Source organism: Terrapene carolina, unplaced genomic scaffold (assembly GCF_002925995.2).
Source record: "Terrapene carolina triunguis isolate 2854851 unplaced genomic scaffold, T_m_triunguis-2.0 Scaffold95, whole genome shotgun sequence".
Classification (NCBI taxonomy): Eukaryota; Metazoa; Chordata; order Testudines; family Emydidae; genus Terrapene; species Terrapene triunguis.
In genome coordinates, this window is record NW_020664446.1 from 34,230,837 (window position 1) to 34,302,925 (window position 72,089).

The 72,089-nt window shown below is 42.6% G+C and overlaps 3 protein-coding genes across 6 annotated transcripts in view; 2 read left to right on the plus strand and 1 right to left on the minus strand.

The window, feature by feature from the left end:
* Positions 1 to 5,624, plus strand: part of ACTA2 (actin alpha 2, smooth muscle) — a 15,705-nt gene extending 10,081 nt beyond the window's left edge. The window contains exons 8-9 of the mRNA XM_024219589.1: positions 3,027 to 3,208; positions 5,331 to 5,624. Coding sequence (XP_024075357.1) covers positions 3,027 to 3,208; positions 5,331 to 5,474 — 326 coding nt within the window. The 3' untranslated portion in view covers positions 5,475 to 5,624. The remainder of the gene's footprint in view (positions 1 to 3,026; positions 3,209 to 5,330) is intronic.
* Positions 5,625 to 8,499: 2,875 nt separating this feature from the next.
* On the minus strand, positions 8,500 to 44,712 carry STAMBPL1 (STAM binding protein like 1). Of its 4 annotated transcripts, none has more exons than XM_024219611.2 (11): positions 44,385 to 44,712; positions 26,259 to 26,300; positions 24,760 to 24,977; positions 23,479 to 23,554; positions 21,807 to 21,902; positions 19,789 to 20,143; positions 19,070 to 19,194; positions 17,753 to 17,890; positions 16,134 to 16,246; positions 12,887 to 12,986; positions 8,500 to 8,799 (listed from the first exon to the last, which is right to left on the minus strand). In XM_024219611.2, the coding sequence occupies exons 2-11, from the start codon at positions 26,286 to 26,288 to the stop codon at positions 8,743 to 8,745; spliced, it is 1,308 nt and encodes a 435-aa protein (XP_024075379.1). In that variant the 5' UTR covers positions 26,289 to 26,300; positions 44,385 to 44,712; the 3' UTR covers positions 8,500 to 8,742. The 4 variants fall into 4 exon arrangements, with proteins under 4 accessions (XP_024075379.1, XP_024075378.1, XP_024075377.1 ...); XM_024219610.3 differs by having other exon boundaries at positions 19,112 to 19,194; positions 26,259 to 26,342; positions 44,385 to 44,408; XM_024219609.3 differs by having other exon boundaries at positions 26,259 to 26,342; positions 44,385 to 44,408.
* Positions 44,713 to 66,811: 22,099 nt separating this feature from the next.
* The window catches only part of ANKRD22 (ankyrin repeat domain 22), a 14,137-nt gene continuing 8,859 nt past the window's right edge, over positions 66,812 to 72,089 (plus strand). Inside the window, exon 1 of the mRNA XM_024219590.1 lies at positions 66,812 to 66,832. Coding sequence (XP_024075358.1) covers positions 66,812 to 66,832 — 21 coding nt within the window. The remainder of the gene's footprint in view (positions 66,833 to 72,089) is intronic.

Sequence of the window (72,089 nt, forward strand, 5' to 3'; positions counted from 1 at the left end):
GTTAAGGATCCAAAATTAATGCTTTTAAAAAAACATTGAAGGGTCTAATTCAGATCTGGCTTAAGTGGGTGAACTATCACTGGGGTCCTAGCCACCACAGCAGCTCAGAATTTGGCCTGAAGATTTTATTTCTGCTTTGTCAGGATCATTGTTCATTGATCATTGCTTCCCTGGGACCCCTGTGTACTTCCTATAAAACCATAGACACCACTGGAAATTCAAAATTCTCTTCTGTTTTCCTTCTGTATCGTAGGACCATTAAATGAAAGCTGTGAATACCTGCACTTCTGACCCTTCCTGGTCTCTCCAAATGTCAGGTTTAAATCTCTCTTGGGGTGGAATCATGGGATTCTTCCACTCTCAGAACAGGCTCTGGGCTGTGCTCCCCAGTGATCAGCTGTGATTACCTCAGCAGATGTGACTTATGTTCAGCACCTGCTAGTCTGCTCTCTCCAGGAGCAATGACAGTGGTACCCAGTAACCAAGCAGCCTCCTTAAAGCAAAGTAGTATTTATGTAGAAGAAAACCATTTAAGAAAAACTAGGTCTTTCAGCAGTAGCCAGACTTGATGAATATCTTGCTTACCAGGTGTCTATCCATCTTCCACATGGGGATCCTGGTCTTAGCTTCCTAGAGACCCCCTAAGGCCCATAGGGGCTGGATTACATAGTCTGTTCCCTTTACTCACAAAAAAATTTCACTCCCCTTTGCTTCAAGGAGAATCCATTTAAAAAGCTGTTCATTCTTTTGATTACCCTCCTTCCCAGAGAACAAGCTATTTAATTGTTTATAGAGCTTTGATATGTATGTTCCCCCACATTGGCAAAATTGGTGTGTAACTTTGGGTTGGAGACAGGAGGTAGGCCATTGTATTGTAATTTCCCTCCAAGTGTTTGCTAGGAAATGGTAAGTTGCGTATATTGTGTTGCTTCCCTGCTTCTTTTTCTCACAGCCCCCTATTAAGGTGGATCAGTACATTCATACAGGAAAGTCTTATAATCCAATATACAATAATTTCACCTCACTGATCAGGTCATACCGTGTTAAGAAAATTATTACATCTCCATATTCTTTGTATGCTGCTCATCATCTTAGATTGTAAACTATTTGGGGCAGGGATCTTCTCACACCTATTTTTACAGTACCTTGCACAATGGGTCTTTATCATGGCCTCTAGATGCTACTGTAATATAAATATTGAACGATCATAATTTGCTTTGACTGTTTTTGCCCCCTTTTGGGTTTGCTTTTCATAACTACCATAGAACAATTAGTTTATTGGCAAGAGGTTTATGCACAGAGCAGATTTTAAGCAAAATTGGAGAATGATCTTGGAAAGTGAGTATTGAATTTGTAAATACAAAGATTCACATAGGAAACCCGGCACTAAGAATTACTCATCGCATCAGGAAACAGAAATAGTAAAGTAATATAACCATGTATTTAAAAAATAGCCAAGGAAGGCTGTACTTCCTCCCAGAGGTGTTCTTTAACTAGGAAGTGTCACTATTGTACTTTCAATGTGCTAATAGATGAAAGAAAAATGTCACTTTAATTCTTATGTACACTGGCTGTCTAAACTGGAGTATATTTGGTGTCTGTGCCTTAGGAAAGAGGCGTTAGCACCATGTCATGCTAGTGAACAGACTTGAGCATAGGTTGTCACAAAACCAAATGGAATCACCTATAAGTCTTGTGAGAGGGCAGGATTCCCAACCAGCAATAATAGTGTTACACACCTAACGTTCCTAGGACATACGTAGGGTTTTTTTAAAACAAACAATTTCAGTAGAGCTGTAAGGAATTCTTGTAGTCTGTTTGAAATTGGATGGAAAATTCTAATGGAGACTCTACTCCTCTTTCATTCCAGACCCTTTGGTTTCTTGTTTGAAACAATTATACAAGCAGTTTGTGCCCTAAATAACTTCTGACTTATGGCCTGGTCTATACCTAAAAATTAGATCAGCCTAGCTACATCACTCAGGGCTGTGAAAAATTTCACACTCTGTGTGACCTAGGCAGGTTGACCTAAGCCCCACTGTAGATGCAGCTGGCTTGACAGAAGAATTCTTCTGTCGACCTAGCTACCACCTCAAAAAGATGGATTAACTACATCAGTGGACAAACCCCTTCCGTTCACATGAGAAGTGTCTACACTACGGCACCAGAGCTGCAATGCTGTAGCTGTGCTGCTGTAGCATAGACATATTCTATGGGTTTGGCTACACTTGTGAGTTACAGCGCAATAAAGGAGCCCCGGGTGCCCTAGCTCACTGCCCGTCCACACTGGCAAGGCACGTAGAGCGACTCCACGGCTACAACGCTGCTGGTACTCCACCTCGGTGAATGGAATAACGTTTGCTGCGCCTTGGCTACAACGCCCAGGCATCAGTGTGAACGAGGTGTTGCATTACTGCGCTCTGATCGGCCTCCGGAAACATCCCATAATCCCCTTAAATCAAGTGGCCACTCTTGTCATTGTTTTGAATCACTGTAGGAATGCGGATATGCCCTTTGAAAGCTCCGTTTCTGGCAGCCGGGAATGCTGTGTGTGAGAGAGAGTGACTTACAAGACAGCATGCTGACATGCTCTCAGCCCCCCCCAAAACCCACTCTCTCTCCCCCCACATACACACAACACACTCCCTGTCACGCTCCACCCCTCTTCCCCATTTAAAAAGCACGTTGCAGTCACTTGCATGCTGGGATAGCTGCCCATAATGCACTGCTCCCAATGCCGCTGCAAGTGCCGCAAATGTGGCCACGCCGGTGTGCTTGAAGCTGTCAGTGTGGACAGACTGCAGCGCTTTCCCTACTGCGCTCTCCGAAGGCGGGTTTAACTCACAGCGCTCTACATCTGCAAGTGTAGCCATGCCCTAAGTAGTTTAGCTAGCAGCAGAATGACTCTGCACAAGCCTTGGAGACTGGTGCCTTCTAAACAGCAGCTTCTATTCATTTTACTTAATAGTTTTAAGACTACTTACTTACTTATTGCTTATTCTAAACCTTCTGGTATTTTTTCACAGGCATGGAGTCTGCTGGCATTCATGAAACTACTTACAACAGCATCATGAAGTGTGATATTGATATCAGAAAGGACCTTTATGCAAACAATGTCCTGTCTGGTGGTACTACAATGTACCCGGGTATTGCTGACCGGATGCAAAAGGAAATCACTGCTCTGGCTCCCAGCACTATGAAAATCAAGGTACAGCACAATTATTTGTAGGCAGATTTTTGCAAAAATGTGTGTGTGGGCCAGAGGAGTTCAGCTCTTTCATGTGCATGTTTTCTCAAGTAATCACAAATACATACCCTGCTTGCTAGCAAAAGGCCAGTTTTGCCACCCTGATTCATGACGAGCTGTACCTTACTCTGGGCTAGACTGTAACTGTATAATCTGCCCTGAGTAAGGGGTGGCAGGTAACTGCATTGCCCCAGAAGAAGAGCAGAGAATGAATTGTGACTGAATCCCAGTTCTTCCCTTGTTCCCGGCATGGAGTAAGTTACATCAGCCCTTTCTGTGTAGGAGCGTACTCCCCCCCTGTGCCTGGCCAGTGACTGTCACATACCAGATTGGGCTCTGTACAAAGCACAGCCTGAGGATGTGCAGCTGCCCTTTAAATCCAATAACCTGGTGGTTAGAACACTCCCTCAGGATGTGGGAGATCTAGGTTCAAATCCTCCTGCCTGATGTAGAGTAGGGACTTGAAACCAGGTCTTCCACCTCTCAAATAAGAGCCCTAACCACTGGACGCTGGGATGTTCTGGGGTGAGTCTCTCTATCTCACCTGTTGAAGACGTTCCAATGACTAATTAAGGATTTTATACCAAGTGGAGCAGGGGCTGGAGCTGGGGGTCTCCCACATCCCAGCGAGTGCCCTAAGCACCAGACTATTGAATCAATCTTGCTCTCTCGTCCAGTGGATATTTAAGTATTTTATACAAAGTGGGGCAGCTTCCACAGGCGGGATTGAGACCCACTCAGCATACTCAATAGACCAGTAGGTAGAGCACTCATCCGAGTGCAAGCCCCTGCTCTACAGAGTGGGGATTTAAAGCCAAGCTTCCCACACCCTAAGTGACTGCTCTAACCACAGGGCTATTGGGAGGAGAGGCAAAAGCACCAGCTTTTTATCCTCCTTTGTTTTTCTTAAGAAAGGGCTGGCCTGGCTCAGGTACCTGACTCCAGGAGGGGGTTCACAGCTGAGAATGCTGACTGGAGGGAGGTGCCGCCCTCCTGTGCGGAGTTGGGCACCTAACCCTTTTGAGGGGCAGGGCTTAGGCAACACCCAGCTCCTCAGCATTTTGCACTGGCTAGCCTAGGCCGTTCATTCTTCACATGCTGGATTCTATGAATCTCTTTGTTAGGGGACGAACTCTCCCCCTGCAATGTACAGGGAGCCTGGGTGCCTAAGCCAGGGTTGTGAATTCCCATGGCGGCAGGGCACCTAAGTCCTCCTTGTGAATCCCACTCTCAGGAACTTTTGAAAATTTTACCCAAATTTAATGTTTCCCACTGGTGCCAAGAGTCTAAAGACTCAAAGACACAGGTATTGCTTTTCCTGGGCTTTGATCAGGCCCCTACTCAGGAGTGCTGGAAGTGTTCTAGAAGTGTGGGGCGGGGCCACCAGTGCCCAAACTGTAGCCCTGCCCCCATTCCTTCCCTTCCCCCCAAGGTCCCGCCCCACACTGTCTCTTCCCGAGGTCCTGCCCCCTGTTCTCTCCTCTGCACCTCCTCACCGTCACTCACCCTTAAGGCAGGTAAAAAGTGATGGGGCCATGGCCTCCTTTCCCCCTCCTCCCATTCTGGTGCCCCTGCCCCTACTCCAAGCATTTTCCAATCTTTTCTTTCTACTGATCACTTTCGGAAAAAAAAGTTTCTCTCCTGTCACCCCAATCCCTCCATTCCTTGGCTCTTGAAATATCATATTCTCCATGCCATCAGGAAAGGGCTCCATAGACCACAGTGTGAGATCCACTGTCCATCCCTCTGCACTTGCAGGATTGTTCCTTAATATATTTCCAATCCATTAGCCAGTTTGGCATTAAATGTTTCAAGGGTGGTAGCTTCCCGTTTCACTTGCAGTCACTGGTACTGCTTTGACTGGGAGGGTGCTCAAATTCTCAGTCTCAGCTAGGCTCAGACTATACACTGAGTGACTATGAAATATTGGACCATAGCTCACACGTCAGTGGCCTAATGAAATGTGAGGGATGCCACTGCAGCTTTTCCAAGGGGGTTCCATTAACATCAATATCATTGCTTAAGTCAGTTTGTCACCAAACAAGTTTACCCCATAACACAAGGTGGTATTTTTCTTTACCAGATTATTGCTCCTCCTGAGCGTAAGTACTCCGTCTGGATTGGTGGCTCGATTCTTGCCTCCCTGTCCACCTTCCAACAGATGTGGATCAGCAAACAGGAGTATGATGAAGCTGGTCCATCCATTGTTCACCGCAAATGCTTTTAATCTGCTTATCTGTATATGTATTTTTCAGCACATTGCTGTAAATGTATTCAGGAATAAATACGTTCTTCTAATTTCATTCCAAAATCTTTCATAATAATGGCTCTAATTGGATACCATGTATTTTTTGAATAAATAGTAAATATGTGTCTAGTAACTTCTTTTATTTTACAAAAGGTTGTGTGTGCTCTCTGGGAAGCTTCGGAACTGGTTTCGTCTTCATTCAACAGTGGTAATGTCAGAATACACTTAAGTACCTGTCCCAGGCTTATTCACATTTAGGCACCTAAATAGACCACCTGATTTTCAGAGCTGCTGAGTAGCCCCAAGTAGAGCCATCAATTTGGTGTCATCACAACAAGTTGTAGCTGTTAGTATTATTGATTGATACACCCAGGCTTTGTGTGGGGCTGACCCATTCTTTTAGCATCAGTGGTGTGTGTCAGCCAATGCAGGGGCATTGCTCAGAAAGGTTCTGTCAAGGTATTGTCTTCTCTACACTCTACAGGAGCCAAGCAGCCTATTTCTGAAGTGTCTAAGCTGTGGCAATCAGGGTGAACTGGGGCTTCAGTTCGGACCAGGTCACTAGGTGGCTGGACTGACTGCAGCAATATTATTTTAGTGCTGTGATTTTTGGCTACCTCTAGAACAAGCAATATAGGTTAATCACCTAACATTTCCTTGGGATCACCATCAGAACAGCTAAAATGATTGATAGTTCTCGGTTTCCTTTTGGTGAATTTTACTTGCAGCTGATTTTTGACCATTGTTTTAGATAATGAAATAAATATTTAACAATTTTATTCTCACTAGATCTGAGGAAGCTCAAGCCTGAGTCAATGAAAGTGCTGTCAGGAAAGTGCATATGCAGTGGTATTATAGCTGTGTCAGTCCCAGGCTATTAGTAAGACAAGGTGGGTGAGGTGTGGCTTTTATTGGCCCACCTTCTGTTGGGGAGCAAGAGAGCCTTCTAAGCTTATGCAGAGCTTGTCTTCAGGTCAGTCCTCTGTGGAAGCTCACAAGCATGTCGCTCTCACCAACACAAGTTGGTCCAATAAAAGACAGTACTGCCGCAACCTTGTCTCTGGAAAGTACATACTGAGTTTGTCAGAGATTGGTGAATACATTTCTCAGCAATTTCCAGGGAACAGCTATAACTGTGCCTTACAACGAAGTTGGGAACAATAACTACATAACACGTGTCCCATCAAGGGCATGTCTTCCTTTGTTTTGTTTTTTTTGCAAAGACCATCTTTAGCCGAACAGATCCGTGGCATGTACTGAGTGACTAACTCGCTCTCTCTCTCTCTCTCTTATGGATTCAGATTACTTTTTATTTTTGCTACCCTGCATGCTCCCACCCTCACCTGACCCACTTGTTAGGCTCTTCCACCTCTTAGGCTACAATCTAAAAATCAAGACCTAGCTGGGACAGGGGCTGTCACTATGTGCACAATGGGCTCTGTCATAAGGGATGCCATGCTGGATTCCCCCTTGGTGACTAGGTGTGACACCACAGACAAGCATTGCCTTGATTTCCCCACACCTGGGGTATAAAGACCTTTAAATAACATGAGTGCCCCCTTTTGGAGGGTCTCACTGATTAACAGCGAGTCCATTTTACACGGTTGCTGGGAGACTGCGGCAGTCTTAATTCTGTCTGTCACACATGAGTCCACTGCGCTCCTCTCTCCAGGCCCTGCCCCATCTGGCATCTCTTGACTCAAGCCTTTGCCCCAGGAGGAAGGTCTGTAAGTGGGTAGAGGCCTTTGTTGGAGTCAGGCATCTGTGGTAGACTGTCAATATCTGCTGTTCCCTGCGGCAGCATCTCTAAGCTTCCTGACACTGTCTAGGGGATGGGGCGGCTCTATGTTTTTTGCTGCCCCAAGCATGGCAGGCAGGCGGCTTTTGGCGGCGCGCCTGCACAGCAACTGGCAGGCTACCCCCCCGCGCCTTGCCGCCCCAGGCACGCGCTTGCTGCGCTGGTGCCTGGAGCCGCCCCTGCTAGGGGACCTCCCTGGGCTGACAACTTCAGCTCTGCCTCTAGGAGTCTCCCCTCTCTACAAGCAGCTTTTCCATTGCCCCAGGCTGGGGTGCGCCCCAGCAAACTAGCTGGGGATGGCTAAGCTGCAAAAAAACCACCCATAGCTGGCCAGGTCAGCTGATGTGGGTTCATGGGGCTGGGCGTGCAGGGCTGTAACTGGAATGTAAAGGTGGAGCCTGGGCTCTGGGACTCTACAATGAGTCCAACCATCTACCCTGAAATTTTACACTCCCAGCCCAAATGAGCTGCAATGGGTCAGCCCCAGGTTGTTTATGGCAGTGTAGCCATATCCTCTGCCGACAGAAACTCACCCTCTATGCTACCCTCTCTGCCCTCATAAGAGCTCTTCACAGGAGTCTCCTGTTTCCTTGGGAATCAACCTCTAACTGAGCTTGGGTAACCTTTATTAGATCCAGGTGCTTGTTTTCTAATAATTAACCCTTACTCAGCAAACTGGTGTAGTCAGTGACTCCCAGGTGGGTCAGCAAAAGGCAGTCACGGGCAGACTGGGCCATGACTGCCCCAAATGGGGCCAATTTTCCCATGACAGGCTCCAACGTGGTTGGTCTCTACATGGTACTGGAATTTAAATGTTAGGAGGAGGCATGGTGGAAGGGGCAGGGCTATCTCGATTCTCAGAACAGCTTCTGAGTAGGACTCTGAGAGGAGCAGATGATTTTGTATTCTCCTTCCTCACTTCAACCCCCAGACCCAGCTCTTAGCTGTCTCAAAAGTCAAAAGCTTGGGACTCCCAACAGGCCCAGACGACTGTGCTTCGTCAACTACTGGAGTACATCTGACCTGGTCAACCCCTAGCCCATAGGAGTTGCATACCTCAGCTGAATGTGTTTGTTAGACTGCCTGTGGAAGGCCAGGGTTATAGAACACCATTGTTGAAAAATCCGTTGCACAGAAAATAGCTGATGACAAGGACCTTGACCTCAGCAGGACTGTACATGTTTTACCAGTGTTGTTGTTTGAAGCTCACTTTATTGTTGTATCGTATTATTCAGATACATGTACAGCTTTTGTTTTAATTCACTGTGAACTCTGTCTTGACAGAACAAAATAACTTGAAAATGGCAAGAGCAATAAATATCAAACCATTAAATCTAAAATGTATAAATATAAAACATCAGTAATTGCTGAAAAACATCATTGGAAAATCCGGCAGCCATTTTTCTACTTGGGGCATCTGTTTGGTAGGCCATTTATCTTCCATCAGCATCACCTCAGATCCAGCACAATTATTTTTGTTTCTGTCCCAACTACATGTTTACAGGTCTGTAAAAGAAATCAACCCATTATTCACTGACAGCAGCCAATGAAGGTAATATATCATTTGAATGTCAGGCAAAATTGCATGAGCACCAGGTCCAGTTCCAAACCAAATCATAAAAGAGCTATTCCATATCCTGTATGTTCTTTCTGCTTTCTTCTCGGTGACAGCTACAAAAAAGTTACTTCAGTGTTCCCAGTACTTTCTAAGGTGCTGAGTAACAGCCCTGGATACCAACACTCTCCATTTAGCAATAGAACAGTAAGCCACTGGCAGTGGCACTGCAAGTTCTCTCATACTACTCTGCCAATGTTCCTCACCCCTGACCAGCTCTACCACCATGGCAAAACGGGTAGTTCTGACGTTATTTGTATTCACATTGTGATGTCTTTGCTGAAACTGCTAATAAGGGTCAACCAGTGTTGTCAGTATGGTTTTGGAGGCTTGCCGTATCCACAGACCTAAAACCCACAAATCATTTCATATAGGCCACAAGCACCCATTAGATGGCAGCCACTTTTGTTCACTACCAAACTGGGCTGGACTCCAATGAGATATGTGGTTTGGGGCTTCCTCTTAAGTTTTGAGCCTGTTTTATTTAGGCACAAGTTTTATTGGCTCCCAGGTTTGCCTGTTAATATGTACAGGGTTAACTTTGCAAGCATGGACTGAAAGTTTAACAGAAAAGTGACTATAGCTGCAAAACTGGCCATGTGTTCTTTAAAGACAACAGTGCTGAAGGGTTAGATTTTTGACATAGGCTATCACTCTTGTGCTCTCAGTTATGTATCTGACTAGGCTGCCTGTAGCTTGGCTGGATATGCAGGGAAAAGGGGGAGCTGGGTGCTCACTATTCCTCATCTGGGACAGGTGGGCAGAGCCTAAACTATACTCCTGCCCCAGTAATGCACCAGCCAGCCAAACTGAGCTAGTTTCAGATATGTCAGAATTTTCAGCTGATATAAGGTCAGCTGCCATTTGCTACTCTGATGGGGGAAGCAGAGACGGACCTGTGCCTTTTGGGGGGTATTTGAGGCAAAATGCCTCTGGAGTTTCCTCTTACCCCCTACAGTTCACTCAAGATTGTGCTTAAAGATATAATCTAGCCCTAAATGATTGAATATGTTTGGAAACAGCCAAACACTGTTGGCCATAAACTGGCTTCAAAACATAACCATTATGTTCTGGTTCAAGAGAGTGTGACACTGGCAGACTAGGTGCCAGCTCGTGCCATGGCCCCATAGGTCTCAGTGAACACTGACAAATGCATAGCAGGAAAGCAGTCTTGCTCACCTGTGTGTTAGTATGGTTAAAATATGTGTAGATTTAAAAAAAAATGTGTTTAGGCTCTATGAAATGCTCGTAAGTAGCTGCCTGCATTCATCTCACACACAATATCTGTAGCCATGTTTAAGGTAATATTTAAATGTTTGCTTTGCAACTATAGAAGCAATTGCAATGGAACTGCAAACTCCCATAGGCAGAAGAGAAGCATTAACAAGTGTGAAATACTAGTTCATCACAAGAGGTGTCATCTTCTGTCCCGCAAAAGGCAGCCCATAGACACCAGCTGAACCATTGTGCAACATCGGTGGAGAAGAGATTATGGATTGCTCCCCTCCACACGCATGAAGAGGAGGCATGCATGAGCACAGCCCATCAGATTGAATTCTGGGGAAGGGGAATAAAATCCCTGTCAAGAAGAAGTTATCTTGATTCTGCTTGAACTATGAAGGGCAAAGATTTTTAATGTAAGCAAGAGTGGCCCAGTTCTTGGCCTGGATTAGCCCTAAACGACATAGCTTACAGCAGCTTTTCTTCCCCTTCTGGAACCTAAGACTAACTAATTTATGTGCATATGTTTACCTGCTTTAACCTTGTAAAAAACATTTCTTTTTCCTAGTTAATAAATATTTGGTTAATTTATTATAGGATTGGCTACACGCATTATCTTTGGTATAGGATCATTAGTGCAGCTGACTTGGGGTAACCTGAATGTTGTTATTTTTGGTGTAAGGGACCATCTCTCACAAAGGAAAGCTTACCTGCGTGGCAGGACAGATTGGAGTACCAAAGGGACTGTCTGTGACTCCATGTTAAGGCCTGAAACATTCACACTTGATCCTTGGCTGGTGAAATCTAAGTATAGAACTCTCAACCAATTTCTGATGTGTGCCCTGCTTCTTAACAATTTGTCCTGAGGTTGGTACTCATGCTCCTGAACCACTCCAGGCAGCTTGACAGGAGGATTTTGTAATGTTATACATCAGCTTTAATACTTGTGAGTCAAAGGAGAAGGCTAAACCAGCAGAGGCACCCACAATGGAAGACAGAGACTTGAAACATAGGACAGACTTGTAACACTGGAAGACAATTTATAAGATGACAGGGTGAGCTATGTTGGTCTCTGATGGGAAACGTAATATCTCCATGCTTTGTGATAGTAGTTGTGTACTTGGTGCCTTGTACAGAGAAGGAAGTGAGCTACGTAGCCTGGGATTGCCTTTTCAAAACATGGTTGTAATGTTCAGTAGCAAGAGCCATTGTAACAAGAGCCAAAACAACCTGGGGTAGGATTTTCAAAAGTGTTCAGCATTCGCCTAACTCTGGTCTCATGGGAATTAATGGGAAAACTACCATTAACGTCAACAGGGGCAGAGTTAGACTCATGGTCAACTTTTGAAAATCCCACCCCAAAGGAAACTAGGGCTTGGGTTCCAGCGTTTGTATTCCACTTCCACTCCCCAAGGGAGAGGCTGTACCTCTATGTGCAGTAAGTCTGTGCTCTTATTTATCAATTCTGGCTAACACTCCAGTAGCCCTGTTTCCATATTTGGGAACTCTGCCAAGAGAAGGAATACTGCCTTTATTTCAAACAACGGAATGACATTTCTGATAATCATTAATGACTATTTTACTGTTCAGTCACAGATTCTCATTATAAACCCTTTAGCCATGTAAAGAGCACACTAGAACCTTTGACCACCCAACTAACAGGAAAACTACTTTGTGGTTACTGGAATGGCTTCTGAGAGGCTGGTGGAAAGGGTGAAAGGAAGCAGAGGTTCAATAGAGAAAATTATCCTTCATGGTAGCTGTTAGCTCTGCAGGCTTATTGGACATCACAGCTGGGGAAGTCAGTTGTGATTCTTTGTTAGGAAAAAAATCTCTTAAGTGATCATGGAAAACTTCTGTGGGAATTCTCTGGCCCTTTTCCTCTTGGCATGGGACTACTGACCAGCTGTTAAGAAGGACAACAGGAGTATATTTTCCATGCTTCGGGAGCACTCAGACATCCTAATGCGGGAAAGCTTCTTTTCTGGCTGATATTATATTTCTCAAGTTAGGCAGAGAGCTGTTCGTAACATTTACTGGTTACTGCCTCTCAAGTAGTGATAAGAAGTGTAATCTTTGTTTTACGTTTTACACAGAAATAATCTCAATAACCAAATTAATTTCTTTAGGTTTGGCTCTCTGCTGTAGTTACAGATAAATTAGTTTAGTGGGGAACTGAGAGTCATAGAATGAAAGACTTTATTTAAAACAGAATAGTTGGTTAAAGCAAACAGGAATTACGATGAAACTATACACTGCAGTTATATTCACATTCCAAGCTGAAAGAGTTCATCCAGGGGCGATCAGTCCCTGGATAAGAAGAATGGGTGTATAATCCTTCCATTAACCATACCATGATGGTAAATGAGTGCGCTAGTTTAAAAGTTAGTGTGCTACCCTTTTTTATAATCAATTAATTAGCATTAAATCTGCCTTTTACCATATCTATATTTCTACTAATTAATTAAAATACCTTCTATTGTCTATGGGCTATTTAATACTAAACAGTATTAACATCTGCATAAATGCCATTCCAATAACTATCACTGTAGATAATATGTTTCCAAAACATTCACATTACATCCAAAACTCTTGTTAAAACCAGTTAGAACCAAAGATATCAAAGAAACAGGAATTAATTCTGGGAAGTGCTATGGCCTATCTTATACAGGAAGTCACACTAGATGATTACAATGATCACATCTTTGACTTTTTTTTTGGAATATGTTAAGAATATTTTTTAAGTAATATACCTACATTAAATAGTCTAGGTTCCTTAGTATGTGGGTGAAATCCCTTCTTTTTACAAGCAGAAACTTCAAGCATGCCAGCATTAGTAAGTCTGAAGATCCCAGTGCTGGAAAGCAAAGAACAAAACTGACTTAAGGTTTGTAGCATTAAAAGAACATGGTTCAAATAAGCATTAGTCCATCAAACACAAGTTACTGGGTTCAATACAGAGTAAGTGGGTGAAATTTAATGGTCTCTGATGTACAGGAAATCAGATAAGATAATAAAATGGTCCTTTCTGGCATTAAAAGATATGAGTCTATGAAGTAGAAAATATCCTGCCAGATACAGAGCTGATCTATACTCTGCTTTGAGTCTTTATTACTAGTAAAAAAGAAATTCTACAGAAGAACAACGAGCCACCTGACTACAAATCAATTCACTTTGATTAATGTTCCTAAAACTGAATAAAAAAATAGAACATCAGAAATACAAGTGGAGGGGCTGGTCCTATATAAACTCTTACTCAAGGATTAGTCCCTACTCACATGAGTAGTCCCACTGAAGTCAGCAACTACTCAGGTGAGGAAAGGCTACTCCTTTGAGTACTGAGTTAGAAAGATTGTTACAGAAGGCTTTGGACCCATCGTTTCACATTTGATATACAAACTTTTGCTGAAGACTATTACTTTCGTAAGTCTGACGAGAATAATGAAAGACCAATTCTTATCCCCTGCCCAAAGCCCATGAAGATCGGCCCTACTACATGTACTGGAGGGGCAGGGAAAAAGGGGGAGAAACAGAATCCTGCCTACCCTCCACTACCCAGGTCATGGCACAGCCATGTTACAGGTTGTTACTGCCACTTCTAGACCGCAGGAGCCATCATAGCCAGCAATGCTTTTTGTATGGGGCAATTTTGCACAGGGGTTCCAGAGAGCTATACCTTTGCCACATGCAGGGGGTATGTGGAGACAGAATGTGTATGCTGGCTGTATTCCTTTAGCCGTGATGAGTTAAGATAACATGCAGCTCCTGGGTAAAACTGCATTGCTAGTGATTACATACATGTGCTTTTTTATCATGGTCACACTTTAAGATTCTATTTATAAATTGTTTGTAAAGGGTTAATAACAGATTAATCAATGTTACAGACATGAGTAAGACATGCAATAGATGTTACAAGCATAGCAGCAGAAGGTATTATAGATGTTTATAAGCCATGATTACAAGCAATCTATTGACCTGCTCCATATGTCCATTTTTAAAAGCATGTAGGCATTGTTCCACTCAGCATATCCTAAGGGTTAGATTCACAAGGGGGACATAGGTTCCTACAGAGGAAGTTAGGTACCTAAGTTCAACATTTAGGTGCCACTGGCATTCACAAAACCACCACTGACCTGAAGGCACCTTCATTTCTGCTGGTAGGCATGTGCCAAGCCTCCTAAATCCTGAAGCCACCCCACAGCTCACAAGCTGCTCATGCCCGAGCCCTGGCTGGTGGGATTCTCAAACTAGGTGTTTCCCTGCCTATCTCACTTGCAGGGCCCGATTCGGTAGGTGTGCTACAATATACTCAACCTGCACAAAAGACAGCCAGGAATTTTCAGGGCTGGATGGCGTACACGGGTGCCCCAGAATACCTCATAGCCCAGAGGTTAGGTTACTCCCCTGGGATGTGGGAGACCCAGGTTGCAGTCCCCACTCTGTCTGATTTGGAGCAGGAACTTGAACGCAGCTCTCCCACCTCAGAAGTGAGTGCCCTAAACTTCACATTATTCTGAGGCAGATATCACTCAATGGCTCCTGTTGGAGCTGTTACACTTTGTATAAATAATTACATATTTATTGGAGCAGGGACTTGAAATTGACTGACCAACATCCCAGGTGTGTGCCCCAATCTTTGGGATATATAGTCTCAGTCTCTTGCACTCATGCTGCCTCTAAAGGGGACCTGGAATACCAAATAACTTGGTTAGGACATGCACCTGGAACATGGGAGACCTACTCCACATCAGGCAGAGCAGGGATTAGAAAACAGGCCTCCCACATTCCAAGGGAACGCCCTAGCCCCTGGGGATGAACTATCATCAGCGGGGGTAGGAATGTTCATTACTCTTGTTTTTGCTAGAAAAGGCTGACCATTCTTGGGCATCTAACTCCAGGAGAGGGGTCAAGCCTGTGAAGCTGGAGCACAGACAGGAGCCTCTGGCATCCAAGGGTACATATACTCTGCAGTTAGCCACCTGCGGCTGGCTTGTGCCAGCTGACTCAGGCTCCTGGAGCTTGAGCTAAGGGGCTGTTTAATTGTGGTGAAGTTCGGGCTCGGGCTACAGGCCAGGCTCTAGGAACCTGTGAGGTAGGAGAGTCCCAGAGCCTGGGCTGCAGCCTGAGCTCAAACATCTACACTGTACTTAAACAGCATCTTAGCCCAAGCCCTGCTGGCACAGGCCAGCTGCGGGTGGATCTGGGCCCTGAGCCCTGCCCCTTCTTTTGTATTTCACTCCTGGGTGTCTTAGGTGGCTCCCAGCTCAGTTTGCTGGCTTCTGAGAATCCCTTCCTTAATGCCTAATTCGCCCCCTGGGGAGCCTGGATATCCAACTTGGGTGTGTGAATTCCACTAGGGGGCCAGGCACCACGGAATTACATGTTGCAACACTCAGCATTGCAATGCCTAAGCCCCTTGTGAATCCAGACCTTAGGCCTTGTAACGCTGAGAGGAGCAAAGCTAACATACCTTTACAAATTTGGCCTGTAACAAATGTACTTTAAACAGCTTTTAGTCATTTATTTGTACTTTATAAACCATTGGTAAAACAGAACCTTAATATAAAGTGTGACTTATCTCTAACCTCCCATCACTTCAGTGTTTTTCATTAACAAGCTAAAAAACCTACACCATCCACCTTCTTCACTAAGGAGAGTGCAGTTTGGATTCTGTGAGACACCTGACAAAGAGATCCATGAGGTCTAGAACTACCACAGTCCAATGCGGTTACACCTACCAAGTGGAGTGGAGCATCACCATTTACAGAATTTTAAAATGAAATAGGAGACAAAGTGAAGTCAAATAATATTGCACACACAGGCTCACTGGAATGCAAGCCTAGATCAATTTAGAACACAAGGGAAAAAACCCACACATATATACTACAACCTTTTATCTCCTTCACCTTAGTTGACATTCAGATGCTGTTTTGCAGGTGATCTAGTTTTGAGATAGCAGGCTGGGAGAGATAGCTAAACATTACTTAAAAAAAACAGAACTCACTCATTATGTTTTGGTGAACAAACAATTGCAATAGCCTCTGGTAACATTAGCTGATAAGAACAATGAGTATGAAGATCAACACTGGATAAGAATGCAGTTTGTGTTGGATGCGTCTACAAAAAGAAAGGGAAAGCTCTGCATAGTGAAAGTATTTCTTAGTCAAGTCAAGGTCAAAAATCCATTCAAGAAGAAACAGGATTTTGTAACAAGAGAAAGTGTTAGCATTTCCCCCAGATTCAGTTTTTATTATTTGCTACTAAACCTTAACTTTTCCATGGCACAACACACCTCTGAGGATAATTTTCATGAATGACTCAGCAATGCAAAGCTAAATGCTACAGTGTCAGGAGTGAATCCCTAATACCATGTGTATGAAGTTTAAACAATTTTAAACTCTTCTGATTATCAGATTAATGTTCTTATGAAAGGAAACAAATCTAGATTGAAAAGGCATGTGTGAATATAACAAGATGGCAGACAGAGAGCAAAGGACTTACATTAATTGTCCAAAATCCCTATAAGTGGGATCATACACCAACCATATCAAGTAGAAAGTAAAAATTAGAACATAATTGAAAGTAACTGTCATTAGAAGGTAAAAAGTGAATCAATACCTATAAGAAAATGGAAGCCTGAAACAGGTTGAAATTTTACATGGTGTTCACATTACATCACTGTATTTGGTTTCAATGCACACATGGATTTAATATGAAATTGACAGAGTTGGTGGCCCCAGTAAACCATTTTCCTGTCCCATGAAAATTTTCAAGTTAAAAAAAAAATAAAAATAAAAAAAACCCTGACCCAAATCAGGACCAAAAATTGAAATCTCAAAAATGTTTGAGAACTGAAACTCACCAAAATTATTCAGTTCAGTTCAACTGAAATGTTTTGATTTGATATTTCAAAATGTTTTGTTTCCATTTAACAATATTACATTATAAATTAAAATTTTTAAACAAAAAGTTACTCCAAAAGGAAAAATTGAACTTTTCTTAGGAAAAGTCTCTTCCTTCTCACCATGCCTGGAATAAACTCACAATGCTCAAAACTGTTTGATCCAAACTCTGCAGTTTGAAAACCTGCAAGTAATGGTTTTGTGAAACAGGGTGTATCTAACACAAATGGGCCAAATTCTGCACTGAATTCTATCTTGTATACATTAGGATTTTAAATGGCTGTCCGTCACCGTAGAAGCTGAGTGAATTCCATATAAAATCAATAGCAAAGTCCTAGTGGACTTTATGAAGTCTCTGTCTCTTTTCCTTTTTGAGGATACATGTCAGCCATGTAAATGGTATTGAATGAGGTGTATGTAAGACAGAATTTTGGGCCAAATTCTGCCAACAGACAGACAGCTCCTATTGTCTTAAATAGAAGTTACACAGGCAAAACTGGGCCCACTGTATCAATGAAACACTTTACAGCTTCCTAGAAATAAAGAACAGCTTGTATCAGTGGATGACATTTATGTCAAATCAGGTCACCAGCACAAAAACTGAGAGAGAAAACTAGTTTAAATCATGCAAATTATTTCTTTAAACTGGGGTTTCCAGTGCTGGTTCTGTATATCCTATCTAGCCAATACAGAGAAGTCAACATCCACAAGGCATACGTACATGGATCCACCCCAAAGTGAGGAGATTGTGTTGATCCTGAATGCTGAATAATTCTTCCACATTCTCCATGTCGCAGTAATCCGGTCCTGCAGACTGCTTTGGCACTATTACATGGGTAATAGTAAATTCATTATGTGTCTGTAAAACACATGGTAGGAAGATGACTTGAATTAATGGTCTTCTAATGAACAAATGCTGAACATGAATCGAAGGAGAAAAGGGTCAGATCCTCAGCTGCTGTAAGTTGCAGTAGCTCCACTGAGTTTAATTAAACTATGCCAGTTTACACCAGCTAAGAATCTGGCCAGTATTTCATCACAGCAATAGACAGAGAAGCAACAAACATTTGAAATGTGTATACACAGAAAAATGTTAAAAGGAGAGATGATGTCTGTTAAGAATGAAAGCAAGAGAGTTAAAAATACAATTACTTTCTTTGAAGCTTGGAAACACAACATGCTTCCCTGTTTTTATTATTCTTGGTTTTTGTGTGTGTCTAATGCACTTTGAACTTCTTAGTACTTGCCTGTCTGTGCATCAGCATCAGTGGTGCTATCCCCCCTGCTCTGGGAACAATCTGATAATTAAGTTCTGCTGCAAAGTTAGCTAATTGGCCACTAAACGTTATCTAGGATATCGGAAAAAACAAACAGCAGTGATTTTTGTTTTAATTGCTGACAGTGGTGGATTTTTTTTAGAATTTGATAACACCCACCAATAGCTTCTAACATTTTTAATATCCAGTTTTCCTGTAACTAAACCTCATTTTGTTTGATGAATACCGAGGAATGTTCTTGAAAAATCCTGTAGTGGAGGTTAATTGTACAGCTTAACAACAGTACATGACCACAATAACTATGGAGAGTTAAGATCAAATAAGTCTGTAATAATGCAAACAGCAGACCACAATTCAATAAAATAATCTTGTGGATCTGTAAGATTATTTTATAAAGTTAATTACATTACACACGGAGGGCTTGTCTCTACTACTGCTTAAGTCAATGTATGTTATGTCACTCCGGGGTGTGAAAAAAGTCACCCACCTGAGCGACACTCTCCTACCAACACAGATTCCACCTCTCGTTGAGGGGGAGTAATTATGCCGATGGGAGAGCGCTCTCCCGTCGACGTAGCGTATCTTAACCAGACGTGCTACAGCAGTGCAGTTGCATCTATTCAGCTGTGCCAATGTAGCACGGTAGTGTAGACTAGCCCTTACACTTCAGATCTGCTTTTGCTTTGATATCAGTTCATTACAGGAAAATACAGTACTATCAAAAGTGCCTTCCCCATACAAATGTGAAGGTTCAACTGTACCAGTTTTCCACAGAGAATTCCACATGTCTCTATTCCTCTTACTGTATTTGCCTCCGCTAGCAGCAGAAATTTGTGACAAAGATCAGTGGGTAAAACTACACCTCGGAGTGCTTCAGCCACTTGATCTAATAAACAAGGAAAAAGGGCATTTATAATTTAGTCTTCAGTGCAAAATTTTCTAAGGTAACAGGTTTACACAGTTAAAGATCAACTGAACTGACTTACATAGGGAGTGCCATACTTGCCACAAAGAAGTTTTGGTTCAGAATAATATAGAACTTTACAGAGCATAACCTTTCTTCTATTAGATGTACATCAAAGAATACAAAATGTTAACTGGCTTGCATTCACTAAGGCAGTGAACTAGCATTATTTCCTGGTCCAAATTTTCGGAAGAACTCTAAAAATGCAACCACAGTGGACCTGGTCCTGCTCCCATGGAGTTAATGGCAAAATTCCCATTTAATTCAATGGAAGCAATTGGGCCTGATGTCTGCAGGCCTAGCTATTGGAACTTGTAGGTATGAAATGGGTAATCTCAGATGTACGTATCCATTTTAGGTGAGAAAACAAAGGGTAATGCACAGACACACAAATATTCCAGGAACATTTGGTCCTCCATGTCAGAGAAAGCTACAATGAAATAAACACATGCAGGTCGATATCATATAGTATGTTAGGAGAGGAAGAGGAGCATTAGAGCCCAACTGAACACTTACTCTGAACAGTGCTTAAAGTGGCTGCTGGCTTTAAGGCCTGGTTTACTGGGGGAGACTGTCCAGCAGAAACAGAGGCACCACTCTTACTGGCTTTCTCAGAAAATGTGGTAGATAAGGAGTTATTCTGATGCACAGAAATGCAAGACAACACACTTCCATCAATCTGTTCAGACATAACCATATTCTCTTTAATTTTCTGATCTCGGGCTAGTTCTTGCTTCTTAAGCTGATCTTCAAAGAACTGAAACTGCTCTGTTTCAAGCTGCTGTTGTCGCATCTGCGCAATTCTCTTCTTTTCTGCTTCTATCAATCTCTGCTGCTCCAGTTTCTTTAAGAATTCAGCTTTACACTTGTTCTGCAACGTATGTAAATAAAGTGGTCAGATCCTTTAGACAATGTTAAAAGCATCACAAAATAGTGAGGGGAAAGCTAGCAAACTGATTAACTAGTTATTATCGGACAATAACGACACTGTTTGGAATACATTAGCCACACTGCCCAATACAATTGTGCCCACAGAAGTGCTCTAAAATAATAAACATGATGTACTTGGGGATAGAGGACAGAGATCTCCCATTCTGCACACCCCTGATACATTATGCATTTACCTCAGTATTAATAGTATTTGCCATTGACACACTTATATTTTAGCAGAAATAATTACAGTCTAAAAAAAGGCATTTTTGAATAGGGGGGTAAGGGGAGGAGGCACAAACAAGCCTTTATCATCAAGGACACATTTATCTTCAGGTGAATTTCACAGCACAGTTCTCTCTCTGGCACCTTCTCCTGCCCTTTTCCTTTCTTCACTTCAATTTCCCTTGGACTGCTTCCATGAAACCTAGGGTACGTCTACACTTAAACCACTGCACAGACACTCACTACAATGAAAGGGGGGTTCTCCCATCGCTGTAGTTAATCCACCTCCCCGAGAGGCAGTTGCTATGTTGAAGGAAGAATTCTTCCATTGACTGGTACTGTCTACACCAGGTGATAGGTCGTCATAGCTATGTCTCTCAGGGGTGTGGAGCTATGCCAATGTAAGTTTTCAATGGAGATCAACCCTTAACCTTGCATTGTATGGATTTTTCCACACTACTTATTGTTCTGTCTCGGTCACGTAGGTCTTCACTGTACTCCCTCTAGCTGCCCAACACCAACTGCTATTCCACAAACTGCAGGGAACCTTCAGGTTCCAACATTCCTTCCCCACTTCTGTTAAAGAGACAGCAACACAAACTTTCAGAAGCAAGTTAAAATATAGATACTTAAACCAATAACCAACAAACAAAACAAAATAAAACCTCACAAACAAATCATAAATGGAAACTTGGATTCTTGTTCCAAATTCCAGGAGACACATTGTGGAGAAAGAACAGTGTTCCTTACTTCCTCTACCTCTTTCCATTACAAGCTTTTGAACTACAAATCCTACTCTCAGTGACTTTATTACACAAAGTGGGAATATGACTATGCAGCCCTTAATAGTTACTTAAATACACTCACGAGTCAACCAGAACCTAGCCTAACTTTGTACCTTTCATAATGCCTTGATGGATGTCAGAGTTCAAGGGAATACTAGTTGTGTTGTAGTCTAATTTTGCTTTTTCTTCAGGGAAAAGAGGCCGATTCAAATACTCATTAGTACAGCATCTGACTTTATCAAATAAAATAGTATTAACCAAACTGTACCAAACTGCGATAGAGGCTTTTTCTACAATAGATAAAGACAGCCAGACATTAAGCATTTCTATTAAGTAAATACTAAAATATTTACATATTTATTTCTAAATAACCACACGTATACATCACATATTTTCAAATAAACTGCTTTATTAGAAGTTCAAAAGACGCAGTTTCTAATAGTGCCTAAACAATTGTAAAATTTTGAGTTTTTGCTCATACAACTACTTTATTTGAATTTTGATTATGTAATATTTATAACTAACTGATTAAATAAATAAACATTCATAGGAATAATGCTTTAAAAATTAAATGTGAATTCAGATAAGACTTACTTTGTCTTGCATATATTCTTGGTATTCCGCATTATATTTCTTTAAAAGATCCTTCTTCAATTCATCTGTCCTTGGAAATGCAACCTCTTTCAGTTTCTTTTGGGATGGGGGGGGGGGAAGGGGAGGAGAAATAAAAAAAAAGTTAAACTGATTTCCTGCCTTTGAAACAAAAACAAACAAACAAACAATTAGCTGGGAAGGAAAACCAGCTGGAATGCAGATTAAAAATGTCAATCATTTCAAAACAAAGTTAAAAATACCAATTACAGGCATGTCAAATATATAAGGCCATATCCGTACCTGTTATCAATTGGCACAGTCCATTGAAGCTATGCCAGTTTACACCAACTGAGATCTGACCAACAGATTTCTTATAGAAAATCACTTTTCCAACCAGTCTGAGGCACAAATGACATGTGACAAATGGCATTACTGGCTCAGGTGAAATTTGTTTCTAGGTTTCAGATCAGCTTTGGCCCAGATCCTGCAACGAGCTGTCTGGGACGAGCCTAGATGGGACTCCACTCAGATGTAGGGTTCTGCTTGTGGAGAGTTCACCACAGGAATGGGGTCTTTGATATTACATGTTTCAAGACCTTAATTTAAAGTACTTAAGCATGTACTTAATCCCATTGATTAACAGAATTTAAGCACATGCTTGGTCACCCTCTCTTGAATGCTTTCCTGACTCAAGGCCCAAGGCAGAATAAGAATCGGAAGAAAATTATGTGGACCAAGCCTCAAAAGGAACCTTATTAAATGTATTAAAGTTACAATGATAGACCTCAATCACATGGCACTTTATATATACTTGCTTAGCTTTACTCACATAAGTACTTCTATTGAGTTCAATAGCTTGGGCCCATAGTTATTGGGGTGTTTAAATAATTCAAACAAACTGGAAAATTTAACATCAGTGTAGCATTTTGCCGGATGAATCTGAATATATACAAATCAGTGCACTGCCCCCTTCTGGAATCACTTGGAATGCACTGTGGAATGGCAGCATGAGGCACAAGGTTCTTCTAGAAGAGACAGTTTTCCATATTTCAGTGAATATCAACGGATAATTTCAGGTGTTTTAAACTGAGGAGGGAACTAATTAAAAAGTTCATCCATTAATTAAAGCAATGATGAAACCTATATAGTACTGGAGAAATTGGGGAAAAAATTAAAAGGAAACGGAATACATATTTTAGTGTTAAAGAAAGCAGAAAATACTTTGGCTTATCAGCACATGTTAAGCAGATAATATACAGTTCACTAATAATTCCAAATGTCCCTCCAGCATTCAGAGGTCAAGCTAGCTTCTACTGAAGTCAAGGGTCATTCTCTTAAATGGAAGCAGGACGAGATCCTAAATGCTTTTAAATTAAGGTATTTAAAATATATGTATCCTTTAGAAACAGATTTACCTAAGTGTCGAACAATCCATATACTATTGGCTCTGTTCAGTGATACCAATTAATTCACATTTTAGGAGTTGCAATTAGAATCCCAGCAATGATCAAGTGACTAAACTGAAATGAAACTTTGTTGCTAATGGAGCTAGTAATAAGAACTTAGTCTTGGTAGGTTGAGTTGGTTCCGAATGTATTTGTTAGTTCTGGGGAAAGAACAATTCAGTTACTGAGAGAGCAATTTGAGAAATGCCAGGAAAAAGCAAACCTACCTTCATGATATCCTGTTTTTCTGGTACTGCACATTGCTGATAGTCACGGTGACTGGGCAGCTTTTCTACAAATAAGCTAGAAAATGAAACACACACATTTTCCCCCTTATTAGCCAAAGGAAGATCCACAATAGCTTTTATGTTGGGAGGAAAACAAGTTTTGCATATCACAGATGTTGAACACTGCATTCCAATTTGATTTATAGCAGTTTTCTGTGCTTTCACAGGTTTAAACCATGTCACTGACATTCCAGCACAAATCTTAACCCCCACTATATTATTTTCTGTAGCTGGATGCACTTTTCCTTGTTCTTTAGTAGCAATGGGTAATAACAGGACTAACTAACACATGGCACCAGAAATCACCATGCTGGGCACTAGCTAGCCTTTGTAACCAGATCTTATCAGCATCACCTTTGTCCTTCCATCCCCCTTTCACGCTGAACACACTTGTTAGGTCTTGTCTTATTTAAGATCTTCAGGCCAGTGAATTTCCTTTATTCTATGTTTGTTCGTGGATTGGAGCCTCCACGAGCTACTGCATTGCAAATAATAATAATGATAACGTGGCAAAGGTGTAGGAGAGAAGGCTGCCAACAGAGGAAGTCTCTGTAGAGACTTGCATTACTGCAGCCCACTTTTAACCAGACCAACCTGTGCTATAAGGTGAAACAAATTACTATATAGCACAGGCAGAATCAATCACTATTGTGCACGTAGGATGCACACTGGATACCCCTGTTTACAGCCACCCATAGCTTTCTGAAAAGTTCACCTTCCAGACTAGAAATTTCCTGGCCCTCTCTGTTCCCAAAAGTTGCATGTGTTTGTTTAAAAACAAACAACAACAAACAAAAGCAACAATGTCTGAACAAACAAACAGGATACCAAAGTGAGGGAAATTCCCCCCCCCCCATTATTTTATATTTAACTTTTTTTAAAGCTCTACAGCCTAACTGGCTGCTTAGAAAGTGTAAATCTGGTGTGGACTTAGCTCTCAATTAGGAAGTAACTGAGTGTTCTAGTGAAATCTGCTTTTGATTTGATGGAGTTATGACCTTTGGGGGGAGGGGGGGGGAGAGAAATCACATGCTAAGCATGCACAGGACAATTTGCAATGGCTTATTCATTCAGGGACAGACTCTGTCTAGTCTTTGTGTGGAAGAATAGTAGAATGAGGGAGTAAAAAGCCACTCTTTGTGGTCTATTTGATGCGAAATTACGAAACCAATCTATCCATCAGAATCATTAAGGTAAAAAAATCTACTGATTATTCCTTACGTTATAAATTTATTATAAAGAACAAAAGCATTCTCCAGGTTTCCTTCCTCCAGATATACAGATGCCATGCGCTCCATCTCTACTCCGGATCTAAAGTAACGACGTGGCGTAATATCCTCATTGATTGTGATGTTACATGCAAGCTTGCTTAAGGCACGTACTCGCTCCTCTGGGCTCACTGAAACATCTGTGTGGTCAGGCATAGCTGCTAACTTTTTCTGAAAAACAAGCAACACATCACAGGTTACATTTCACCTTGGATGGCTGACCCCATTCACACATGACCTTGTTCAAGACACTGAGGGAAATTTAAATTTAAATCAATAAATTAATTAAATAAAATCAATCAATCAATCACCACAAATGTTAGTAACAATGAAAAAACTTTATCATGCTCCTTAAATAGCATTAAAAACAATGAATAAATTATATTAAAAGCACAAAAGTTGTGAAACAAGATAAAGATAAAATTAAATTAACTGGAGTGAAACAAATAAAAGAAAATAAGCCTGATTTGGCAGCTTCCTAGATTTCCCAAGATATGAATTCCCATAAAGTGTCCCATTTTTATAGACATTTAAAGTATTCTACCTAGGCCTGATCTACACTCGGAACTTACACAGGCACAGCTACATCTCCTAAGGGTATGAAAAATCCACAAATTGGAGAGACATAGCTATGCCATCACCCCTCCTCCCCGTGCAGACAGTGCTAGGTCAATGGAATAATTCTTCTGATGACCTAGCTACCACCTCTTGGGGACGTGGAGTACCTCCAGCAAGGGGAGAAGCCCTCCTGTTGGCATAGGTTGTGTCTACACTGGAAATGCTACAGCAGCGCTGTGGCTGTAGAATTTCAAGTGTAGGCAAGCCCTTACCACTGGATGTAATGTTTGCTATTGGATGCAGCCTAACTGATGACAGCAGTCAGAATTTGCAGGATCACACCAGAAGTTCATTTCAGTGTTAACTTTACAGATTAAAGCATTCATTTACAGCTGAATAAACTAAAGCTATTTAACAGGACAGGAAGAGAAGCCAGCAAGAAAAGCCATGAACTCATGTTCTAAAAGGTTTAATACATTTTCTCTTTCACACCATAACTTAAATAATTTTGATTAGATTCCTGAATGAAACTGCTGCTGAGAAACTGCTTCATCTTATTATATTTTAAAGGCTTCAGTCTTTCAATTCAGAATGTGTATACAAACACACACCCAGAGGAAGTGCACAGTAACTAAAAGAGGGAGAAACCCAACAAACCAAATGTATTCAATATAATATTTTTAAAAAATATTTAAATTCCAGCTTGCTACACTCCATGCGAAGGGGCAGCTGGGCAGAGAATAAGGGCGGTAGCAGGAAAGGTGGTTAGAACCTTGGAAAAACCCTTGAGCTGGTGGTCAGCACAACTAAACTAGTGTGGGTGGTGTCAGATAGTTTGCTGCTTTTTTGAAACTCTGGATGCCAAAGCATTAAATAACAAAATGTAATACATACCAATGAACTAACAGTGAATGGCTGTTCCATGTTGCCCACGGTCTGCAAACCAAGAAGATTATTATTTCTTTTCAATCTCTCCATCTGGTCACAAAGAACAAAATGGGGGGGGTGGCACAGGGGAAGAGGGCGGAAAAAAAAAATCAATGCAATATTCAGTGTTAGCAGTAAGTTACCCCCCTCGCCACCCCCCCCCCCCGGCCCACGAGTCATGGTTTATTGGGCAAAGAGGAACTTCAGTACAATTATTCTGATTGTCACCATGTGCTAACATGAAATATGATAATGAAGTCATTTTAACTGGAAATATCTTCAAACATCTATCTATGTTCTTGTGCCATGCCAAGTACCATAACAGTTTAAAATCGAACACAACACAAACAAGTCAAATTGTGCATTTTAATAAACATGTTACTACAGGTGGCCTCAGTATATAATAGTATATTAAGTAGTTTTAAAATAAATTGATCATATTTTGTTAAGTTGTAATTTAAACGATAAACTAGTACTTTTCAAACACTAAGTCGGGAGGGGGGGGGGAAAGAGTCCAAATCAAAAGTTCAGAGACTAATAAGTGCATTTGTTTTTCCATCTGCATATGCCATGGTAAATGTATCTATGTACAGTGTGAATTTGAGCACTTTTTTCTAGCAGGTCTATAATTATAAATTAAATCAGGCAACTGTCCTACCTTAATCTGGGAACTACATGTTTAGTAACTAAAAGTATATGAAATCTTTGCAGCACTATTTGAACCATTTCCATTGGTCAATTGCAAGAAGTGATCGAAAACTGCACTCAGCACGTAAGAGATATGAGTTAGTAAAGGCAACCCGTCAGTAAAGGCAAACAGTAACAAGTAAGGCAAATATTTAAAAGTGCTGTGGTGATCAGCAAAAACTGCTTGTGACAAGGAAATGATTCATTAAGTTATACTTTAATATGAATCTGAAGCTGGTAAGGTGGGTGCTCTAATTCCTAACACTTCAGTGCTCAAGCTAGAAGATTGGTCTTGAATGTCAAAGGTTTTGTGCAATATAGAAAATGCACATTACAAACATCTAAAGGCTAGACTGGTTCATCACAGAAGCCCCAGACTACGAGGAGTTGCAGCAAAAACTTAATGTGGACTTCTCCCTCTCTGGAGGCTAGTTTGAACCCTGGCAGAAATTAGAGCACCCCCTAGGGCTGTTTTTCCGTGCCTTTTTACAAATAAATAATTAGTTATGTTTTCTGTGACTCCATTATTTCCTGTCTTTGCTTCTCAAAGGCTAATCATATCTATTAGGTCAGCCTTTAGTTTTAACCATTATCTTAACCATTTTAGAGTCAACAATTTCATCCCAGTTATTAACTGGCCAGTTTTCTTTCTTTTTTGTTTTGTTTCCTCCTTGATTTACTTGTAAATTCCTTTACTAATCCACTTATTCCCTTTGATTAGATAACTAATTCTACATTGTTGCAGTCATTATAACCACCTAATAAGTCTTACTGACTATATATTCTTGCTTGGGTCCATCCCCACTTTTTCCACTGCCAGCTCTGGTTCTTTTTACAATCATTGCTAGGTGTGCTACGAGTCTGTGAATTGGACTTTAAGGCCTAAATTTTCAAGCAGATGTGTGCAAAATACTTGTATGCTTTTGCAATGCTACTTTGAAAACTGGATCCAAAATGTAAATTTGGTTCACTCACATTTACTATTGTATTTACACCCCCCAAAATGGTTCTATTCTAGAGATTCTAAACTTCAGCCAAATTAAAATTCTCAAGACAGGACATTAGAAACACAGCTACGAAACCTGATTGTAATATGATGCTTCCTGTTCATTGTGAGAATCTCCTATTATATGTAACAGTGAAAATGTGCTCCATATACTAACATGGAATACTATAAGTAGTGAAATCTTTTTCAAAAATAAACCACGTTCCTGTAATGAGTTAGGTATGATTGTTCCATGAAGTGTTTCCATCCAAAGAGCGACATTAAAAAAAATCCACGAAATTTTATAAAGCAAGAAGTTTTGCTACATGTTGCAAAGAGGGACCTTTTCTTTTACAGAACCTAGATATAAAATGCAGAAGTCAATTTATTCAGGGGAAATTTTGAATTCTGTTAACTAAAAAAGATCACCTTAACATGAACAGATTTTACACAAGTGAATTTAATCATCTTCCAATCAATCACAATAGCCCTCAGCTAAGTGAGAGGGTTTTTTTTGTTTGCTTTGTAACACTAGAGACAAGCCACTAAGGTCTCCAGATTTATTCTTCAAAGTGTTATTTTGTCATGTTTCCTGGCTCAGTCTTTACCACTGTTCAATAAGCTATACTGTGACTTCAATGCACAGTTCTGTAATCCAATTTTAAAAAGAAGTCCATGGTAGTTGCTGGGTGCTTGGCACCTTGGAAAATCAGGCCACTGTAAGGATTTACAAGGCTAACACACACACACACACACACACAGCTGTATTTTGGGGAAAGGAGAATGCCAGAACACTGCCTATTCCTGGTTTGTAGAACAGACCCTTGAGGCCACAGCAGCTGGGCACAGCAGGCTACTTGCTCTAAAATATATCAAGGGCTAAAGGGGCCCTTGGCCAGCTTCATGCAGACCCACTCAGCTCAGCCAGTTTATTGGAACTACAGTACTGTAGACAGTGTCAAGAATCAGGACAAAAATAATGGGAGGCAAGGAGCTCATTTTCATAAGCTTTTCTACCCCTGCAGCCCCACAGATTCCCTTGGCAGAGGCGTAGCGAGCGCCCTCTGTACCCTCCGACCGGAGGGGGCCCCGCAAGGAAGGGGGCCCCTAAAAGTGGCAAAATAAATACCGCATTCCAGTTTCTGCATTGTAAGGGGCCCCGCCTGGACATATGTTCGGAGGGGGCCACCGTTCGGAGGGGGCCACGTTCTTTGTTGCTACGGCCCTGTCCCTTGGTGGAGATGGAGAAGTATTTTTTGATCTTCAGCATGAAAGACAGAATCCAGTCCTCTTTGATTTATGTGGCACAGAAAGCAAATGCCTCTGAAGGATCAAAACTTACTACAATATATATTCATATTAAAACAAAGGGTATGAAATCATTCCCTCCTTCAATTACCGGTCAAGTCCAAAGCTCAATATTTTGTGTTTTCTGTGTATCTGCAGATTCAATCTATAAAATGTGATCAAATCCTGAACCCAACAGTCCTTACTTAGGAAATCCCTCACTGAAGACAACAGACATTTTACCTGTGCAAGTACTTCAGTGTTTCATCTATTATGCAGGAACTAATTATTAATTTTAAGTCTATCCTGCTACAGTTCTATTACTTTTCAAAAGCATTACTGTTCACTCTTTAAGGAACTGGGGAAGTGTGGGGGGAGGAGGGGAGAGAAACTGATACAGGATAGATATCAGGAATGAGCATTTACCTTGGATCAAAAAGAGTACACACAACCAACCTTAAACAAGAAGTGAAACACTCCAATAAGTCTGTTAAAAAAACAAACAAACAAAAAACTGTGCATAGGCATGTGTCTGAGATAAAATCTGCATTACAATGAACTGATTGAGTGATAAAATAGATTAAATTTCATTTTAAAAACATCTTTCTCCTTATAAAATGTAAACGTTTATTAAAGAAGTGGCCGGTTCAGGAGAAGGACAATCTTTTCATAACTAGGTTGCTGGTCTGAATCCAACATGGGTCAGTGGTGACAATGTACCACCACAGCTTTAACACTTTCCCCCACTCCTACTAGCCAGGCTGAAACACACTGGTACCTTGAGCCACACCCCCTACTGCCCCATCTCTCATTGGTCAGGTATCACCCATTCCTTTTGCCCAAAGCTCCCAGTCTCCTGAGGGCTGAACACTGAGCCAACCATAATGCCAACCACCACTAAATGAATCAATCAGGGCTGCCCTGCCCCCACTCAATAAATCATTTTATGTTGGCCTCACATGTGGAACCCTCTGTTGAAGAAGAACAGAGGTTCCCCCCCTCCTGGATCACACCACAGTCCATTCTCAAACAGGAAGCAGTCGGCTGTGGAGCAGGAAGGCCACCAATGATGGGCTCTTTGTCTGCCACCATCCCAGAAGAGGTCTCTGTTGGGACAGGGTCCCCCCCATACAAACAGATTCCTCTTTCGGGGAGGCACAAACACCCATCAAGGAATTCCCCTCCCCCCCCCAGCCCCAACCTTCCCAGCATGCCTTAACACTAACAGTACAAAAGTTTAAGTTAAACGGTTACATCTGCCTCATTAATGTCTTTAAAATAAAGAAGTGTTAATAGGAAATAAAGTTCAATTACAAATTCAGGCATATTAAGAGGAGACATCTGGTGGCAGCAGAAACTCACACTTCCTCAAATGATGCACTGGTGTTTGTGAAAGCCTTGAAGAGCAAACTCCTGCACGTATGCACACCGTGCCAAGATACAGCAAAAGAGGTTAGCAGAAAAGTCAAGACAAATAGTGAAGCACTTGATTTTAAAAAAAAAAACCTCGTGGATTCCAATGCAGAAGGCAATTTGGGTTGGGGAACAATATTTACAATTGATACAATAAATACAGTACTAGGACAAACTTGACATTTTTGTAAAAATTTACTGTAAAAAGACATAAATGTTATGCTTAATATCACATACAGCACAAACAAAAAAATATGGCTACAAAAGCACTGGCATATTTTATCAGGATTCTAATATGCTTTCTGACCAATGTATCCAAGTGTAACGAATAATGTGGCGACTACTATTATATAGAAGATTAAGACTCTAAAAAAAAAAAAAAAAGACATTGGCCAGCTTTGTTTGCATTTGCACATGAACATGTTATATGTTTGTACAGTGCACAGCAAAAAAAATACCCTTATCCTGATTAGGGCCTCTAAGTGTTATTGAAATACAAGTTAATAATAAGAGTAATGAAGTACTTTACAGGATCAAGGAGAAATTCAAAAGTGTAATCCCTTTGAGTGAAATGGAATGTAGTTTTATTCATTTTTCAGATATAGAAAACAATTATGTTAATATGTAAAACCAGGGTGGATAAAAAAATCAATGATTTTTCTTAAAAAAATATGTTTTTTATTTAAATTGGATTTTTCTGATAAAATGCTTTTTGAGGAAAACACCTATCTAAAGATAAAGATACATTATAGCTCAATGATATCTCATCATAGAATAGGGATTATAAATTCTAATTCTATAGTATGAGACAATATATTCATGTAATATTTAAGAAAAGTTTTGTAAATGAGTTCCAATAGTTCATGGATTAGGGACCCAATCTTATGGGGTTCCAGGGGCTTCTGTATAGATTATCTTTATATCTTCCCAATGGGGCTCAGTTTAGAAGATACCATCAGAAATGCTTAGTTTTGCAGTTCTCAAACTGTGGATTTGCGTCTCCAGAGATAACATGCTTGTTAACAGCAAAAATGGTTGTTATTGTTGTTTTTAAGTTGGTTGTTTTTTTAAATATTTCATTTAACTATTTTAGTTAAAAACAATTTTAACAAAAACAAACCTGATTTTAAAAAACCTGAATGTTTAACTAAATTCAAAGCGACAAAGAGTCCTGTGGCACCTTATAGACTAACAGACGTATTGGAGCATAAGCTTTCGTGGGTGAATACCTACTTCATCAGACTAAATTCAAAAATTCATATGCTTGTTTTGTTAAAATATTATGTTAGCTGTTGAAGAGAAAAAATCCAGAATACATAACATTGCTGTTTTAGTTAAATAAAACAATTTAAATGTCTGTCTGGTGATATTCTCCTCCTAATACAGCATGGCAAGAAAATCCTTCAAATATTAATGATTATTCTATTGAATTGGAGATATTTATGAAGTCATTGGCAGGTGAACTATCTGCTTCAATTACCTTTGGCAAATGAAATAACCAAACAATCATTCATTTTCTGATGTAGCTGTAAAACTAATCTGAAAAGTTCTCAAAATATATCACTTAAAAAATGTATAGTGTGTACCTTCTAAAAATGAAACCTACATCTGGGGGGAGTGATAGCTCAGTGGTTTGAGCATTGACCTGCTAAACCCAGGTTTGTGAGTTCAATCCTTGAGGGGGCCACTTAGGGATCTAGAGCAAAAATCAGTACTTGGTCCTGCTAGTGAAGGCAGGGGGGCTGGACTCAATGACTTTTCAAGGTCCCTTCCAGTTCTAGGAGATAGGATATCTTTATTAATTTATTATAATGTATAAAATTTATAATTTATAAATCTCTGAGTTGTGAAGAATATGTATAAAGGTTACAACAACCAACAAGAATGCACTTTTATGTAGAAATCCATGATTAAATCACGTCTTCATGACTAGTGATTTAAATCATGATTTAAACCAAATCCACCCTGTGTAAAACCTCCAATGCAGGGGATATGAGCCATTATACTAACTGGGAACCATCTCAGCCAGTTAAGAGTGTTGGAATGCTATAGATCTACTGACATATTTCTTACTTATCCAATCCTGGGCACTTCAATTGGCTGAGAGTAAATCAGATTTGCATAACAAGTATACAGTTATTTCTTAATAACCAGACAATGTGCAAATCCATGTAATGATTACTTAAATGCCCTGAGAAAAATGGAACACAAGATTTACATAATCACTGAATGGCTATTTCTTCATATATGTATAACGATTAAGCAAATTCTCCCAGTCCCACTGGTAGCTACATACAGAACATCAACTTGCTCACAAAGAGCATGGTACCTACAATTTCTGCCCTGCACCTACCCCGTCATACCACAATTTTATTACAAATGTTATAATGACCAAGATGTATCAAACATGCAGATTTTTTTCTAGTTTAAAAGTGTGCATCTAGGAAAAGAGTTCAGTCACTACTGAAGTCATCAATTTAATGAGGAAAAATACAAAAACACAAGAAACTTTTAAACTCCTAATTACAGGCCCAAACTGACTCAACAACTTTTAAATAAGACCATGATTAACATAGGTGGTATTCTTAAAAATTAGTGGCATGGCATTGCCCTGCATTTTTAAAATCCACTCTATCAAACCCAAGAGTAAAAATAAATAGTTTGTACAGAAAGTACAGGCTGGCTGAGCATTTCAAAGGAGCCAAAGGAAGTTAAGTGCCCATCTTCCACTGCATTTCAATAGGAGGTAGGCACCTAAATAATGTAGGCTTCTTTGAAAATTTAAGTCATGGGACAGAAACTCTGTCTTTATAGATTACTTGAAGATAATCAAAACAGCAACAGCTGCCTTCTAACAGTTCAGTCTGTACAGAAGATGGCTGTCTATAAATAAACATGGGCTTTTGGAATAAGTGTTCACTACCAGAATGATTCAGTTAGCATAAAGAGAGCAACAGCCTGTTTCAGACAAAGATGTGAGAAGGAGATAGAAAGACTAAATTAATTTAAACAAAGAGGTCTACTGATACTGTGCAAGGACTGAATTAAGATCATGTTTGGTAAACAAGAGGCAGGTGGAACCAGAAATTAGACCTAATTGGTGGACAAAATAATGAGGGCATGAGCTATTCCATCTTCACCCCTTTTGGGGGCCCTTTAAAAGAGTTTTTTGGGGAATGGGGGGAACACAGCTATTAACACTACAACAGCCACTGTGAAGAGATTTTTCATTATAATGCCCAGAAAGTGGCACACTCCTGACCATAGCTGCTGCATCAGTGAGGGTCCCAACATGATACAGATGAGATCCTGCTCTGTCTTCCCTTCCTTCGTGTGCCCCTTTTTGCACAGCCCATCTCCCCTCCAACTCTGTCCCCCGCCCATGCTATCTCCACCTGTCCTCTCTCTCTCATCTTTTCACCTGATCCTGAAACTAATTGCATGGCAGCATCATGGCGAGGTGAGACAGCCTATCCAGTTCTGCTCAGCCAGAGAAGGACCAGTGAAAGAGAGGGACCAGACCAGACCAACCAAATGATGTCTCTGCCCAGGGAGGCAAGTCAGGATCCAGAGCAATAGCTGTTGTGGCTGACCAACCGTCGGAAAGCATCTATCCATGAGTCATGACTGATTAATTTTCTAGTGCGTTTGCCATGGTATTAAGCAGGCTGAAGTCTTTATGTACCAAAGTGTTTAATCATGGACAGTAGCTGGCCCCTTTAACTCTTTCGGCCCACACTGGCAGTGTTCTGTTAATTTAGATGGAAGATAAGTGTGGATGATCCCCAGGAATCCATGTCATCCATTTAGAGAACCTTGCCTCCATGCAGGCTCTGCACCCAGTGCTTCTAGTCAGCAGCACAACTGACTACCAGGGTCTCCCTTGAGCCCTGGCAGTCCCTATGACCACCTCCACTGGAAAGCTGGAGAGCAATACAAGAGACATTGTAGTGGGCAGGGTTATATTCTTTTCATATAATTTCCATGAACCATAAGAGGGATGAAGTGCTTCATCCCAGCCTCCACCCATATCTGTCCAGTCTCTGCCATCTCCTCTGTGCATAACCTGTATAGGGTTGCCAGGTGTCTGGTTTTTGACCGGAACGCCCGGTCAAAAAGAGATCCTGGCGGCTCCGGTCAGCACTGCTAACAAGGCCATTAAAAGTCCTGTCAGCGGCATAACAGGACTACGGCAGGCTCCTGTGGTTCCGCGCGGCTCCTGGAAGAAGCAGCATGTCCCTGCTCCAGCTCCTATGTGTAGGGGCAGCCAGGGAGCTCTGAATGCTGCACCCGCCCCAAGCGCCAGCTCTGCAGCTCCCATTGCCCGGGAACCACGGCCAATGGGAGCTGCGGGGGTGATGCCTGCGGACGGGGCAGCACGCAGAGCCACCTGGTCACGCCTCCGCATAGGAGCCAGAGGGGGAATGTGCCACTTCTTCCAGGAGCTGCTTGAGGTAAGTGCCACTCGGAGCCTCCCGTGCCCCAACCCCCTGCCCCAGCCCTAATTCCCCCACCCACCCTCTGAACCCCTTGGTCCCAGCCTGGAGCACCCTCCTATACCCTAAATCCCTCATCCCCAGCCCCACCCCAAAGTCTGTACCCCCAGCTGGAGCCCCCCCCCCCCCGCACTACAACCCCCTGCCCCAGCCCGGAGCCCCCTCCCACACTCTGAACCCCTCAGCCCAAGCCTGGAGCCCCCTCCCACACTCTGACCCCCGTGGCCCCACCCCAGAGCACCTTCCTACACCAGCCAAGCCCCTCATCCCTGGCCCCACCCCAGGGCCCACCCCCGCAGCCAGAGCCCTCTCCCCTTCCCACACTCCAACCTCCTGAGCCAGCCTGGTGAAAATGAGTGCATGAGTGAGGGTGGGGAGAGTGAGAGACAGAGGGAGGTGGAATGGAATGAGGGGGCGGGGCCTCAGAGAAGGGGTGGGGCAGAGGTGGGGCCTCAGAGAAAGGGCGGGGTAGGACAAGGGTGTTTGGTTTTGTGTGAGTAGAAAGTTGGCAACCCTAAACCTGTACTACACAGCAAGGCTTCTTTGCTGGCTTAGTGGCAGAGGGGTAGGGTTCTGCAATGGCAAATTAGCACAAAGCAGGAGATCCTACCTGGAGAGGACCCTATGTGCAGTGCTAGGGGGCATAAGCCTGGTGCCATTTGTCCAAGTGATTAAACCTCTCTGTGCTATTCTTTAGTCACACAATTCAACTTCACTTCTACAAGAAAATATAAGTGAAATTAAAATAGATTTTTCCTTAAAAGCAGCTGAATAAGGGTGTAATAAGCCCTTCCAAGACTTATACTTTAAAGTTAGTCTGCAATTCTTCAGAGTAAGAAAGCTACTGAAGTTCAATTCAGATGTGACATTTTTGGTGCGAGATCATCTATTTTACTTGTTTTCTAAAGACAGATTTCTTTCTGGAACAGATTCACTTTTTACATACCACTGTTATCACTTTAAGATTGACTCTTAAACAGAGATACTTCAGCAACACAATGAGAAAGATTTGTTACCGTGTGTCCAAGGGCTCTGATATCCAGCTGCAATACTGCTAATAGCACACAAATCAAGTTATCAGCAATCTGGAGAATGACAACACAATTTTTACTCAGCTGTATTGTGTGTCCATGATAATAAAACTAGTTTCTCATTAACTACTGATTTTCTCTTTCCACTCAATGTAAATCACAGACCATTCATTTGCTATATTGGGCACTAACAACAACATATAAAAGTTATCTTTATATTCCCAGATTATTCCGCGCATTCTTAACTTTATGAGGCCTGTATTATTTCAGTTTTTTCCTGCCTTGTAGTATCTACATGCTCAATTCATAGATCACTAGACCCAGCCGCTGAAATCAATTGTTAACAAAGGCAGATAGATGAAATGGAAAAATTCCGGACACATGTTTATAATTCAGCATATTGATACAGTTGATATGCAAAATGGCTTAATAGGCAAAAGAAAAATTACCACTGCTAAGAAAACAGAAATTCCAGTCATTGTAAAGTGAAATTTGAATTCATTGACAAAGACAGTAGTAAACCTCATTCTACATAGCTTTAAAGTGTAAAGCAGGACTCTAATCTTCATCTATTTTATGCATAATGTTGTGAAGCTCGGCTCTAATAATACATCACATATAAAGTTTCTAATAACTACACCACTTTTTAAACCCCGCCTCTTCCCCCGCCCCCGCATACGATTACAGGTCCTGATTAAAATGAAGAATTAAAACACAATGACATGTAGATGTGGTCATGTCTCCATCCAGAAGTGGAGGGGAAGCTGCTGTGGGGTGGGGAGAACACAGCTAAGAAGTATGGCCCAGAAAGCAAGCAGAGCCCAGTCTGGCACAGGGGCAGCGCTAAGATTCCTGACACTCCATGAACACAGACAACAGCAAGACAAGTAGTCAACTTTTTATTTCTGGTTTCAAGACATCTGCTGTGCAGTTCTTGCCAAGATTGCACCTACAAAGATCTCATCATTAATTAAAGATACCCTTCCTTGATGGCATCCCCAGTGACACCACCCACCCTCCAGCACAGACGACCCTACTAGAATACGGGGTTGGAACCAGCATCCCCTATCATTGTGGGGTCACAGCCAAACCAACTGAAACCAAATTCTCTATCTGACAGCCAAATACTGCCCTCAAATACTTATTTACTTCAGTTGGAGTTGAGAACAAGACTGTGACTTCCAGAACAGAAATTTGGCTCTCCAAATCTTAGTATTTTAATTGGCATTTCAAACAAATCACATATTTTTTAATAATTATCCTACATTCTTTATGTGCATATAGTTTCTAATGAAGACAGCTGGGGACTTGTACATAAATAACTGCATATTAGTACACATGCTCTCCACCTTTATATTGACGCTACTGAAGAAGCAAATTATCATAAACTAGTTCACTAAAGGGCCAAATTCTGAAGGCAAAAAAAGGCATCCTTTGGGGGAAGTGTGCAGCCAGTAGATCCATTGAGAAATTCATGTCTCATCACACCCTGGATGAGCGAAGGGCCCTGAGGCTGTAGTAGTGGCGGTGGCATGATCCAGAAGATTAGTGAGGGAGGAGAATGGACGCCTTCCCAGAAACTCTGGAAAACCCACACAATGCCTGTTCATTTGAGCTTTCTGAACCAATCGTGACCGGGTTCAAATTTATTAAGATACTCTGTAATAGTTTCTTTATGGGAGGCAAGCAGCTGGTCATTTCTAAGGGAAAGTTTTCAGAATGCTAACTGCTGGTCACTAACATGTAAGTTATTAAGAGAATTCTTCTTTTCTTGACTTGTGGTGTCAAACTAAAAGTTGTATTTTTTTCCTCAGATAACATTGCACAAAGATCTCAAAAGACAAGCAGAAAAGGATTTTTTACTACATTGATAAAATATCACCAGTGCCAGAATTTCATGAAGCAGATATTCCTTTAGGAGTAACAACATTCTGAATTAGCCATTCATATATTTACATTACACGCCTCATTACACCATCTTTCCAGTGGTCCATCAAAATTATGTCTGTAAAATCCCACAGTCAAAATCCCCAAAGGAAAACAAAAAGGCACAGAGTGGCAGATTAGCCCATTTTCCTTGATTTTGGGGTCTTGAGTAGAAGTGTCAGCTAAAATTCATCAGCCTTCTTCCCCTCAGAGACCTGCTAAAGTCCCTCCCAAAGACCACTGCACAGGTAGGGTATCACAGCTTAGGTGGGGACATGTCAGGCCAGAGAGTGGGGGAAGCCAAAGAAACAGTCATTTTCACATGACAAACTCCTTGACTAAGCAGCAGAAACACCACCAGAAATGGTGCCACCAGCATCAACGAAGTTAAAATACCACTTGCAAAATTAATCTTCATACTGTGTCTTGTAACCTACTAAGGGGTGGAAGACCTGCATTGCAAAGGTAAACGAGAAAGGGGCAAAGAGCAGCATGGAGGGACTGGCACACTTCATAGACTGCTAGGACCTGCTGTGTTGGAAGCAGCATTCCTTGCAGATTTGCTGGTTGCATAGTTTCAAGGCAGTATCCCTGTCCTCTTCAGAGAGATTGCCTTAGCACAGTGAGGTTATGGTCTATGAATAGTGCTCCTAGGCAGGCTGGATAAAAATCAATGATTTAAAAAAATAAATAAAAAAATTCGGATTTTTTTTTATTTAAATAGTATTTTTTTGATAAAATGCTTTCTGAGGAAAACACCTATCTAAAGTTACACCTCTACCCCGATATAATGCTGTCCTCGGGAGCCAAAAAAATCTTACTGCGTTATAGGTGAAACTGCATTATATTGAACTTGCTTTGATCCGCCGGAGCATGGAGGCCCTGCGCCCCCGGAGCGCTGCTTTACCGCGTTATATCCGAATTCGTGTTATATCAGGTCGCGTTATATCGGGGTAGATGTGTAGTTTTAATTAAGATACATTATAGCTCAAAGATATCTCATCATGGAATAGGGATTATAAATTCTAATTCTATAGTATGAGACCATATATTCATGTTATGTTTTAAGAAATGTTTTGTAAATGAGTTCCAATAGTTCATGGATTAGGGACCCAATCTTATGGGGTTGCAGGCTTCTGTATAGATTATTTAGGTTAATCTTTCTATCTACCCAATGGGACTCAGTGCTCAGTCTAGACCAGGAGTTCCCAAACTCGGTTCACAGCTTGTTCAAGGTAAGCCCCTGGCAGGCCGCGAGATGCTTTGTTTACCTGAGCGCCCGCAGGCACGACCGCTTGCAGCTCCCAGTGGCCGCGGTTAGCCGTTCCCATTCTAAAATATTAAGTTTACTACAACAATAAACCTAGATCAGTGGTTCTCAAACTTTTTTTTTCCGCAGACCACTTGAAAATTGGTGAGGGTCTCGACGGACCACTTAATTAGATTTCCAAATGTTGTTTGTACCATTAGCTAACTATTGTAAAGCGATTTGGATAAAAGCGCCATCTAAAAAACACATAATAATTAACTTTTTTTCTTCTACAAATAAAAGCACACAACTCATATTTTCATATTAGTAGTTTTACCTTTCTAATGCGATGGATGTGCCCCCTCTCCCTTGCTGCGGCAGCCCCCGAGCTGGGGCTGGGAAGGAGGGCTATCTCTTCCCGGCAGCCGCAGCCCCCAAGCTGGGGCTGGGAAGGAGGGCTGTCTCTCCCTGGCAGCCGCCAAGCTGGGGAAAGTCACCTCTTTCTCTGGTCGCCGCAGCCCTGCACATCCCAAATTCCCTCCACCCCCTCTTCTCACCCTACTGCACCCTACCACCTACCCCCTATTGCCCCCAAGGCCACCACCTCACCTTACATGTGCATTTTCTCCAGGGTCCAGGCACCTAATTAGTGGAGCCACGCCTGCCCTTCATTCTCTCATGTGCAGCTGCCCAGGTGCACACCTTAGAGGGAACTATCCACAGACCACCTGAATGGAACTCACGGACCACTGGTGGTCCACAGATCACAGTTTGAGAACCTCTGACCTAGATGATTTATCCTAGATGATTCAGAATATTTCATGTTTATAAGCATACTGAAAATCACGTACAGAAGAATTTAGAGTGCTTTCATTAGTACTATTTTTCTTACAAAAAAAAAAATTGGCAGATACTTGAATCACTTAATTTTTTATATATTTGCTGAGGGTGTGAATTCTGGCCACAACTCTGCAAACAGTTATATACATGCTTAACTTTAAGCACATCAGTAGTCCCTTTGACTTCAGGCACTTTGATTAGTGGATAATTCATTTTATATACAGGTAGGGTAAACATGTACTTTTAAAAAAATGGGAGCAAAGTACATCCTTTTAAATTTGGCTTGTGAATAGTGTTTTTAAGGCACTTGTGACTGGATTATACTTCTAGACTACTTAACAGAGCCAGGCAAATAATTTTAAAAAATATTCACTACGTATCATATTTGTCAAATAATTTTTTTCACAAACATTGTTCAACCAATTCTGTGGGAAACTAGAGATTTGTGTCAATGGGTAGTAATGGCACAATTAACTTTTTTTTCCTAAGACAAAGGTGCTCTACTTCTATGTAATACCCATATTGCACATTTCCTCTGACCTGATAATCAGAGCTACAGAAGAATCTACAATTTACAGAGAACTAAAAAAAAAAAAAAGTAACTACTCATAAATGTAAGCTATTATTCTGTATAGTGTTGCATTCATATAGGACATATGTTCAATATTGGTCTCCCCTTCCAGTCACTAATAAATAAAATTAATAAATAAGATTGGGGTATTGTGATAATCCCTCCCTTCACCACCATCAACTTGGAGATTTAATTGGTAGCTACTGTTTATAGGAGCTGTATCCCTAATTCTCCAATACTTTAATGGAAGAACAGGCAGAAAACATTTTCCCTTCAGTCAAGCAAAAATCATCTTATTGATAAAAGTATTATTTAAAAATAATATAAAGCTGGTTTCTGATTCATTTTTAATCATGAAATAATATCCAACTACCAGGAATTTTAGCAGCAAGCACCCATTGCTTTGATATAATGAAGTGATAATTTCATTAACATTGGAAATTGTGACCAGAAAATTTTTCTGAAAGATTAACATTTATCTATTTATTAAAAATAAAGACAAATACATTAATTCGAAAGTAACACACAATATCAGTATAACATTTGACAAGGAAATAACATCTGAGTCAGACAAGTACAAAGAAACCTGTTTGTTTAAATGTTAAAGAAAACAAAGGCTCAGTATTTATTTTTATCAAACTTTTTTTGTTACAGTTTCTTTAACAAAATTTGCCTTGTCATTCCCTCAACAGCCCAGGATTTAATTATATCTTTTCACCTTGGGCTATCAATTTTCCCTAAGATGGTAATCAATTTCCAGGAAATGCCTTATGACCTGATTTTGTGCATATTTTATGCATGTAAGTTAACTCACATGAGAAGTCTTATTATACTACTCACTTCAGTAAAGTTACTCGTATGTATGTTTGCAGTATCAAGCCATTACATCCCATTATTTATTTCATTATCACAATATTTTAAAATAAAAATCTCATGTTTACAATTATTTTAATTGGCACAATATTATCTGTGATATGTTCAGTAAAATGTGTGCAATTATAACTAAGCAGTAGCTACAAGAAACATTTTCTACCATCTCAAGTTGGCTATGGGACCACAGGGACCAGCTTCTAATTTTCCCCAGGAGTCCTCAGCCACAGGCTTCACCCCCACTCCACCCCATCCCCCCACCCTCGCCACCTCTTCCTGTCCCCACTCCACCCCTTGCCCCAACCCCCCCACTCTGCCTCTTTCTGCCCCCCTCCTCCGAGCGCACCCCATCCCCGCTCCTCCTTCCCAGCGCCTCCTGCACACCACAGAACAGCTGATCTGTGGTGGGCAGGAGGTGCTGGGAGGGAGGGGGAAGCGTTGATTGGCAGGGCGGGAGTGGGGGTGTGGGAGGGGAGCTTGGCTGACGGTATGGGTGCTCCAGCCCTGCAACACTCAGCAACATAGGCTACCATAAGAGCTAAAACCTGTCCTCCATTCCCTATACTGACTTCTCAGGGAATACTGAATCATGTTCAAGGTCTTAGCCTTTATGTTCAAGTGCTCTATGGCCTGGGCCCAGAATATCTAAAAGATCCATTTAAGCTTCAGGATGCATACCAGAGGTGCTGGAACAGGGGGAGCCAAGGGGCCATGGCCCCATCACTTTTAAAAGTGGGAGGGCTATGCCCCCCACTTTTTACCAGCCATAAGGGCGAGCGATGAGGGGGCAAAGAGGAGAGATGGGGGGGCTCCAGGGAAGAGGCAGCACGGGTGCTCAGGGAGAAGGGGCTTGGGGAGACGGTTCGGGTACCGGTGGCCCCCCCTCACTTTTAGGGACCTTCTGTTGCCCCTGATACATACCATGGTCAACAACTGCGCTCCACTAAGACAATGGAACTCATATTAAGGGTAAAGCTCATCATTGCAGGAGACAAAGCTTTTTTGGGGCCCAGACAAAGACTTTGGAATGAACTCTCCCAAGAAATAAGAACCATCATGAACCTTCCATTTCAAGTGCAAGGCACATTTCTTTGGCTGTACCTTCTCTGACAAACACATAGCAACATGTGACTACTTAAATAAATATATTTAAATAAATTCCAAAACAAAACACTCTCCTACACACTCTTCCCCCTGGGGAGAGCATGAGAGAACAAACAAATGACAGATGTTAGTCACATTGCTTAATGCAAGACTGGAAGGCACTTAGATACTAGGGTGATGGACCACAGTACAAGAACCTGCATACTTTAAAAGTCTCAGGTTTCCAGACACTACAATTAAATATTACTTCTATTTCATTCTTTTTACCCTCTTCTTCCACTTTCCAAACTGATAATGTTCTTTGCGTGATTGTGTGTGCAATTTTTAAAAATCTATTATCATGATGCTGCTGTTCTTTGCCTGACTGCATATATAAGGCCTGGCCTATGCTTAAAATTTAGATTGACCTAACAACATTGCTCAGGGGTGTGAAAAAATTTACATTCCTGAGTGCCATAGTTAAGCTAACCTAACCTCCAGTGTAGACAAAGCTGGGTTGAACTGAAGAATTCTTCCATCAATTTAGCTACTGCTTCCTGAAAAACTGGATTATCTGCATTGACCCAAAAACCCCTTCCCCTATGTAAAAAGCATCTACACTAAGATGCTATAGCAGCATAACTTTGCAGTTATGCCACTGTAGTGCCCGGACCATATACAGGGCCTAAGAATGTGTGCAATTAAAAAAAAAATCTATTACCATGATATTTTTAAAAACTAAAGAATATTGGATCAAACTTTGTGCCTAGATTTACATGGGAGGGCAGTGAGGGCAGAATTTGGGCCATTCCTACTACAAGCCCTGCAAAATGTAGTGTCATAAGTTATGACACCATGTCAGAGCTGGCCATGCCCCAGCCATGCTCCTGGCACATCAAGAGCTAACACGGATGTTGACCCCCTTTCTGCCCGAGGGTTATACTATTCAAAGTTTCTCCAGGTGCATGCTATAGGTGCCATCTTACAGCAGTTGTTTTCCACAGGGCATAGGTGCTGGAACTGGGGGTCCTGGAGGTGCTGCCTCTCCCCATGGCTTGAAGTAGTTTCCATTATACAGGATATACAGTTTGGTTCAATGGCTCTCAGCACCCCCACTGTACAAATTGTTCCAGTGCCCCTGCCACAGGGCCACTGGTCAAGGCACTCTGACAACCCTGAATTGGCTATCGTACAACACGATGCCACCGCTATTGGATCGGGGACATTCCTGGTTGCGGCTGCCTATGGGGGCCAGGGGTGCTGGAACAATTTGTACAGTGGGGCTGCTGATGCTGAGAGCCATTGAACCAAATTGTAAACCATGGATATAATGGAAACCACTGCAAGCCAGGGGGTGTGGCAGCATCCCTAGTTCCAGCACCAATGAGGGGGCTGCACCCCTGGCTACCCCATGTGCCATTACTACACCTGCAGCCAATAACAATAGGCGCACAAGGAAAGGTGGGGGGGAGATGCCGTCCCCTACAGCTCCTGACCCTCTAGGGAGGAGATTTCTGTTTTACCCTCCCCCCCTTACCAGCAACCCCCAGATGCGGTAGGTTTCGTTTCCTCCCAGCGCAGCCCACGCCGGCTCCGAGCGCATCTGCGCCCCGCTGGAGGGAGAGGCAGATGCGCGCGCGGGGGGAGGCTCTTACCAGGAAGCCGGGCTGGTCCCCCGGCGCAGGCTGCTGGGGCTCGCATCCGCGGGACGGCGGGCGGGGGCTGCGAGCGGCAGGCGCGTTGCACCGGGACGCGATGCTAGAGGCCGCCGAGCCTGAGGCGTGCGGCTCCCGGTGGCCAGCGGCCGGCTCCCGGGGCAGGGGGATGCCCTGCCCGGCCGCCTGCGTCCCCCCCGGGCGCTCCAGCGAGCTCGGCGCGCAGGCGGGGCGTCCCCTCCCGCTCAGCGGCAGCGGGGCCGGGCAGCCCCACGCCCAAGGCGGTGCGGGGCACAGGCGCCCCCGGCCCCTGCGGCAGAGCGGAGCCGGTTCGGCGGCTACCGACGCGAGCCCGCCGCAGTGAGCTGAGCCGCGGCCCCAGGCACGGGGAGGAGGAGCTCCGCAGCCCGCCCTGCCACTCAGGAAGCAGCATGGCTGGAACAGCCTCCCCCTCCCCGCTGCCGGTCCGGCTGCAGGGAGCGAGCCTGGGAGTCACGGGGCACCGTCCTCCCGGCTGGAGCCAGCGCCAGAACAGGGGACCCCGGGGAGGGAGCCTCCCCCAAAGCACGGGGTAGGGCTAGTCCCTGCCGCGGGAGGCCGGCTGGAGGCGATGCCCGCAGGGCGCGAGGCATGGGACAGGTATGTGGCAAGGCAAAGCCCCCGCCTCGCACCGAGTTCCCATCTCGTCGCCTGGCCGCATCCTACCAAACCTTCTGTGGATGGACCGTCCTGATAAGGGCCTGATGAGCCTGCAGACACTTGCACTGTGAATAACTGCGCCCAGGAGGGGTTCAGTGGGGGGACTCTCCTGATCAGAAGAACTATTCAGGTTTGCAAGTATTTGCAGGATCAGAGCCCAAGGCAGGCTGGTGGGGGGCACCGGCCCTAGATAGTGTGTCTCATATGTTCCATTTGCCACCTCTGGGTTCATTGTGCTAATTCAATTAGCCAAAGATTTAATAAAATGTATTTATAGGCTGGCATGGTATGTGTTTTGTCTGCAAATTGTAATTTTTTTTAAAAGGACAGTATATGAACTAAAGAAATAACATGTTGAGAAATGCGTTAGGAGAAAAGGCAACACCTAGGAGGCAGTTTAATGAAAATAAACATATCTGTGTATGAATCCAGCCAGCAAGAAGATTAGCTTCAGAGGAATGAGGAAGGAAGGGACTTTACACTCTCTCTGGTAATAAATTTTAAGAACCCAGATTAGACACATTGGGTAGCTGATAAAGTGCAGGTGTCCTGTGCTGTCACAGTAGCCCTAGCCTAATGTTCTCTCAATTTTTCTGGTTTACACTCTTGGCACATACTCCTCAATGTGCAGCAGCAGTCAAAAAAGCTAACAATGTTAGGAACCAGTAGGAAAGGGATAGATGAAACAGAAAAGATTATAATGACACTATATAAATCAATAGTACCACCCACACCTTGAATACTGCAGGCAGTTCTGATCACCCCCTCTCACAAAATACAGAATTGGAAAAGGTACAGAGGAGGGCAACACACATGATTAAGGATATGAAACGGCTTCCATATGAGGAGAAATTAACAAGACTTGGACCTTTCAGCTTGAAAAAAAGATGACTAAGAGGAGATTATGATAGAGGTCTATAAAATTGTGATTGGTGTGGAGAAAATGAATAAGGAAGTGTTATTTACTCCTTCACATAACACAAGAAGCAGGAGTCACCCAATGAAATTGATAGGTAGCATGTTTAAAACAAAAGGAAGTATTCACACAATGCACAGTCAACCTGTAGAACTTGTTGCCAGGGGATATTGTGAAGGGTTTAAAAAAGCTAGATAAATTCATGGAGGGTAGGTCCATCAATGGCAATTAGCCAAGATGGTCAGGGATGCAACCCCATGCTCTGGGTGTCTCTAGCCTCTGACTGCCAGAAGCTGGGAATGGATGACAGGATAAATCAGTAACTGAGTGCCTGTTCTGTTCATTCCCTCTGTAGCACCTTGCATTTGCCACTATTGGAAGACAGGATAGGGGGCTAGATATTCCATTGGTCTGACCAAGTATGGCCTTTCTTATGTACTGTATTAACAAGTATGCTGTCCTTAGAAAGCCTCGGTGTCTGCCTTGCTAACAGTAAAACAGAGCAGCTTATTATAATAATATCTCACATTGATATTATTATTTAGTTAATTCCCAATATGTGCAAAGTGCTTTGCTGATGTATCAGCTGACTATAGAGTTTCAATCTAAGGACCTGATCCTGCAAAAATTTATATGTGTGCTTAAAACCTTATGCACTATGAACAGACCTGTTGAAGTCAATGGGACATACATACACACACACACACCTACCTTCCGGGAGCGGTGTAGAGGGAGGACGGCAACGTGGGCAGGGAACTGCCTTAGCCCTGCTGCTGGCATGTCTCTGCATGCCCCTTGTGGGGAGGGGAACAGTAGGTCTTCGTGTGCTGTCTGGTCCTGCATTTTGGGGGGCCCCGTGCCACCACACTGTTTGTTTCATGGTAAATCTGCCTCTGTCCTTCCTCTTTCCAATAGCCTGCCCCTCCACACAGGTCAGAAGAGGAAGAATGGTCCAGTGGTTAGGCACTAACCTGGGATCGATGAGACTTCTGGTATGATCTTGGGCAAGTCAGTTAGTCTCTCTGTTTCTCAGCGGTAAAGTGGGAATAACAGGAGTTTTGTAAGGGTAAATATTTTTAAAATTGTGAGATGCTCGGCTACCATGGTGAAGGGGGAAATCATATTTGTACCTAAGGTAGATACATAGGGTCCAGTTGTGGCTATGTTCCTAAATTCTAGTGGCTGGTGCAAAAATATGTAGAAAGGATATCATTTCCTATTACGTTCTCTAGGAGTTTCCCCTAGGGGCATGAGGGTAAAGAGAAGTGCCATAGATTGGAAGAGCTCTTCCACCCTGTCTAACATAGCTCAGAAAAGTGGTGGTTCTGTCATGTCAACATTACTTTAAAAGCAGCCCAAAGAAGTTTCCCTGCCTTCTGAGGATCCATTTTTTGTGCAAACAAGTGCCATTGCAATATATTTTTTAAAGACTTTAATCCTATGTACTACAGAAAAATGGTTTTGATTCAGTCACTGATTTATGAGTCAATAATATTGCTTTATTTTAATTATATTTGTGTTTGGATCTGGAGGCAGTATGTATATTCAGTTGTGCTCTGGTGAAACATTTATCTCGTGTCCTGGGGAAAGAATGCAATGATTCCTTCAGTGGGGGAAAATCGGGGTTAACATCACATATAATAAATGTGGGCAAACTGGGTAATATACACAGAAAAGGAAAGGTTGGTTAGTAGACTGTTTTAACTAAAACCTACACAAGAGAATCAATAACCAGCAATGAATTAAAAAAAAAATTATCCAGCCTTTAAAATTCTTGATAAAAAAAACCATATGTAGTATAGCAAAGAAGACAATTGCTACATTACTTATTTGAACAAAGTGTGCAAAGTACATATTACATCAGAATACCACACCCGCCAACTAGCTAGCTACAGTTTTAAAAGTGATTTCTTGGTTTGCTCTTAGAATATCAGGGTTGGAAGGGACCTCAGGTGGTCATCTAGTCCAACCCCCTGCTCAAAGCAGGACCAATCCCAAAGCAGATTTTTGCCTCAGATCCCTAAATGGCCCCCTCAAGGATTGAACTCACAACCCTGGCTTTAGCAGGCCAATGCTCAAACCACTGAGCTATCCCTGTGGAATATCATAGCAAAAGCTTTGCTAAAGTCAAGATATATCACGTCTACCGCTTTCCCCATTTATCTATCTCTATCTCATCATAGAAGGCAATCAGTTTGGTCAGGCATGACTTGCCCTTGGTGAATCCATGTTGACTGTTCCTCATCACCTTCCTCTCCTCCAAGTGCTTCAAAATGGATTCCTTGAGGACCTGCTCCATGATTTTTCCAGGGACTGAGGTGAGGCTGGCCGGTCTGTAGTTCCCCGGATTCTCCTTCTTCCCTTTTTTAAAGATGGGACACTATATTTGCCATTTTCCAATCATCCGGGACCTCCCCCGATTGCCACGAGTTTTCAAAGATAATGGCCAGTGGCTCTGCAATCACATCAGCCAACTCCCTCAGCACACTTGGATGCATTAGATCTGGATCCGTGGACTTGTACATGTCTAGCTTTTCTAAATAGTCCTTAACCTGTTCTTTCACCACTGAGGGCTCATCATCTCCCTAAAGGCAAGATATACTACGTCTACTGCTTCCCCCTATCCACAAGGCTTGCTACCCTCTCAGAGAAAGCTATCTTCTTCTAACTTAAGGGAAAGAAATTAAAAACAAAAAAGGTTAGACCCATTGTAACTGCTATGCCATCCTTCTGCAGAGTGCATATCACAGAGCCAAATAAGATACCCATAAAATGCCACATAAACCTCTAATTGGCCAAGGCTAAGAGGAAAACATGTTGCAACAATGAAAACTGTGTATTGACAAAAACATTAAATTACTGCATCCTGGCAAGTGAGCCAGCCAGACGCCTCCATTTGGCAGTCTCTATTGGGTTGCCTAAATATGGATTCAGGAACCTACATTTAGGCACCCAGGGTGGAAAAAAATGACCTTAGAAAATGTCTTGCCTTAAAACCTGTACTACACAGCGGTAGCTTTGTTTAGAACACACAGGAAAACAGAAACACTTATTTCTAACTATTATATTGACTCTTCTGAAGTCAGAATTCAGGTTACACTATGACAGCTGGCTTGCAAACAGCTAATGTCCAGCATCCTACATAAGGATCAAACAACAACTACACAACTTCAACAGCTAACACTTATAGTACAGGGTGTGACAGTACCTCCCATAAGGCTTTATGGGAATACGACATAACTGGAATATGTTTTGTGCTGCCTGTGCCATGTAACATATCTCTGTAAAGGTTATGGTCTACTATATCTATTCATCCTATTTGTACACATATATCATTTTGTACTTGAGGTTAAGAATATTGGCTGTATACTTGCTTGATTTCTAAGTAAGCTTTGTGAGGCATTTGGTCAGCTTCTTTAGGAAGGAATTCGCAAGGTTAAGTACCCGATTAGGAAGCACTTGGGGAACAATGCATCTCGGAATGCTCCAATCCACATAAGCAGTCTTCCTAGAGACATACAAGATACCATGTGAACAATGGCTTCTGCCTGTAAAGACTGTGAGTCATGCATGGACATGTGACTTGCCCAGGTGACTCCAGAACTCCATCTTGGAGCTGGACTTTGCATAGGAGTGAGGAGGGGGGGTCTCCACCCACAAGAGACCCCTCCATTTTGTCTTCAGCTGGCTAAAGAAGGAGCCTCTCCACCCCCTAGGATACTTGGAAGAAACTAGAACAAAGGGGTGTGAGTGATTGCTGGACCCAGGCTAAAAGGAGATTAGTCTGTAAAAGGGAGCATTCTGGAACTGGTGAGGATCTTATCTGTATTCAGTTTGATTAGACATAGATTTGCGCATTTTATTTTATTTTGCTTGGTGACTTACTTCGTTCTGTCTGTTACTACTTGGAACCACTTAAATCCTACTTTCTAATAAAATCACTTTTTACTTATTCATTAACTCAGAGTATGTATTAATACCTGGGGGAGCAAACAATTGTGCATATCTCTCTATCAGTGTTATAGAGGGCAAACAATTTATGAGTTTACCCTGTACAAGCTTTATACAGGGTAAAACGGATTTATTTGTGTTTAGACCCCATTGGGAGTTGGGCATCTGAGTGCCAAAGACAAGCACACTTCTGTGAGCTGTTTTCAGGTAAACCTGCAGCTTTGGGGCAAGTAATTCAGACCCTTGGTCTTTGTTGGAGCAGACGGGAGTGTCTGGCTCAGCAAAACAGGGTGCTGGAGTCCTGAACTGGCAGGGGAAACAGGAGCAGAGGTAGTCTTGGCACATCAGGTGGCAGATCCTAGGGAGTTTCTGTGATCTAACCCGTCACACAGGGCTGTTCTAATTTTGCAATAGCAGATAAACCAAGGTAAGACGCTGCCCTTTACATGATATTCTTCTACCACCATTAAATGGCTTAAAGAAGTTGGCAGTTTTAAAACCTTTACTCTTCAGTAGCATCAACACTATCCTAATCAACAGCTTTCAAAAGAATTTCATGGCAAATGCATGCTGCACTCAGAACTCCAGTTCTTCTGCCTTCAAAATGAGAGAGGGAAGCCCACAAAGCACAGAGGGAGACCCATTGCCTAAGCCTATGTGGGACACACTGGTTCTTTTGCCAGGACAGCTCACAGACTCCTTTCTTCACTCCATACAGCGTTTTGCAGCTAGAGGACTCCAGACGCACTAACTATGTCACACGTGTGCACATACACACGCCAATGGGCCCCCCAAAACGGCATGAAGTTCCACCTCATCCCCACTTACTGTTCTGCACAGCTCTGCCTGCCTATATCCCATCCCTCCCTCTGCCCACTGCTCTCCTGCTCCTCCACCCACATTCACCTCTGTGCTTTGTACATGCTGATCCCTAGGTCTTGAACAACCCCCCTTTGCCCGTACTCCTAGACTCCACACTCTTCTCCCCAATTCCACCTTGCCCCGTTAGAGCATGCCGCCCTCATCCCACCTTAAACTGCAGCTCTTCAAATATCAGAATTCAGGAGCATTTTTTACAGTATAATGCAGCCAATGCTACCTTTGCTTGTTCCAACTCTTGTGTTCCCCCCCTCTCCTCCGTACCCTCCCCCACCACTACCTGTTGTTGATTTCCTGTGTCTCTGATACAGACTGCAAGATCTGCAGCACTGGCATCACATCTCATTTTCTTTCTCTCCCGCTCTCTCTCTCTCTAAAGCCCTGCAAGGAGATGGCACTAGAGAAGCACTTTTCCTCCCATTCTGAGCTCTCCATTTATAAATTACATACCTCATTAAGGCTTGGACCCCAAGAACAGCCACAGAGAATGGGATGTACTGGAGAGGCCAGGTCCCAGAATCCTTAGTGTGGCTGCGCCTAGCTAAAGACAATGAACATGACACAGGAGGTAAGTATTGGAGTCACCACACCAATGACCAGACAAGTGTTGATAGCATGCTGTAGTTTTAATTATGGTAGTTAGGAAACTGTACACTATTTATGGTTTTGTGGTAAAATTTGGTAAGGAAAACGTCTTCTGATGTCCATATATGTGTTATCTTTCATCTTTCACAGCTGCTGGTCTCACTTTACAGCATCAGGGACCAGTCTGACTAGAGCATGTCCACACAATTGGCCTGATCCTACAGCCTTTACTCATATGAATAATCCCATTGACTTCAGTCAGACTACTAATGTGGACAAGGGCACCAGGAGTGGGCCCATTCTTACCATTTTAAAAAGTGGTAGGGCTAGATTCAGTCTGGTCTTGTGTAATTACAGTATTGCCATTTCTTAACATTCCAGAATCATAAGTCAGGGTCCAAATCATGAGATTGTCTTACAAATCATGAGATTTAAAATATTACAATTGGGTTCTTTTTATTTACCTTCTGGTTTTTGAGCCTCTTAGTACATGTTTACACTGCAGTGGGGAGTGAGCCTCCCAGCACGGTAGACAGACTTGTGCTAGCGCTAAAAATAACAGCATGGATGTTGCGGTCAGGCTTGATAGCCCGAGCTCTGTAGTGAGCCGCAATGGCCACACTGCTATTTTCAGAGTGCTAGCATGAGCCCCACTAACATCAGTCTGTCTGCTCAGGCAGGGAGGCTCACTCCCAGCTGCAATGTAGACATCCCCTTAGGACAGAGGTTCTCACAACAAATGTTTTGTGGCCTCAGAGTGCGGCCACCAGCAAGAGCTCTTGCTGGTGGCCGCTCTGACAATTTTTCCTAAAATTGTCAATTAATTAACTTTAGGAAAAACTATATATGCACATATACATGTCCAAATCAATAGAATTTATTTATGTTGGTTGGGTTTTTTGATTTTTGGAAACTCAGTCATAAAAATAATGTTCAGTTGATTCTATTCCTTACTGGACCTAAAAAGAATAGAAACAAAAATAAGGTACTTGGCATGTTCTTGTCTTTTATTGTTGTTGGTTCTTTGCTTTTTTGGTTGCTTTTATTTTTTTAAACTTGCTATCTAGTAAATCTGCTGCTGTGCAAAGTGATGTTTGTTTGTTTGCTAATATTTTTCAGAGAAGCAGACTTGCTAACTAGTTGGGAGGCAATGAAAAGCCATATTAACAGCAGCGGGGGCCAAGGGTGATGTAGGGAGTGGTAAGCCTGGGACAGGAGCCTGCCACCGTGTGGCTGGAGCCCAAAGTCCCATGGCCAGAGCTTGCCACCCACCACCCCAGGGCTGCAGCCTGAACCCCATCGCCCCCAGGAAGGTGGGGAACTCACACTGACTGCCTGCTCCTCCAGCCGCCTGCGTTTCTGGCTCCTGAGGGGGCAGGGCCCAACCCCTGCTGATGGCCCTGGGGGAGGGCCACTGCTCTCCCGCCCTCATTGCCCAGGAGGCTATGGCTGCAAGAAAAGCCCATGTGGCCATGATGAGAAACGCTGCCTTAGGGTCACATTTTCAAGCTTTTCTCCACAACCAGGAGGGCTAGAAATTTACTTTTTCATTTTAAGTGAAAGATGAGATCATCATATTATCACACGATTATGGGAGGTGGGGCTTTAATAAAAACCAGTAACTATAATGAGAGTTGGCAACAGTGAACTTAAAGTGTGGGAAGAGGGTGGAAGAGGGAGGAAGAACCTTCCTCCGCCATTACATCCATGAGAAGGGACCGGGCATGCTCCTACTTTTTGTGGTTAGAGAACACAGAACCTAGTTAGTGCCTAGATTGGCACTAGAAAGGAGACTGGGCAATGACCTGCCCCTCCACTCTAGGCAGCGAAGCTGTTCTCACGCATAGGGTATCATAGGGGCTGTGCACCAAAGATAGAGTGACCAGATGTCCCGATTTTATAGGGGCAGTCCCGATTTTGGGGTCTTTTTCTTATATAGGCTCCTATTACCCCCCACCCCCGTCCCGATTTTTCACACTTGGTGTCTGGTCACCCTAACCAAAGACAATGTTCCTGGAACAAGCACAGTGCCTCCAGGAAATCCTGCTGGAGTGGTGTGCCTTCCTACTGCCCTCTATCATGGGCTATGGCATAAAGACACAAGTGTAGTAAGATGAGGCCCTGAAACATAAACCCTTGGTATCAGAGGCCTGGTATGAGGCCTGAACCAAAGGAATGGTCAAGACTTTGCTAACATAAAGCAAAGTTAAGCTGTGAGCCAAAGGCAGGCCCTGTTCACAAAAGTTGGCAAGAAGAAGGCTGCTAATTGGACGTATACATATATCTAAAGGGTATCAAGCACTAATGGGATAAACATAGACCAGGATGGCACCGGAACAGGCCGGTACAAACACATTCCACAGAAATAACGAGGAACAGGCTCACCCATCCTAAAAGACAGGGTCAAAAGGATAATATGATGGATAGACTTGTTTGTTCAAACCAACATGTACCAGGAGAGAGGCAGCACCCCAACACGCAGAGAGGTTGTACCTTGATACGTCAGGAGTGATGTGTAACTTGTTTGTACCTGTGTATAAGAATGCATCCTGAGGGGATGTTTTTGTCTGGCCTATGGGGCAGTGGTAACTCCCACCACTCACTGAGTCGGTCCATTGTCAGGGGGCACATATGTACTAGCAGAACTGTAGACATTTGATCCGGGGAGCTAGAGACTGTGTTTCGTTTGGCAATAAACCTGGCCAGGTGCTTTTTACCTTATCAGAGTCTGTGGTCATTGGGGGTTCTCTCGGGTCTGCTGTGTCAGCTATCTGCACAGAGCCAGGGCAACACACAGAGGGAACACACGCACACAGCCGACTGTTATGAACATTGAACAAGAGCAGAGCACCACACCAGTGACGTCTGACAACAACAGGTAAGCCTTCAAGCATAACTTTGTAAAGATCAGTAAAATATCACCTAAAAGAGTCCCCTCTTTCCAGCACGGTTAGAAGAAAGATTTCAGTGCTGGTACAATGAAGTGAAGATGCAGAAGGCTACTCTAAAGCATCTCTGACTATTGTATGGCCTCGGGGCACAGATGGGGAATCCTGCCAATGGGCATGGGTGTGGAACTGCATGTACAAAACTGTTGAGCAAAATCGTAGTTTGAAGCACATTTTCTGCAACTTGTTTGCTCAATAAAGCAGCTTGCTCTCATTGGGCAATTAAGTCTCATTGACCCATATGAGCTGGGCCCAATCCTATTAACCTATCCACCAGGCTGGAGAAAGACTACCTTCTTTCTAAGTAGAAAGATAAAAAATGCAAAACGCATCACATTGTCCAAGTGAAAACAGCTCTGCTAGATAGCACTGATGAACACAATTTAGCCAGGCACACTGTGACGCTGGCTAACCAGGTGCCAGCCCTTGCAAAGGCTTTTGGCCTCAGCTGAGCATTGACAAATTCATTGCTGGAAACCAGTCTTTTCCACCTGTGTGTTAGTATGGTTAAGATGAGTATTGGATTTATAACAATGTGTTTAGACTTTATTAAATGCTCGTCAATTGCTACTAGCATTAATCTCTCATAGTATCTTTAGCACATGCTATAAGGTAATATTTAAGTTTTTGCTTTAGAACTTAAAAAAAAATGTTTGCATTGAAACTGTGAACCCATCAAAAAGGCCAGTTAACACTAAATGGGTCATTGTGGGACATCACAATACAAAGACTTTAACTGTCCCCTCACACTAATGAAGAGATTAATAATTACAGGCAAAAGGGCTCGTCCCATCAGCTTGAATTCTGGAAGAAGGAAATAAAAATAGCTGACAAGAACATTTTTCATCTTTTGCAGTTTTGATTCTCATAGGGCTGGAGCTATGGAACAGAAGTGGAGATCCCCAGGTCAACCTGGGTTAGCCCTAAAAGACAGGCAGAGCTGACAGATTACAACAACTCTGTCACTTTTTGAAACCATAGACTAACACATTTGTGTATGTATGTTTGCCTGCTTTAACCTTGTAATAACGCTTTTTGTTTAGTTAATAAATCCTTAGTTTACTATAGGATCACCTGCAAGTGTTTTTGGTGTGAGATCTAAGGTACAAATTGATCTTGGGTGAATGATTAGGAGCAACCTGAATATTTTGTGATCTTTGGTATATAGCAACCATCTATCACTAAGTCCAGCTTGCCTGGGTGGCAAGATAGACTGGAATGCCCAAGGGGATTGTCTGCAACTCCATGGTGGGACTGCTATAGTGCTTTAGGAGTTCAAACTTGTTTCTGGGTTGGTGAAATATAATTATAGAACATACAATCAGTTTGGAGACTCTACCCTCCTTCATGATAGTCTGCCCTGAGGTTGGCACTCACAGTTGTGAGCCACTCTAAACAGTGTGACACACATAGTTATTTAACTCTATAAATATATATTGATAATGTGCTTATTATTTCTCCGTTATCCTCACTGCCCTTAAATCAGCTTTCAAAGGTCTAAAAAAAAAAAAAAATTACCAAAAGAGGAATTTGTTTTTTAAATTATGGAATTTAGAGTAAGAAAGACTAACAGCCAAAGATTAAAAAGCAGCCACTGAGATTGTGTGCTTCAGTTTTTGGACATCCAGCTGGAGACAAATAAAGTTTGATTGTCAAGGTCTGCTTGTACAGATCCTCTTGCATGATCATCACTATATATTGTCTGCAAAATCCCCTCTCTTTATTTCCCAATAATAAATTAAGAGATGCTTATGCAAAATTGAGATTCAGTGATATCAAGGTTTGCAGAGTGTGAGAGATTTTTGTGTGTCCTATGAGAAGACGAATGCTTACCTTCTGCTGAGTCAGGATATTCCACAATGCTTATGGAAGTGTCTTGAGTTCAAAATTTGGCATAGCCCATCCTTTGGAGATTTCACAGACATCTTCACCTGTTACAAATCTTGTAACTTTTTTTTTTTAAACCAGACTGAACTACACTATTCGTTATCTGTGGTTATTGTACATTTAATTACATAGCAAGGGCCCAATCTTCTAAACATATATCAGGGTAACTTTATTCACACGAGATAGCAAAGGGACTACTCACATGAGTAAAGCATGGGTAAGTATTTTCAGGATTGGGCCTTTTGGAGTGCAAGTAAAAAGGGGGAAAAGGAATACTTAAAATATATAGTTACAGACATACAGGAGTAAACTGAACAATAAATTACAACACATAATTGTGTTATGTAATATGTATTTTTCTCACCCATGTTTTCTCAAAAAGTAATTGATGGGATTCCATCTATTTTTTAAAAAAATAAATAAATACCATTTCAAATGTGGCTCTCAAAAATATGGCAGATAACCAAAGTTTGATATTTAATTGGGAAGAATCCTTCCAGTGGTGCAGAAATATATATTATAGGAGCTGTGATTTCAGTTTTCCTTTTTGTGTTCATTTATTTGCTCTTTAGTTCTTGTTAATTTCAATGTTATTGAATCAATCTTTAATGTTAATACGGTCTTCATGAATTTTTGTGCAGAACATAGTATTTCCTCCAAATTCATGTGTTAATTTGGCAGCATAGAAGAATAAAGAAAATATCTTGATCTACTCGACATGACCATCACTAATCAAAGTCTGATAGTTTAGCCTTCTGCATTTTGACAGCTGTCCATGCTGCCTCATGTAGTTGTCAGTAAGAAAACTGGGTGATGAATACTGTCCTATGTAACATGTGAGACTTGTCCATCTTTTGATTTAGGCCCAGATCCTCAAAGGTATTTAAACCCCTAATTCCAATTGATTTCAATGGGAGCTAGGCACCTAACTACCTTTGAGGATCTGGGCCTTTGCCACACTAGAAGTTGCACAATTATAGAAATAGGTTATGGAACTGGATAGAAAGAACTACAAGTGAAAATTTATACTTGGAATTGATTAGATAAAGAACAGTAATTAATTAAATAATGCAGTCAATTATTTTTGCCATTACTTGTCAAATACATTGTTTGAGAAACAGCAGTTGATTAGCTATAGAGAAAGGCAAATAAAACAAAAAAAATACCAGTTTAAAATGTATTCAGTGAGTAATGAAAAATTCACTGAGCATATTATTTGATTAACTATACTAACTATATGACAATTTAGGCTCTCAGTCCTGCTCCCATTGACTACACTGGAAACAGAATAGGACTCTAAGTTTAAAGATACGATTTTGTAACCAGATGTTTCAGGAGTAGTAACCAAATGATAAACTTTTGCAAGAAATTCCTAATGTGTATGTATCTGAAAGACTGACTTTTTATGGATATCAATTTTATTTTGCAAATCTGGAAAAGTAATCAAGTGGCCACATTTTCAAAAGGGTGGCTTATTTTTTTGTGGGTAGTTTATACCTGCAAATCAGGGCTTGGCTACACTTGTGAATTAGTGCGCAATAAAGGAGCCCCATGCGCACTAGCTCACTCCCCGTCCACACTGGCAAGGCACGTAGAGCGCTCTGACTCCGCAGCTACAGCGCTGCTGGTACTCCACCTCGGCAAGTTTGATGAGCCCCCGCTGGAGCACCGCAGCGCCAGTGTGGACAACCAGTCCTATTAATGCACTCTGATCAGCCAGAAGTGTCCCACAATGCCTGTTCTAGCCACTCTGGTCATCACTTTGAACTCTACATCACTTTGCCCTTAAGTGACCAACCGTCAGACCCGCCCTTTAAATTCTCTGGGAATTTTGAAAATCCCCTTCCTGTTTGCTCAGTCAGGTGTGGAGTGCTCTCAGTGAATCTTTCCAGGTGACCATGCCTCCACACACCAGGCGATCCCCAGTATGGAGCAATGGCGAGGTTCTGGACCTCATCAGTGTTTGGGGGGAGGAAGCTGTCCAGTCCCAGCTGCACTCCAGTTGTAGGAATTAAGATTCCTTTGGGCAGATATCAAGGGACATGATGGAAAGGGGCCATGACTGGGACGCACTGCAGTGCAGGATTAAAGTGAAGGAGCTGCGGAATGCCTACCTCAAAGCCCACGAGGCAAACAACTGCTCCGGTGCTGCCCCCGTGACCTGCTTTTTCTACAAAGAGCTGGACGCGATACTTGGGGGTGACCCCACCCCCACTCCGAGTACCACCATGGACACGTCAGAGCCCAGTTCAACAAGGCAGGAGGAGGAAAGCGGGAGCGAGAGTGCTGAGGAGGAGGAAGACAGCACTTCCTGCAGAATCCCTAGATGCATACAGCTAGGAGCTGTTCTCAAGCCAGGAAGAAGGTAGCCAGTCGTGGCAGCCGGTGCTTGGGAAAGGACAAACACCAGAGGAGGTTCCTGGTAAGCAGCTTTTATTTTGGGAAGGAAGTTATTTGGTGCGGGCTCTTGGGGCGAGGAGGATTAGGACTGCATGCATGCCTAGATAGGGTGTTTATGTGCTCTCTCACATCGCGGTAATCGGCCTCAGTGATCTCTTCAAAGGTCTCATCCAGAACTTGGGCAATGCGCTTGCGCAGGTTTCTCAGGAGAGCCACTGTGGTCCTTGTCCCAGTAAGGGTAACTTGTCCGCGCCACTGTGCCGTGAGGGGCGGGGGGACCATTGCTGCACACAGGCAAGCTGCATATGGGCCAGGGCGGAAGCCGCATTGTAGTAGAAGACCCTCCCTTGCTTCCCAGGTCACCCTCAGCAGCGAGATATCTTCCAGGACGAACTTCTGTGGAAAATGTGGGGACAGTCTTCAGTATAGGGACCCCCTGCTGCTGTTGGCTCTCCCCATGGCACAGAAACCCAGAGGACAGTACAGCAGTGAAACAGTCAGTTATGCTTGACCCTGTGCTTACTCACCATTTTGGGGCTCCCGTGGGTTTATGTGCGCTTGCTTTGGGATGGCCAAATTATGCTATTGTGTAGACTGTGCTTGCCCTTAAGTACGGGGGAATCATTGCTCTGTCTGGTGTGAACAATGCTGCCTCTGTTAAGTGTTGCATTTTGCCTTTATAGATGCAACCTTGAGATCTCAGCTGTCAGTGTTATCACCGGCCGAAAGACTCCAAAGAATCAGGAAGAAGCTACGTAGCAGCAAGGAAGACATGTTGCATGAAGTAATGCAGCATTCAAGTAATGAAAATCAAAAAGTGCAGGAGTGGCAGGAGAGTGAAAGAGGGATCCATCAGCAGAATGAGGCGCGCTGGCACAAAAGCACGGTGCTCCGCCAGAAAAGCATGGATCGGCTGATAAGCATAATGGAGCGCCAAGCGGACTCTATCCAGGTGCTTGTAGCCAGGCACGCGGAGCACTAACGCGCCTGCCTGCCCCCCCGCAGCCTTTGCCCCAAAACTCTTTCCCTTGTGCCCCCATTTCACCTCAAACCCACTTTCCCCAACATCTGGGTTCTTACTGCCACCAGCTGCCTCCAACACCTGTAGCTTCACCACCCAACCCTGGAAACTACGACTCTTACCCACTGCACTCAACTCCCATCACCATGCAGTATAGCCATCCTGAAGTGCAGCACTCATTGCACAGCACTCCAGACAAGACATATGCAAATCTGTGATTGTACCGTTCCCCACCCCACCTCCTTGCCCTTTCTGTTTCCCAAGCAGTTGTGTTTCATTTCAATAAATGAATTTTTTGGCTTTGAAAACATTCTTTATTATTGCATAAAGTAAAAGATATCTTAGCCCAAGAAAGAAACAGGCACTGCAAGTCAGCATAGCAAACACAGATTCCTGCTAACATTGGAACCACTGCACTTCACTCCCGTGCAGGGCACCAGACATTACTAGTGGCTTTCAGCCTCAAATTGCTCCCTCAAGGCATCCCTAATCCTTGCAGCCCCATGCTGGGCCCCTCTAATAGCCCTGCTCTCTGGCTGTTCAAATTCAGCCTCCAGGTGTTGAACCTCCGAGTTCCATGCCTGAGTGAATCTTTCACCCTTCCCTTCACAAATGTTATGGAGGGTACAGCACGCGGATATAACCGCGGGGATGCTGTCATCGGCCAGGTCCAGCTTCCCATACAGAGAGCGCCAGCGACCCTTTAAACGGCCAAAAGCACACTCCACAGACATTCTGCACCAGCTCAGCTTGTTGAACTGCTCCTTGCTGCTGTCAAGGCTCCCTGTATAGGGTTTCATGAGCCATGGCATTAAAGAGTAAGCGGGGTCTCCAAGGATCACAATGGGCATTTTGACTTTCCCTATGGTGATCTTCTGGTCTGGGGAAAAAGTCCTGGCTTGTAGCTTCCTGAACAGGCCAGTGTTCCGAAAGGTGTGTGTGTCATGCACCTTTCTGGGCCAGCCTGCGTTAATGTCAGTGAAACACCCACGGTGATCCACAATCGCTTGGAGAACCATCGAGAAATACGCCTTCCAATTAACGTACTTGGAGGCTAGGTGGGCTGGTTCCAGAATTGGAATATGCGTCCCATCTATCGCCCCTCCACAGTTTGGGTAATGTGCAGGACATTGTGGCTGGCTTTGCACAAATGGGTTTCCCCGAGTCACGGTTCTTCTGATCAGGATGCGATTAATGGCCCTGCAAACTTGCATCAACACAATACCAACGGTTGACTTTCCCACTCCAAACTGGTTAGCAATTGATCGGTAGCTGTCTGGAGTTGCCAGCTTCCAGATTGCAATAGCCACCCACTTCTCCTCCGTCAGGGCAGCTCTCAATCTCGTGTTCTTGCGCCACAGGGTGGGGACGAGCTCCTCACACAGTTCCATGAAAGTGGCTTTTTTCATCCGAAAGTTCTGCAGCCACTGCTCGTCATCCCAGTCTTTCATGGCGATGTGATCCTGCCACTCAGTGCTTGTTTCCCGAGCCCAAAAGTGGCATTCCACGGTGGTGAACATGTCCGTGAATGCCACAAGCAAACTCGTGTCATATGCATTACTTGAGTCGATATCATTGTCTGAGCCCTCACTGTCACTTTGGATCCTAAGGAATAACTTGACTGACAAACGTGACGTGCTGGCGAGACTCGTCAGCATACTCCTCAGCAATCCGGGCTCCATTCCTGCAGACCGAAAGGGAAGACAGAGCGTGCAGTACAAAAAACGTTGAAAGATGGCACCAATTGTGGACGGAAGCACAGGGAATGCTAGGATGTGAACCGATGCATCATGGGGCGTTGGGACAGGACCTAGAATGCCCTGCACCTCCCGCCCCCTTCCCACAAGCCACAGCGCCAGAATGGGAAGAGGTGCTCTGTGGGATAGCTACCCATAATGCACCGCTCCCAATGCCACTGCAAGTGCCGCAAATGTAGCCACGCCAGTGCACAAGCAGCTGTCAGTGTGGACAGACTGCAGCACTTTTCCTACTGAGCTCTCTGAAGGCGGGTTTAACTCACAGTGCTCTACATCTGCAAGTGTAGCCATGCCCTCAGAGTTCCTGCCCCTCTAAGTTCCTGGTTAACAGCACAATTCAGGCAGTCTTAGGTATAAGGACTAAATTTGAGGCCATGAATTGCATGTGCAAAAAGGGAGGCTGGACCTCAGCTATTTGAACATATACTCTTCAACATACAGCCCATTTTGAAAAGTTAAGCATTTACAGCTGAAACCTGATATATGGATCACCATAAAATTTTTATTCTTTTCGCAGATTATTGCCTTTAACAGGTTTGTGTTTAAACAGGTTCTACACTCAAAAAAACAACTTTGACTTCTTGCATAGTTGACTAACTTGACATGCCTGCTCAGTGAATCCTTTATAAGCTTTCCATTCATACTTCAGAATGTACACATACCACTTTGTAAAAGTGCACCAGTCTTAAAAATGACAAATATCTCATTTTTGTTCCCAAACTGCACACCAGGTGGTGCTGTTCATTTCTGTTCAACAGGATAATTAGCCAAAGGAACACTCAAGCAGAGCCAAAGACTTGAAGTTGAAACAGAAATACTAATGACAACGGAGCTGTTATCAGCTCAGTTTGGAGACAGCATCCACAGCTTCTCTTAGGAACTGAAAACTAAATGCTGAACTAATTAAAGTAAAAAGTCCCTCCTGCCTCTCCTAGCCCCAGCCACTATGGTTGTTTTCCTTTTAATTTCTTTCTGAGAAGTTACTGAAGACTTCTGCAATCTGGAAATGACTGGTGCAGAAAAGGGGACATTTTATTAGATTTTTAAGGCCAGAAGGGACCATTAGGGTTCTCTAGTCTTATCTCCTGCATAACACATGCCACAGAATTTCATCAAGTGATTCCTGCATCAAGCCCGTCTTCTAGCTCAGCTATATCATATCTTTTAGAAAGACATCTAATTTTGATTTCAACACTTCAAGTAATGGAGAATCCATCACATCCCTAGATGTTTTTCAATGGTTAATTACCCTCACAGTTAAAAAGCTGCACCATATTTCCAATATGAATTTGTCATCTTCAGTTTCTGTCATTGCTATGCCTTTGTTTCCTAGATTAAAAGGCTGTTTACTATCAAATCTTCCCAGTCCTTATGGACCATGATCAACTTATCGCTGAACCTTTTCTTGGATAAACTAAAGGAGTTCAGTCTCTTATTATAAAGGCAAGTTTTCCAGACCGCAAATTATTCTTTTAGGTTTTTCCTTGTAATTTTTCAGCATCCTGTTTGAAGTTTGGACACTAGAATTGAATACAGTATTCCAGTAATGATCTCACTAATGGTGTATGCAGAGGTAATACTAACTCCCTACTTCTACTCCATATTCCTCTCTTTATATATCCAAAGATTAGGTTAGCTCTCTTAGCCATCACATTGCACTGGGACCTAATACGTCTTTTAGTCTATAAGGTGCCACAGGACTCTGTCACTTTTTACAGATCCAGACTAACACAGCTACCCCCGATACTAAATGTTCATATAGTTATCCACCATGACCATTAGGTCTTTTTCAGAGTTACCGCTTTTCAGAATAGAGTGCTCTGTTCTCTAAGTCTGATCTACATTCTTTGGCCCAGATCATCAAAAGCTTTTTAGTTTTCTCCTAACTTCTATTGATTTCAATACCAAATACCTTTGAGGATCTCGGCTTTTGCTCCTAGATGTATTACCTTGCAGTTGACTGTTTTAAAACATATGTTGTTTGAATCATCGCAACTTACTGAATGATCTAGATTGCTCTGTATAACTGATTTATCATTATTCAACATTAGGCTAATTTTTGTGTCATCTGCAAATTTTACTAGAGACGATTTCATATTTTCTTCTAGATCATTGGTAAAGATATTGAATAGCATTGTGCCAAATACAGACCCCTGCAAAACCTCACCAGAAACATCTGATTGCATAGTGCTAATTTTTTAATCAGAATGTCATGCATTAAGTCAAATACCTTACAGAAGGCGGTGTATACTATATCAACACAATTACATTTAACCAATTAAACTTGTAATTTCATAAAAAATATATATATCAAGTTTGTTAGACAAGACCTACTGTCTATGAAGCCATGTTGATTGGAATTAATATTTTACTGATTGCATATTATATCAGCCTTTCCATGATTTTGCCCAGGACTGATGGCAGACTAACTGGCCTATAAGTACCTAAGTCATCCTTTTTAAATATTGGCACAACATTAGCTTTCTTCCAGTCCTCTGGAGTTTTCCCAGTACTCTAAAAATTGTTTAAAATGAACATTAATAGTTCTGAGACATCTCCCCAGCCAATTCTTGTAAAACTATGGGAGAGTTGAATTTTAAAGCAGTTACTTATCTCAGTAATAGTTGATCATAGATAGTGGGCCTGATTTTCTTAATTGTTATGGCAAGCCTGGTTGGATCCACACAGGGTTATAATGATTAGGTTACATTTGGCGAGGGGGACCCTTCCATCTCACACAGGTACACAGTCCTTCCCAGAGAGTTAAAAATCTAGGAGCTTGATCTCAAGCTCTTTGGCAGTGGAACAATCTGTTACATTGCATAATTTAAAGAAAGGTGGGTGTTGTTCACTGTCTGAAGGTCAAGAAACAGAATGTTTACACAGACTGATATAGATGTGACTAGTGAAACATGAACACACACGGTCATCCTACAGCTCCACCCTATTTTCTTGCCCCCTCCCATATAAACACCTACACAGTGTGTCATTCCTCCAAAAGATTTACAGCAGTATGTAAAAAGGGTGAGCAACAGCCCCATATAGCAAAAAGAGAAGTAATTCTTTCAAGGAAACAGTTATTTTAAGCTTTTAAAATAAATGGTGATTCATATTAATCTCATGGGTTCATATATTCATCTATACCTTGCACTGGAGGGGAGAACTGGGCCAGGAACTGGAGTAGGGAGGGGCACAGGGGAGTGCAACAGTAGAGGGAGAAATCAAGTATTTATTTTATTGATTTAGTTACTCATTAATTATGCCTTTTCAAACTCTAGGTGCAGTATGAAATTTACGTAACATGTACACAAATTCTAACCACAATCTGCATTGATGCATGATATCCACTTTCCCTTTCCTAGCACATTAAAAAAAAATCAGAGAGAATTGTGCCTTCTTTTAAAATGGTCAGCATCACCCATTGTTCTTATTCTCAATGGGACTGAAGCCACAAGCTGCCCTTAGCAAAGATGGCCAGTATCTCCCATTGTTCCTAAAGGGACTGAAGCCAGGCTGCTCTCAGAGAAGATGGTGGCATCCTTTGCTGTCAAGAGGCACAGAAAAGCACTGCTTGTTTGTGGATTAGGTGAATGTCTCATTTTATCCTGGGCATATAGAAGGGTAGATAATTTTTCAGTTTTCCTTGTGCCTGCACCAAAAATCACTGTGGCTGCTCAGTGGCTAAATTTCACACCCGGAAATATAAAATAGTTTGCAGAGATATGGGATACTTAAATTGTGAAGAATCTGGTAACTGTGAAGGACAGCGATCATTTTATTGTAAGTTCCCCAGGGCAGATTCTTTGCCTTCCCTAGTTATTGCAAAGCACTACATACAACATCATCAGTGTATAAGTGATAGTTATTGTACCGCAACCTGAAGTCCTTTTCCAGCCTTTGCTGAATGTGTGCACCTAGGTGTCATCTCTATTCTCTACTTGAGTCTTCAGCATCACTTTTTATATTGCAGTTTGAATTTATACTGCATTGGACAACAAATGATTTTGCTTTTCTCACCTTTTCCCCTAGAAATCTTTGTTCTGGAATACCACACATGTTCTTTACTAGGTGTGTCACATTGTTTTATTCATGTTAAAAATATTAAGGAATGATTCAGAAAAGCAAATGGTTTGTATTGATACTAACTTATGTGCTTGTATTTTTTATATGAAACAAGATTCAATGCAGGCTATAAGATTAGGTGATATAAAAACAATCCTACAAACAAATACAATTATGAATGGTCCAATTGTGGTCAACAGGACTACTCATGTGTCAAGTTGCTCCCATTCATATGTTTTTTCAAGATGGGGCCCAGATGGTGCTAGGAAGTAGATTTCATATCCAAAATGATTGGAATGGGACATATTCCAGATATGAAGATTTTTTAGCTAAGTGTTTGTAATTATTCATAAACTGAGCTGTTGCTGATGTTCTTTCCTGATGGACATTAGCATGAACAAATGCAAAGATTTAACAAAGAGGACAAACATTTCAATATTTCTTAGGGGGAAAAAACCACTTATAATGTACAAGGTAGGCAATAATAGAACGCTTCACTGAGCCAAGAGCAGACTGTCACATATACAATGTTCAGCATGATGTAACAGTGGATCACTATTTTCCCTAGAAGCATCCAGCCCAGATGACAGAATAGGCCCTTGGGGAGTTGGACCATATTAAAACTAGAAATGTAGCTTAAACTAGAAAGAAAAAAAAAAAGGTACTACAGGGAAATCCCATTTTAGCAGTGGATAGACTAGGTTCATTGTTTCTGATTTCTGTGATTGTGTACTAATGGAAGCGTATTTATCTGATAAAGCAAATCTGCACTTCCCATTCAATGGGTATGTTAACACCACTCTTGATAGCTTTAATCTCATTTTCTGCAGTCACAGCTGTTATGTTCTAGGGTCCCATTTTTTACTATTTGGGTGATAATCTCACACCTAGTTCTGTAAATTCTTGTTTTAGAAGCCTCACGTTTCTTCATTCATTTTCTTGTGCAATTTGTCTTCTCCCCTGTGGCTAGTTTAACCTTTTCCTTTTAGGGAACCTGCTATTGCAAAATACTTCTAGCTGTTGTAACTTGTACTACTTGTGTCAGCCTTGCAGTAAACCCACACTCTCACGTTTACCTCACTGGGTTGGGCTTTTGAAAACGGCATCATTTCATACTCCCTGATTAGGAAAGCACTTACAACCAGTGAAGCTTTGGAAAGGATCAGATACCTACATTATTCATGGCTCAAATCACTCCGCTAAAGGACTCTTGAGATTAAATTTTAATCAACTTTAAACAAACTCAAGAGCAACTGAAAGTCAAGAAAATCTGCTGGTCAAGTGAGCTACAAAGGACTTCAGGCAAGCTCCAAAGAACAGACATGGGGATACTTTATTCAGAGGTATGTGGTCATTTCTTATGAGGTATGTGAAACTGTAGAAGATCTATATACAAGAGATTTAGGTTTCCTTGACAGGCTCATATTAGGAATTGAAAACCCCATCTTGTCTAAAGTACAATACTTTACATGGGGCTAAGGGTACTTTTTGTACAAATACATACATTACATGGGTTGTTTCATTTTCAGAGAAGAAGGTGTTAGCTAAGTTAGAGTATGCTACAGCTCTGCATTCAGAGCAAAGCAGTTTGGGGTTCTGTTTGACATGTTAGGCAATGCGACTGAGTGGCCACTTTGGCTTAGTTTTAACACAGTTGGTAAACTCTTGCCTTAAGGGCCAAATCCAGTGGCCATTTCTCTTTACTGAATGGAAGAGAGTTCTCTCCTCACACCCACACTTTAGCGTCGGTAATGGGAGACAGCAGGGGGGAGGGTGCCTTGATTTTAGCAAGAGTGCTGAATAACATATATGGTCAAATGCTTTCCATAGTTACAGACAAGGAGCTGAATCTCTCCTTTGCTCCGTAAACTCTGATTACAATGGATTGGCTTCTCCCGCTGGATATAGCATAGAATGTACATGCCTCAAAAACTAAATTTACATGTGGAAAAGCAATAAAGTTTTCATTTAAAAAAGTAAAGTGCTATTTCAAATGAAAGGGAATGAGGCACTTGAATTTATATATAGTTCAGTTCCACATGTTCATAAGCCAACTAACCGGTTCGACTTCATTCCACTTCAAAGGTGTAGGTAGACATTTACAACATCTTCCTTTTAAAGTCTTTACTACTCTGACAGAACTTTCTCATGCTTTTTACATCAAAAACTGAACGTTTAAGATGTTTAATTAGAGCAGAGTCAGTGTAATTATTTCTTTCATAAACAACTCTAAATTCATTAGTCATTTTTCCAGTAGAATGTGTTTTTAGGGAGTAATTTTCTTTGCAAAGTAGGGCTCCTACATGACGAATATAAATGAACAGTGATGTAAATGAGTGACAAGTTATAGTTTCTGGACAGTTGGAATGCTGCCAGATTTTTCAGAAATGGTGTAAATAATTGTTTGATTTTCCAATTATTCTCTTCAACATTGATTCTCACCTAATTTGTAGAATAGGCATGTCAACTTGAGTTAGATTTAATGCAATGGAGTTTCTGGAACACAGTATCTATGCTTTGTGGGAAGTGACTCCATTTTATAAGAGCAAATGGAAATTATGAAATACTCTTACAAATCCCATGCAACTTTGAGAGACTAGTTATCTGTACTCTGCGTCACAGTTACAAGACTAGCTGCACCGCTGTCCCCTCTCTGAGTACAGGCCTCATGCCCTTTCAAGCCTCATGCCCTTTCCTCAGGTGTCAGGCCTCATGCCCTTTCCAGCTCAGGGGAAGTATTCTCGAGTTCTCTCACACTTAGATGAGACTCTGGGATACAGCACCCCGTGCGTCAACTGTGCTTATCCAGCAAGTCCAACTGAGCTCAGCACCTGTGACTTTTCCCTTCAGGAGTCCATGACTAGTGGTATATACAGTCATCAGATCAACCTTCTTAAATCAATGTACTTATTGATCACAGTAGGAACAAAGAATAAGAGGGGGTGGGGGAATAATTTAAAATAAACATATCTACAGGCACATTGTTCTTACCCTTGATGGTAACCTGTGCAGTACTAGCCTTCTTCAAACACCCCTGGAAGGTACATGCACACATATGGGTTGCCAGAACACCTGCCCAACAACTACCTCCTTCTTTCAGAGACAGTCCATTTTTAAACGGATATGAGATCTAAAGGACTATAGTTCCAGGCCTGTTTCTTTTAATGGCATTGTCTCAGAACAACCCCCAAGTGTTTGCCAAGGGGTGGCTTATCTGCAGCCATTTTTTTGCTTCCTGCTTGTTTTTACCTGACAGCACCCTATTAGGCTAAGCCAATACATTCATGCAGTAAACATCCCAATAACCAGATCAAGATCCAGAATTCATAAGTTAGAGATCAGCTCCAGAACCACCACATTCTGATTTAACCAAATGCTTTAAGACTGATGAGCAAAATCTGTCATACTGTCATCAGTATTTTTGGTTAGAGAAGTTCAATTTGTTGAGAGCTTGATGCAATATCCAGTAAGTCCATGGACGGACTCCCGCTGACTTCAATGGCCTTTGGATCAAGCTCTTGAGGATCCATGCTCCCCTTTTTAGATTATTCCTGTTACTGTGGCAGGATCTGTGCTGACCGTTGTCTGCCTCAGCACTACCCTTACAGGTTTCCACAACCAGGGCCGGCTCCAGGCACCAGCTTCTCAAGCAGGTGCTTGGGGCGGCCATTCCGGACAGGGGCGGCAGTTCCAGGTATTCGGCGGCAATTCGGCAGACGGTCCCTCACTCCGCCTGGGAGTGAAGGACCTCCGGCCGAATTGCAGCCGCAGATCGCGATCGCGGCTTTTTTTTTTTTTGGTTTTGGCTGCTTGGGGCGGCCAAAACCCTGGAGCCGGCCCTGTCCACAACAAATGGAAGGAAGTCATACAAGTCACTGCAGACTTCATAGAATCAAGGGCAGGCAGCATTCTACAGAGTGGCCTGTTCCCCACAACACACAGGCACCCCTCCCAAACATGCATCTGGATCAAATACCATGTCCTTGTGTAAGGACTTCTGCTATTTTAGAGAAGAGCATTTTCTCCTTTCTTGCCTCTCTTAGATGCAAGGGTCAGTTAACATCAGTTCTGTGGTGTCCCCCTTTAAGTTCTGGGACTTTTTAGCGTGGATGAAGACCTAGAGAAGGCAGAAGTAGGTGTTGGGAGAGAGGACTATGGTCCCAGAGGACTAGTTAAGGCTTGGGGGAAATCCAGGCTACTGCTTCTTTAAGGGCCTGGGACCAGGAACCTTGTAGAGTGGGGGTGGGCAGGGTTCCCCTCGGTCTCAGCCAATTGGGACAAGCACTGGGAAGATGACTATATATTCCGTCTCTTCCCTCAGAAGATGATCTACCTGCTGAGCCCTCCTAAGCCGAGGGTGAAAGCATTGATTGGGGGGAAAGGACCAGCTGGAGGGGAAACTGGCTGAGGCTGTAAACTGACCTAAGTTACAGCTTCTGGTCCAAGGAAGAGAGTTCGGGGACACCTGTCTTAAGAAGAGGGGTTGAGGGACTGTCTGAAGTACAACTCAGTTCCTTCACAGGGTCGCAGCTTGTAAGTGCCTCTGACTCATTATCCAGGGTCTTCTTCAGCTCCTGCTTTGAGCTGAGCTCCCGTTGTGCAACAGTGGAGTCTAGTGTGTCTTGTGGATGTTTTCAGTACCTACAGCTCCCGCTTCTGGGTTTCTGCTTTGTTCCTGGCCACTCAGACTCCAAGGACTAGATTCACAAAGGAATTTAGGAAACTAACTGCCACTTTAGGCCTAAATCCCACAATCAGGTCCAATTGGGATTCACAAAACCCCTGCTCAGATGCCCCTGAACTCTGCAGGCCTCTAAACTCAGTGAGTGAATCTTTGCAGTGAAAATTCCCTAAGTTAGCTTATATTTCTGCCTCTGAGCATGTGCACTGAAGCCCCACACCAGGCACCTGGATGCTTAAGCCCAGAACAATGCACAAGCTGGGGGAAGATAGGCAATCCTTTGCCTACATTGCCTATAGGACCCAATATAGTATGCATGCTCAGATCTGGCCCACTGGATCAGGCAAGTTTACACAGTATGGCTGGGGGGAGTACCACCATCCTAACCACTGGGCTAAAAGTTATGGGGGACGTCGCCCCTTTCTTGCTTTGTGTTAAAATGGTGTAGATGCTGAACATCAAGACAGGGTTTGCAGCTGAGATTCCCAAGTGGAGGGAGGCCCGGGCTTAACCCATCCCTTGGCTTGGCATCTCCCATTGCCTAGCTTAGGCAAGGGCCACATAGTGTGCTGGCTTTTGTAAATCCCATTCTGAGGTGCCTGTCTCTCCCCATTCACTGTACAGGGAGCTTAACCCAGGCGTTGTGAATCCCAGTGATATTTCCAGGGTCCTAAAAGTTAGTCATGGCAACACTGAGTGCCACCATGTTTAAGTTTTTTTGAATCTAACCCCAAGTCTCTCTGAAGTTCAGTGACCTGAGATTCCATTTTACTGATTACCTTCTGGGCCATATTCTTCTGGGTTGCTTACTTTTCCACCTTCACCAAAGTGGCTTGTAGTTCCTCTTTCAATCAGTCAGTTGTCTTTTGAATTCTGTGATCAGAATCTGCAACTCAGCACTCTGGTCATGCAGATCGGTGCAGTTTTTCTAAAGCTTCTTGGAAATTATCCCCAACACCAGCCACTGCTCTTCTTTGCAAAACAGACAGGCTTTCTCCCAGAGCTGGGATTGTGGCCTTGTGCCTGTATAGGTTCATCTTAATTTAGTACAGCTGAGAGTCATCATACCAAGAACCCAGGAAACTGAAGTCATTTCTCGAGAGCAGCAGTAATACAAGGTTCATCACGCTGTTCAACCAGTGTGCCTCAACCCGAAGGCAGATTACTCTTCTAGGTGTAAGAGGATGAAACTGTCTGCTAAGTCCCTAGCTTTTCCTCTAAGACTAATACTTGCGGTTAACTGTTATTAGTCTTGAACAGCTTGCAGTTATCTCTGCTCTTTGATTTTTTTTTTTCTGTTAACAGAGGACAAGATACAACCTTAAGATCAGTCACTTGCAATTTCTGAGAATGCTCCCTGGCCATCACCTCTCTTGGAGACATGCATCTCTCTCCCGTCTGCCTGGGATATCTCCAGGTTGAACAGTTCCCTGCCTTTATCGTGTTGTTCTCAGCAAGAGACTCTGCCCAAGCAGGCTTGTGAACTCTCTCTTCAAAGCATTAAGTGTAACTGCTCGTTACCACATAGGCTTGCATAGGAAGTGCATTTTATTCTTAAGGTAAAAGCACTACAGAGAAAAACAATAAACAAAACTATACTCATGCAAATAAGCTTACCAGAGATCACCTCAACCCTAACATGGGCTCTGACAGGAGCTGTCCTTCAAAACCTCACAAAAGTGGTTTCTTTATGGTTTCAAGTTCATCACAGCTTCCGTTCAAAACAAGAACAGTGTTTTATGTGCCTTCAGTAGGCTCAGTCCCTCTAACCCTTCCCTAACAATTGGGACCCTCCTTGGAGGTCCTGTCCATTTGCTGGATCAGGAAGAAAGCCCTGAGGCTGTTTAAAACCAGGCTAATGATGCATAAATTCTTGGTCCATTGGTCCCTGGAGAGTCCAGTTTGAACTAGTATATAGA

What these genes read in the sequence shown, in the direction of transcription:
- STAMBPL1 (XM_024219609.3), bottom strand. Translation starts at nt 26,342, where the DNA reads ATGGAGAGATTGAAAAGAAATAATAATCTTCTTGGTTTGCAGACCGTG. An exon ending in TCACTTTGGGGTGGATCCAT is followed by an intron (nt 16,247 to 17,752) that starts GTACGTATGCCT and finishes TTCTTTTTGTAG; the next exon opens with ACGCATCCAACACAAACTGC. An exon ending in TGTTCACCAAAACATAATGA is followed by an intron (nt 12,987 to 16,133) that starts GTGAGTTCTGTT and finishes TTTGCTTTCCAG; the next exon opens with CACTGGGATCTTCAGACTTA.